The following is a 71,887-nucleotide window of genomic DNA, read 5'->3' as shown; positions in this document are numbered from 1 at the left end:
CCCAGTGTGGGGTCTCCAGGTGGCCCTCAGGGTGAAGCAGGGTTGACCCCAGTTGACCCGGGCTGTCAGGAGCTCAGATCTCTTCCTGACATTGCAGTAGAGACTGAACACCAGGACAATGTACCATTCCATCATGTAACAGAGCCTCCACACAGCTCAAACAGCCCCTGTATTCCTCCACTTCCTCACAGATCAGTGTCAGGAGCACAAGCACATACAGACAACTGGAAGAACCAAACATGATAACACAGACGGTCACATTAGCAACATACACACCAGAAATGCTGTTTTACTCACATTTTCCAATCTAATCATTTGTATTAAAAAGCTAGATTAAATGAATAATTGTAATCAATAGTTTTGCAGTTTTAATGACAACTTTAATGACAACTGGACATGGCCTTTTCCTGAAACAGTCATGGTAGCATGCCTCACACCCCAAAAGTATTTGTCATGGCAGACAGGGCAGGCCTGAAGGCCTTTCTCATAGGGCTGAGACACCCAGCCAGGCTGCAGATAGCAGCAGTCATGACAGCCCAGCCCAGCAGTAGCAGCAGTCATGACTGCTCTCTCTCCCTATATCTCTCCCTGTCTCTCTCTGTCCATTTTTTTCAATTCAATTCAAGGGGCTTTATTGGCATGGGAAACGTGTTAACATTGCCAAAGCAAGTGAGGTAGATAATATACAAAAGTCTCTCTTAATCTCTCTCTCTCTCTCTCTCTCTCTCTCTCTCTCTCTCTCTCTCTCTCTCTCTCTCTCTCTCTCTCTCTCTCTCTCCCCAATCTCCCTGACTCTCTCCCTCTCTCTCTCTCTCTCTCCCTTCCTGTCTCTCTCCCTCTCTCTCTCCCCATCTCTCTATCTCTCACTGTCTCTCTCTCTCTCTTCCTGTCTATCAATATCTCCCTCTCTCTCTCTCTCTCTCTCTCTCTCTCTCTCTCTCTCTCTCTCTCTCTCTCTCTCTCTCTCTCTCTCTCTCTCTCTCTCTCTCTCTCTCTCTCTCTCTCTCTCTCTCTCTCTCTCTCTCTCTCTCTCTCTCTCTCTCTCTCTCTCTCTCTCTCTCTCTCTCTCTCTCTCTCTCTCTCTCTCTCTCTCTCTCTCTCTCTCCTCTCTCTCTCTTCCTGTCTATCAATATCTCCCTCTCTCTCTCTCTCTCTCTCTCTCTCTCTCTCTCTCCCCATCTCTCTCTCTCCTCTCCCTCTCTCTCTCTCTGTCTCTCCCCGTCTCTCTATCTCTCCCTGACTCTCTCTCTCTCTCTCTCTCCCAGTCTCTCTATCTCTCCCTGTCTCTCTCTCTCCCTGTCTCTCTATCTCTCCCTGACTCTCTCTCTCCCCGACTCTCTCTCCCTGACTCTCTCTCTCTATCTCTCTCTCCCAGTCTCTCTATCTCTCCCTGTCTCTCTCTCTCCCTGTCTCTCTATCTCTCCCTGACTCTCTCTCTCTCCCCGTCTCTCTATCTCTCCCTGACTCTCTCTCTCCCCGTTTCTCTATCTCTCCCTGTCTCTCTCTCTCTCCCCGTCTCTCTCTCTCTCCCTGACTCTCTCTCTCTCTCCCAGTCTCTCTATCTCTCCCAGTCTCTCTATCTCTCCCTGTCTCTCTCTCTCCCTGTCTCTCTATCTCTCCCTGACTCTCTCTCTCTCCCCGTCTCTCTATCTCTCCCTGTCTCTCTCTCTCTCCCCGTCTCTCTATCTCTCCCCGTCTCTCTATCTCTCCCTGTCTCTCTCTCTCTCCCCGTCTCTCTATCTCTCCCTGACTCTCTCCCCCTCGCTCTCTGTCTCTGTGTGTCCCTCTCTGCACGGAGGAGGATATAGCTCTGACAGCGATAGAGATGCTAACATGGAATGACCCATGACCACCAGCCAACATTTTCACACAGAGACCAGGAATGTCATTCACTGCTGTTGAACAACTATTATGCTGATTACTTATTAAGTACTGCAGTAAAGCAGTAAATCATGTGGACCATAAATACATGTTGGTGAAATACATCTCTGAAGTTTTGTTCGTCAGACTTCAGACTCAGATCCTACGGTCTACTGGAGAGAACTGGAACATATGAACATGTGTTCCAGTATGAATGGATGGATCCGGAAGAGAAGACATTATCCTGACAGACTGTAGCAGGATGAGCTTTCTGCAGCTGTGTGTCTCAAACACTGTGTGATGTGTCAAAAAGCAACCAGGTCAGAGAGTTTGTCAACATCACAAATACAGACTGTGTAGAATAGACTGAACTCAAAGCTTTTAATCAAATAGTGCATTTCTGTCTTTAGATTGTGTCTCCAACAAACAGAGCATTGAGATCACACACACACATGCACATGCACGCACACACACACACACACACACACGCACGCACGCACGCACGCACGCACACACACACACACACACCAAACACACACCAATTCATGCAGTATGTTGTGGAATATGTGTAATTGAGTGCATTGGCCATATCAAGATGTTTACATGGGACTGTTTTGTTTACATCCTTAATCATGTAGCCTAAATATTTGATTAAAAAAAGCCTGCGTGTGTGTGGATGTGTATACAGGTGTGTGTGTGTGTGTGTGCATGCACGCTTATTCTGATATGCCATGAGTGCAAGGCAGTGACCTGTTAGAGTGTGTGTGGGCGTGTGTGTGGGTTCCCACGTGGCTGTGTGTGTGTGGCATGTCACCACATGGGTAAAGTAAACTGGCCTGGGGTGGCCAATGCCATGCAGAGCAGCAGAAACCAAAACCATCTCCTCCATGATAGCAGCCTGCAGCCCATCAGAACTACTCTCTCTCTCTCTCTGTCTCTCTGTCTGTATCCGTCTCTCTCTCTCTCTCTCTCTCTCTCTCTCTCTCTCTCTCTCTCTCTCTCTCTCTCTCTCTCTCTCTCTCTCTCTCTCTCTCTCTCTCTCTCTCTCTCTCTCTCTCTCTCTCTCTCTCTCTCTCTCTCTCTCTCTCTCTCTCTCTCTCTCTCTCTCTCTCTCTCTCTCTCTCTCTCTCTCTCTCTCTCTCTCTCTCTCTCTCTCTCTCTCTCTCTCTCTCTCTCTCTCTCTCCTCTGCTACATGAGTGGAATGTTTACAGGGAGTCTAGTGTTAACGTGTAGTTCATCGTGACACAGAATAAAATACTATAAAATGTGCTCTGATGATATCTCACAGAGGTATGCAAATTGTTTATGAAGTAGTCTATATCATTAATGTGTCATGACATGCAATGTTCGCCAAATAAGGTCCCACTATCGATTGATTCATGTCATGGATGACGACGAATCTGTTTTCATAGGAAATGAAATCTGTTGATTCGTAGGAAATGAAATCTGTTGATTCAAAGGAAATTAAATCTGTTGATTAATAGGAAATGAAATCTGTTGATTCATAGGATATGTACTCTTCTGATTCATAGGAAATGTACTCTTATGATTCATAGGAAATGGACTCTTCTGATTCATAGGAAATGTACTCTTAAGATTCATAGGAAATGTACTCTTCTGATTCATAGGAAATGTACTCTTAAGATTCATAGGAAATGTACTCTTCTGATTCATAGGAAATGTACTCTTAAGATTCATAGGAAATGAATGGGAGAACAAGTCTAAGAGGGTAACATTTGCTGATGTCATTCTGAGGAACAACCTCTGAGGTCCAGACACACTGACATACTCTAACATATCTACAGCTCTAAACACAAAGATTAAAGGCTTTTATCTTAGAAACAAGAGGTTTAAGCAGAACCATTTTCAATGCTTTGTTTGTCCTTAGCAGCGATTCCCAAGTGACCACAGAGAAACCAACCACAGTATAATACAATAGATGTGATTTGAATGGCTCAAAACAAAGTCTGACACGTTTACTAAAAGATGGGATGTTCTTTATTCAGTGAAAACCACTAGAACGATGTAAACACGCCCCGCTTTCATCACCAAGATACTCTGGAACCTCATTGGTTCACACATGATCACTTCTGAGGACTTCAACAGCTGAAGTTTTCACCCCTCTTGAAAGCTCAGACTAAGGAAAAGATGATGAGGACAATTCAGACCAGAACTACATGACCTGTTGAGCACCATTGTTGTAGAAAGGGACACAATTAAAAAAAAATCAGTTTCATACCTTTACACGACATCCAGATTCATCTGAATGATTTGCCCTTATTGACATTCCATTTACTGCCAGATAAATGTGTTACGACAGCTGTCAAAAGGTCAATGGGAAGAAAGGTTGTTTCGGTCTACGTGGTTAGGCTTAGGCTGCTTTGTGTTATAATGTAACACGTTTCATGTACTTGAGACCAACACAGAATGTAGTGTTTTGGAGGCTGACGAAGCGAGCCAAAAGCCTCTCCACATGCACTTAAACATTTCTCCCACCACTCAATAGCTGGCTCCCTGGGTCCTCCAGTAGCCCTGAGCTCAAATAGAGCCATCCTACCACAATGCCTGAGAGGATTAAATGGTCTCTTGGCCAACGTTCACAGAGGGAACTGGGGGCCTCTCATCTTTATCTGGATCCCCTTTCCTCTCTTTTGAAACGGAACAAAGGTGGCCAAATCTTCTCCCGCTCCAACAACACAGAGTAAACCCCTTCAGAACCACGGGTGAGCTGAGAGGAACGAGGAGAGCTTCTCAACAGGCTTGATCTCATTATTCCATCTGGGTACTTCAATCCACAACATTGATCGGAATGGAGGTGAAAGAATGTATTTTGGAATCCGGCCTCCCTGGCTTTCATAGACGAACGTTCCCAGAGCCAAGTGAGCACAATACTAGATAACTTAGTTGTCTTGGTAACCTCTAGGGTTTACATTGGGACTGGTGTATAGTACAAGTGGTTCCTTTACCACAAGTGTATATGGTATATTATAAACTGGGAGGTTAAAACCCTGATTGACTGACAGCCGTGGTATATCAGACCGTATTCCACAGGTATGACAAAACATGTATTTTTACTGCTCTAATTACATTGGTAACCAGTTAATAATAGCAATAGGGCACCTCGGGGGTTTGTGGTATATCCAGGCTCGCCTTGTTGCGTCGTGCATAAGAACAGCCCTTAGCCGTGGTATATAAGCCATATACCACAACCCCTCCTGCCTTATTGCTTAATATATTATCTTCCTGTGTGATTCTTTGTAGTATTCTGATATCTGTCACAAATTGTCTTTGTTTCTCTGGTGATATGGTCCAATATTGTCTTAGTGTCTCTGGTGATATGGTCCAATATTGTCTTAGTGTCTCTGGTGATATGGTCCAATATTATCTTAGTGTCTCTGGTGATATGGTCCAATATTGTCTTAGTGTCTCTGGTGATATGGTCCAATATTGTCTTAGTGTCTCTGGTGATATGGTCCAATATTGTCTTTGTTTCTCTGGTGATATGGTCCAACATTGTCTTAGTGTCATGTTTTGTCATTGATTGTCATGTCTTGTTCCTGTGCTTCCCCTTCTATTCGTTTCCCCCTGCTGGTCTTATTAGGTTCTTTCCCTCTTTCTATCCCTCTCTCTCCCCCTCCCTCTCTCCCTCTCTCTCTCTCTCTCTCTCTCTATCGTTCCGTTCCTGCTCCCAGCTGTTCCTCATTCTCCTAACTACCTCATTTACTCTTTCACACCTGTTCCCTATTTTGCCCTCTGATTAAGTCCCTATTTCTCTCTCTGTTTTCGCTTCTGTCCTTGTCGGATCCTTGTTTGCTGTTCTGTGTCCTCGTTCCGTCCTGTCGTGTTTTTGCCTTCTTCAGATGCTGCGTGTGAGCAGGTGTCTAGATCAGCTACGGCCTGCGCCTTCCCGAAGCGACCTGCAGTCTGTGGTCGCATCTCCAGTTGTTCCCCTCTACTGACTAGAGGGTTTCAGTTTTCCTGTTTTGACTTGGAATAAACTCTGTTTCTGTAAAGTCGCTTTTGGGTCCTCATTCACCTGCATAACACTTAGTGTCTCTGGTTATATTGTCCAATATTGTCTTTGTTTCTCTGGTGATATGGTCCAATATTGTCTTAGTGTCTCTGGTTATATTGTCCAATATTGTCTTTGTGTCTCTGGTGATACTGTCCAATATTGTCTTAGTGTCTCTGGTGATACTGTCCAATATTGTCTTTGTGTCTCTGGTGATTGTCACGCCTTGGTCATTGTATTTAGTGTTTTGTTATATGTTTGGGTAGGCCAGGGTGTGACATGGGTTTATATGTTGTTTCGTATTGGGGTTTGTATTATTTGGGATCACGGCTGATTAGGGGTGTTGTATAGGCTTGGCTGCCTGAGGCGATTCTCAATTAGAATCAGGTGCTTATCATTGTCTCTAATTGGGAACCGTATTTAGGCAGCCTGAGTTCGCTTTGTATTTCGTGGGTGTTTGTACCTGTCTCTGTGTTGTAGTCACCAGATAGGCTGTAATTAGTTTCACGTTCTGTTCTGTTGTTTTTGTATTTAGTTTCAGTTATTTCATGTACCGCGATTATTTCATTAAAGTCATGAGTAACCTACACACTGCATTTCGGTCCGACTCTCTTTCTTCAACAGACGAACGCCGTTACAGTGATACTGTCCAATATTGTCTTAGTGTCTCTGGTGATACTGTCCAATATTGTCTTAGTGTCTCTGGTGATATTGTCCAATATTGTCTTTGTGTCACGGTTTTCATGTGGTGAAGGAGAGTCGGACCAAACTGCAGCGTGTATATTGCGATCCATGTTTAATCACACAACGTAACACGAATCCAAAACACAAACTCTACAAAACAATAAACGTAATGAAAACCGAAACAGCCTAAACTGGTGCAAACTAACACAGAATAAGGACGTCAAGACACTCAGGACAATCACCCACGACAAACTCAAAGAATATGGCTGCCTAAATATGGTTCCCAATCAGAGACAACGATAAGCACCTGCCTCTGATTGAGAACCACTCCAGACAGCCATAGACTTTGCTAGATAACCCCACTAGCTACAATCCCAAATACATACACACCAAAACCCAAAGACAAAACACACCACAATACAAAAACTCCATGCCACACCCTGGCCTGACCCAATACATGAAGAAAAACACAAAATACTTAGACCAGGGCGTGACACTTTGTGTCTCTGGTTATATTGTCCAATATTGTCTTAGTGTCTCTGGTTATATTGTCCAATATTGTCTTTGTGTCTCTGGTAATATTGTCCAATATTGTCTTAGTGTCTCTGGTGATACTGTCCAATATTGTCTTAGAGTCTCTGGTGATATTGTCCAATATTGTCTTAGTGTCTCTGGTGATATTGTCCAATATTGTCTTAGTGTCTCTGGTGATATTGTCCAATATTGTCTTAGTGTCTCTGGTGATATTGTCCAATATTGTCTTAGTGTCTCTGGTGATACTGTCCAATATTGTCTGTCTTAGTGTCTCTGGTGATATTGTCCAATATTGTCTTAGTGTCTCTGGTGATACTGTCCAATATTGTCTTAGTGTCTCTGGTGATATTGTCCAATATTGTCTTAGTGTCTCTGGTGATACTGTCCAATATTGTCTTAGTGTCTCTGGTGATACTGTCCAATATTGTCTTAGTGTCTCTGGTGATACTGTCCAATATTGTCTTAGTGTCTCTGGTGATACTGTCCAATATTGTCTTAGTGTCTCTGGTGATATTGTCCAATATTGTCTTAGTGTCTCTGGTGATACTGTCCAATATTGTCTTAGTGTCTCTGGTGATATTGTCCAATATTGTCTTTGTGTCTCTGGTTATATTGTCCAATATTGTCTTTGTGTTCATGGTAGAGAGGATATTATGTTTTATTAAAGGGGCAATCTGCAGTTGCTACATACATTTTAGGATTTATGAATGAATTATATTTACCCAATAATTGTTGAAGAATATAATTTATAAATGTATAAATGCCTCATGTCATATCTCATCATAACTCAAAATATAAGATTGTTTTACCTCAATGTTTGAAACCAAACTGCATGTAAACAAACACTGTATAGCCTCAAACATGGTTACAACTATAATGTTGGTGGTTACAACTATAATGTTGATATAATGTTGATATCCTTGCATCCACAGCTCAGTCTATGAATTTGATAGTGAGGTTACATTTCTCCAGCCACATCCCTCAGCTTTTTACAGAAACAGGGGCGGGGAGACCACAGGGTTACTGTTTCAACTGCTGATTGCTGCTTTAAGGTCCTACAGTAGGAATATCACAAATCCCATGCCTGGGATGGGCCTTACATCAGACTCCCAGATTAGCAGATCTCTTATTGGCCTTCAACACATCCATGAGCCTGATAAAGAGAAGCAGTCACCTGATGGGACTGACTGGCTACTGTTGACCCTGTATCACTGTAGCCCAGCACAGACTCCAGCACCACTGTGTGTGACTGTGTGTGTGTGTGTGTGTGTGTGTGTGTGTGTGTGTGTGTGTGTGTGTGTGTGTGTGTGTGTGCGTGCGTGTGTGTGTGTGTGTGTGTGTGTGTGTGTGTGTGTGTGTGTGTGTGTGTGTGTGTGTGTGTGTGTGTGTGTGTGTGTGTGTGTGTGTGTGTGTGTGTGTGTGTGTGTGTGTGTGTGTGTGTGTGTGTGTGTGTGTGTGTGTGTGTGTGTGTGTGTGTGTGTGTGTGTGTGTGTGTGTGTGTGTGTGTGTGTGTGTGTGTGTGTGTGTGTGTGTGTGTGTGTGTGTGTGTGTGTGTGTGTGGTAAAAAGGACCGTTCAGGTCCAAAAATCATGAACTTGATTATAACAGTTAGACTAGCAACAACCCCCATCACTACACACAGTGTTACCTGCCAAACCTGCCTCATGCACGGGAAGCTGTGGCTGATGAACCCAAGGACTCGGACAGTCAGGGTGCAGAGCAGGAGGTTTAATGGTAGGATTTACAGGCCAGGTTTCTTGCCTTCTCTCGCAGGTGTTCCAGAAACAATGTCAAGTGAGGACTGGAGATGAGATAGTCTGTGTCCCAAATGGAACCCTATTCCCTATATAGTGCACTATGGGCCCTGGTTAAAAGTAGTGGACTATATAGGGAATAGGGTGCCATTGGACACACACACAGAGAACAGAGAATATTGTTACTCTGCTCACACCACTGAGCTGGGAGTTGACTGCAGCAGATAACTGAGTAACATAATGTCTGGGTTCTCTGGTGACATCACCATGGCATTGTTTTCTCATTGGCTCCCACATATAGAGTAAACAGGATATTAGAATGTCTAGAAAAGTCTAAATGAAATCTCCAACACATTGGACTAAACAAATCCTCTAACCACTGACATATAACAGTACACTGACATATATAGTACACTGACATATACAGTACACTGACATATACAGTACACTGACATATAACAGTACACTGACATATACAGTACACTGACATATACAGTATACAGTACACTGACATATACAGTACACTGACATATACAGTATACAGTACACTGACATATACAGTACACTGACATATAACAGTACACTGACATATAACAGTACACTGACATATACAGTACACTGACATATACAGTACACTGACATATAACAGTACACTGACATATACAGTACACTGACATATAACAGTACACTGACATATACAGTACACTGACATATACAGTACACTGACATATACAGTATACAGTACACTGACATATACAGTACACTGACATATACACTGTAGCTTCTAACTGGAGCCTAGACTGAAGCATTTCTTGCAGGGTGAAAGTTCATTGTAACATACAACTCACGGTATACTTTCACATGGAGAGGTAGTAGAATTATGAAGAAACTGCAGTGAGATATGTATGGCTGTATTCTCCAGACAGACAAACACAGACGGACAGACAGTCACAAGCAGACAGACAGATGGACAGTCAGAAAGACAGACAGAATGAGGCATGTTCTATTGGTGAGACTCGGACATCAAAGCAGTCCGAAGAAAGGAAGTCAGCATGGGATGAGAGGGATGAGTGGAGAAGGAATTCATAGCCACACTGGGACCTTTCACAGAGCCAGCAGGGCACCCTGTTAGAGGACAGGATGTTTTACTGGTTTATCGTGGCACTACAGTCCAGTCTGGCCTTAAACCTAACTCTAACTCTAAACCTTTACTGGTTTATAGTGGCACTACAGTCCAGTCTGGCCTTAAACCTAACTCTAACCCTAACTCTAAACCTTTACTGGTTTATAGTGGCACTACAGTCCAGTCTGGCCTTAAACCTAACTCTAAACCTATCTCTAAACATTTACTGGTTTATAGTGGCTCTATAGTCCAGTCTGGCCTTAAACCCTATTCTAACCCTAACTCTAACTCTAACCCTAACTCTAAACCTAACTTTAACCCTAACTCTAACCATAACTCTAACCCTAACTCTAAACCTAACTTTAACCCTAACTCCAACTAACCCTAACTCTAACCCTAACTAAATCCAACTCTAACCCTAAATCTAACCCTAACTCTAAACCTAACTCTACTACATTGAAACACAACTCAGAGTCCAGAAAGTGCACCACAGATCCCTTATAGATCTCAAGAGGTATTCCTCCATTATGTATATCATCAGTAGATCTAGTATGTGGTTAAGATGGAGGTTCAGTTTCTCTCCCACATAAACATCAAACCACTCAAACACAACTCTGTGCTTCTTCTAACAGTCTGTGAATCACTATGAGAATATAGTGACATTTTGAAATGAAGTCGAGTAGGAAATTCAGGTGTGTCATTTGTGCTGGAAATGGACTTTATAATCCAATTCTACATTAAATTAACAGTATTACATTTAAACTCCTCTCTGTGAAACATCAGCTACATCAAGGCACTTAAAAACCTTTCCATTAGCAATACGTCTCTCTTAGTTAGCCAATATAAATACTGCAGCCCATTCTAGTTCCCTGCATTAGCTGTGTTTTTCCTTCTGCCTGGCCTCCCCTGTCCCTCTTAAGCTGATGGTCACGCTGCGTTCCCTATGACCGAGGACATGTCCCAAATGGCATCCTATTCCCATAGACCCTGGTCAAAAGTAGTGCACTATATAGGGAACAGGGTGCCAGAGTCCATAGGGTTCTGGTCAAAAGTAGTGCACTATATAGGGAATAGGGTGCCATTTGGGACAAAGCCGGAGAGGAAGAGAGAGGGCAAACACCGACTGTGACGAGGAACTCCAACCCCAGCACCAAGACAGCACAGACCCATGTGAGAACATTCAATAAAGAAAACGGAGCAGACATGAAATAAACAGAGCGGTCAGAGAAACAACAACCTGACTGACCCTTCAGATTCCTTTCTCAGGTTGGTTTCCTGTCTGCTTCAGGCTCAGCTGTTTAAATGCTGTTGAAGCTCCACACCTGTCCTCTTTGACAGGGGCTATTCCAGTCACACAGCAAGAGGGATTGGACCTTTAAAGCCACATTCTGTAAGATGTGCATTCCATCAAACAGTGGGCCCACCGACAACCATGTATACAATGGAGCAATATTCCTACGTCTCGACCCATGTTGTACTGACTCATTCAGCTGTTAGTACTAGTACTACATGTATACTGGTCTGGCTGAGGATGGAAGGACAGGAAATATCACCACAGGACATAGAGGATTTAGTTTATGTAGTCTCTCAGCTGTAGTCTATGTAGTCTCTCAGCTGTAGTCTATGTAGTCTCTCAGCTGTAGTCTATGTAGTCCCCTCAGCTGTAGCCTATGTAGTCTCTCAGCTGTAGTCTATGTCATCTCTCAGCTGTAGTCTATGTAGTGTCTCAGCTGCAGTCTATGTCATCTCTCAGCTGTAGTCTATGTCATCTCTCAGCTGTAGTCTATGTAGTGTCTCAGCTGTAGTCTATGTAGTCTCTCAGCTGTAGTCTATGTCGTCTCAGCTGTAGTCTATGTCATCTCTCAGCTGTAGTCTATGTAGTCTCTCAGCTGTAGTCTATGTAGTCTCTCAGCTGTAGTCTATGTCATCTCAGCTGTAGTCTATGTCGTCTCTCAGCTGTAGTCTATGTCATCTCTCAGCTGTAGTCTATGTAGTCTCTCAGCTGTAGTCTATGTAGTCTTTCAGATGTAGGGCAGTGAGGTCTGGCCTTTCAGCATGTTGTTGAGGATGCTGCTGAGAAGGGCCATTCTGAACAGTGAAACAGACAAACTCAGATTGTGGCTAACAGTCCTCCCTCCCTCTCTTCTATTATGTGCAGACATACAGTTAAACTCCCTTTCTGGATGAACATGTAGACAGCTCTCCTCTTTAAACAGGGATGAGGAGGGCTGAGGGCCTCACAATAGGAAACACATGGCTTTGGAATAAATAGTGTTCATTTCATTAGTTAATATGAATGATTACATTATACACCATTTAGCTACAACAAAGTTACAACCCTACTGATTCCAAATGCAACTGAAATGTAAAACAGGAGAAAAGCTGTTATTATCTCCCAGTGCTGAGGTTTTAGCAGTGACCTGTGCTCTCATAATCTCTCTACATGTCTGAGATCGTCAGAACACGGAAACACCACTCACACCTCACTGACAGAAAGAAAGAATGAAAGAAAGAGAGAGAGAGAGAGAGAAAAAGGGAGAAAGTAAGAACAGAGAAGGTACGGGAAGAGAGAGCGATAGCATCAATGCACCCACTGATCTGATACACACCATTACACTAGAGCCTGATTTGGACTGATGAGTCCCTCCCTCCCTCCCTCCCTCCCTCCCTCCCTCCCTCCCTCCCTCCCTCCCTCCCTCCCTCCCTCCCTCCCTCCCTCCCTCCCTCCCTCCCTCCCTCCCTCCCTCCCTCCCTCCCCTCCCTCCCTCCTGGTGTGTGTTTTCCTCCAGTTTCTCCTCCTTGACAGGCTGTTGTTTAGCTTGGTCTCCCGGTGTGACTCTAACTCCATGATCCCATGTTGGAGGCTGTTTGAGCGGAGCCGAGGAGATGAGTGACAGGTTTATATGACCCCCTCAGCCTGGTCCTGTGGTGCCTCATTACATGTATGTTTTTAATTATCCTTCCCTCAATCCACTCTCCCCTGGCTCTCTCTCTTTCTCTCTCTCTCTGGACAGGGGGACCAGGGTTAGATACTGGATCTCTCTCTGGACAGGGGGACCAGGGTTAGAAACTGGATCTCTCTCTGGGCAGGGGGACCAGGGTTAGAAACTGGATCTCTCTCTGGACAGGGGGACCAGGGTTAGATACTGGATCTCTCTCTGGACAGGGGGACCAGGGTTAGATGCTGGATCTCTCTCTGGACAGGGGGACCAGGGTTAGATACTGGATCTCTCTCTGGACAGGGGGACCAGGGTTAGATACTGGATCTCTCTCTGGATAGGGGGACCAGGGTTAGAAACTGGATCTCTCTCTGGACAGGGGGACCAGGGTTAGATACTGGATCTCTCTCTGGACAGGGGGACCAGGGTTAGAAACTGGATCTCTCTCTGGACAGGGGGGCCAGGGTTAGATACTGGATCTCTCTCTGGACAGGGGGACCAGGGTTAGATACTGGATCTCTCTTTGGACAGGGGGACCAGGGTTAGATAATGGATCTCTCTCTGGACAGGGGGACCAGGGTTAGATAATGGATCTCTCTCTGGACAGGGGGACCAGGGTTAGAAACTGGATCTCTCTCTGGACAGGGGGATAAGGGTTAGAAACTGGATCTCTCTCTGGACAGGGGGGCCAGGGTTAGATACTGGATCTCTCTCTGGACAGGGGGACCAGGGTTAGATACTGGATCTCTCTCTGGACAGGGGGATAAGGGTTAGAAACTGGATCTCTCTCTGGACAGGGGGGCCAGGGTTAGATACTGGATCTCTCTCTGGACAGGGGGACCAGGGTTAGATACTGGATCTCTCTTTGGACAGGGGGACCAGGGTTAGATAATGGATCTCTCTCTGGACAGGGGGACCAGGGTTAGATAATGGATCTCTCTCTGGACAGGGGGACCAGGGTTAGATACTGGATCTCTCTCTGGATCTCTGGCTGGCTGACTGGATGGATGGCTGGCTGGCTGGCTGGCTGACTGGATGTCTGGATGGCTGGATAGCTGACTGGATGGCTGGCTGGTTGACTGGATGTCTGGATGGATGGCTGGCTGACTGGATGGCTGGCTGGCTGGCTGACTGGATGGCTGGCTGACTGGATGGCTGGCTGGCTGGCTGGCTGGCTGGCTGGATGGATGGATGGATGGATGGCTGACTGGATGGATGGATGGCTGACTGGCTGGCTTTCTGGCTGACTGGATGGATGGCTGGCTGACTGGATGGCTGGCTGGCTGGCTGACTGGATGAGGTTATGGAAAAGACAGACTCCCCTGCAGAGAAGGAAGAATGAGGAGGAGGCTGCAGGTGATATGACCATTGTGAGTCATTGTGCTGACATCTATAAACCTTGTTAACAACTCAGTTAAACAGGGAATTATTATTGAGAATTTACAGCTCGAAGAGTCCCGTTTTTAAGAACACAGTGCTTCCAGTAGTCGACATAAAAGGCCAAACACTACACATTTTTCAGGGCATGGAATCATGCCTCGAGCCGTCTCCATAACAGCTCATTAAACAAAGACAATCCTGGGAGAGCCTGTCACCTATGATTAAAGCTGTCATTCTTCCACTGTGGATGAATGTGTTGACAGACACACCATCTCTCACACAAGCTGCCCTGCCTTAGCTGTAGTAGCTGTAGAACTGGGGAGAACCCCCACCAAATCACCACCTATGTCTGTCTGTCTGTCTGTCTGTCTGTCTGTCTGTCTGTCTGTCTGTCTGTCTGTCTGTCTGTCTGTCTGTCTGTCTGTCTGTCTGTCTGTCTGTCTGTCTGTCTGTCTGTCTGTCTGTCTGTCTGTCTGTCCTGTCTGTCCCCAGTCTGTCTGTCTGTCTTTCTCTCCCCCTCTGTCTATCTGTCTGTCTCTGTCTTGCTCTCTCTCTCTGTGTCTCTCTGTGTCTCAACTTCGTCAATTGGGGAAAATAATTTCACAAAGTGCAATCAGAGACTAATTGGTTTGTGGACAGGGTGAACACCAACACAACAGTTGCTTTAATCACACAAGTCAGCCAGCCCAGACCAACTCCCAGATGTCGGTTTCTCTTGTTATAAGAGATGACAAATAGCTACAGAAAACAATAATAGTCCAACAAAATGAGTTTGAGAGGCTTGTGTCCAACGCTAACACACAGAGAGGAAGAACGGGTCAGATCTGAGTCTAGGGGTTTATCTGGAGAACGGGTCAGATCTGAGTCTAGGGATTTATCTGGAGAACGGGTCAGATCTGAGTCTAGGGGGTTTATCTGGAGAATGGGTCAGATCTGAGTCTAGGGGTCTATCTGGAGAACGGGTCAGATCTGAGTCTAGGGGTCTATCTGGAGAACGGGTCAGATCTGAGTCTAGGGGTCTATCTGGAGAACGGGTCAGATCTGAGTCTAGGGGTCTATCTGGAGAACGGGTCAGATCTGAGTCTAGGGGTTTATCTGGAGAACGGGTCAGATCTGAGTCTAGGGGTTTATCTGGAGAACGGGTCAGATCTGAGTCTAGGGGTTTATCTGGAGAACGGGTCAGATCTGAGTCTAGGGGTTTATCTGGAGAACGGGTCAGATCTGAGTCTAGGGGTTTATCTGGAGAACGGGTCAGATCTGAGTCTAGGGGGTTTATCTGGAGAACGGTTCAGATCTGAGTCTAGGGGTCTATCTGGAGAACGGGTCAGATCTGAGTCTAGGGGTCTATCTGGAGAACGGGTCAGATCTGAGTCTAGGGGTCTATCTGGAGAACGGGTCAGATCTGAGTCTAGGGGTCTATCTGGAGAACGGGTCAGATCTGAGGGGTCTGGAGACCGGGTTCTGAGTATCTGGAGAACGGGTCAGATCTGAGTCTAGGGGTTTATCTGGAGAACGGGTCAGATCTGAGTCTAGGGGTTTATCTGGAGAACGGGTCAGATCTGAGTCTAGGGGTTTATCTGGAGAACGGGTCAGATCTGAGTCTAGGGGTTTATCTGGAGAACGGGTCAGATCTGAGTCTAGGGGTTTATCTGGAGAACGGGTCAGATCTGAGTCTAGGGGTTTATCTGGAGAACGGGTCAGATCTGAGTCTAGGGGTTTATCTGGAGAACGGGTCAGATCTGAGTCTAGGGGTTTATCTGGAGAACGGGTCAGATCTGAGTCTAGGGGTTTATCTGGAGAACGGGTCAGATCTGAGTCTAGGGGTTTATCTGGAGAACGGGTCAGATCTGAATTGGGGAAAATAATTTCTAGGGGTTTATCTGGAGAACGGGTCAGATCTGAGTCTAGGGGTTTATCTGGAGAACGGGTCAGATCTGAGTCTAGGGGTTTATCTGGAGAACGGGTCAGATCTGAGTCTAGGGGTTTATCTGGAGAACGGGTCAGATCTGAGTCTAGGGGGTTTATCTGGAGAATGGGTCAGATCTGAGTCTAGGGGTCTATCTGGAGAACGGGTCAGATCTGAGTCTAGGGGTCTATCTGGAGAACGGGTCAGATCTGAGTCTAGGGGTCTATCTGGAGAACGGGTCAGATCTGAGTCTAGGGGTCTATCTGGAGAACGGGTCAGATCTGAGTCTAGGGGTTTATCTGGAGAACGGGTCAGATCTGAGTCTAGGGGTTTATCTGGAGAACGGGTCAGATCTGAGTCTAGGGGTTTATCTGGAGAACGGGTCAGATCTGAGACTAGGGGTTTATCTGGAGAACGGGTCAGATCTGAGTCTAGGGGGTTTATTTGGAGAACGGGTCAGATCTGAGTCTAGGAGGTTTATTTGGAGAACGGGTCAGATCTGAGTCTAGGGGGTTTATTTGGAGAACGGGTCAGATCTGAGTCTAGGGGGTTTATTTGGAGAGCGCGTCAGATCTGAGTCTAGGTTTATTTGGAGAACGGGTCAGATCTGAGTCTAGGAGTTTTATTTGGAGAACGGGTCAGATCTGAGTCTAGGGGGTTTATTTGGAGAACGGGTCAGATCTGAGTCTAGGGGTTTATCTGGAGAACGGGTCAGATCTGAGTCTAGGGGGTTTATCTGGAGAATGGGTCAGATCTGAGTCTAGGGGTCTATCTGGAGAACGGGTCAGATCTGAGTCTAGGGGTCTATCTGGAGAACGGGTCAGATCTGAGTCTAGGGGTCTATCTGGAGAACGGGTCAGATCTGAGTCTAGGGGTCTATCTGGAGAACGGGTCAGATCTGAGTCTACCGGGTTTATCTGGAGAACGGGTCAGATCTGAGTCTAGGGGTTTATCTGGAGAACGGGTCAGATCTGAGTCTAGGGGTTTATCTGGAGAACGGGTCAGATCTGAGACTAGGGGTTTATCTGGAGAACGGGTCAGATCTGAGTCTAGGGGGTTTATTTGGAGAACGGGTCAGATCTGAGTCTAGGAGGTTTATTTGGAGAACGGGTCAGATCTGAGTCTAGGGGGTTTATTTGGAGAACGGGTCAGATCTGAGTCTAGGGGGTTTATTTGGAGAGCGCGTCAGATCTGAGTCTAGGTTTATTTGGAGAACGGGTCAGATCTGAGTCTAGGGGGTTTATTTGGAGAACGGGTCAGATCTGAGTCTAGGAGGTTTATTTGGAGAACGGGTCAGATCTGAGTCTAGGAGTTTTATTTGGAGAACGGGTCAGATCTGAGTCTAGGGGGTTTATTTGGAGAATGGGTCAGATCTGAGTCTAGGGGGTTTATTTGGAAAATGGCAGGCCATGTTGTTGGTCAAATAAACAGACAAAGACCAAACTAACACCATTAACTGACATTGACACTGAAGTAGAGAATCTACCTCTTCCTGTATCATTTTTGATAGAGAGATGTTCTCATTCTAGTTCATAACATGCACTGGGACAGGCATAGAAGAAAGTTGTACAAAAACAAGAAACATTGGTACCACCAAGGTCTATTACAACAGTGATCCTCTAAGATGGTTTTAGTCTCTCTACAGCCTCCAGTTTGTTTTGAATGAACTACTGGGGTAAGCACAGTCACATAGACAAATAAAGGATCTCCAATACTACAGAGATCCTCTAAGATGGTTTTTAGTCTCTCTACAGCCTCCAGTTTGTTTTGAATGAACTACTGGGGTAAGCACAGTCACATAGACAAATAAAGGATCTTCAATACTACAGAGATCCTCTAAGAGTCTGTTTGTTTTCAATAGGAGAATCCAAGACGTTACGAGACAGACACTGGCCAAGTTCACATCTACCACTACCTCATCTTTATCAATACGTCATCCACTTCATTAGGAGATCATTTGTGAGTGAGGTTAACATTAATAACAGACTGTCTGTATGTGAGGTTAACAGTAATAAACAGACTGTCTGTATGTGAGGTTAACAGTAATAAACAGACTGTCTGTATGTGAGGTTAACAGTAATAAACAGACTGTCTGTATGTGAGGTTAACAGTAATAACAGACTGTCTGTATGTGCGGTTAACAGTAATAACAGACTGTCTGTATGTGAGGTTAACAGTAATAACAGACTGTCTGTATGTGCGGTTAACAGTAATAACAGACTGTCTGTATGTGCGGTTAACAGTAATAACAGACTGTCTGTATGTGAGGTTAACAGGGACCCACTCTGAGCTCTCCCAGGCCCAGAAGAATCACCATGTGGTGCTTGTTTGGACGTTTTAGGGCCCAAAAGCCCCAGACTGCTTGACTCCCTGATTACAACAAATCACGGTGTCAGAATTGGATGGGTAAAGAGTAGTTTAATAAACCATTAGCTCATTGGCTGAACACTTCACTTCTCCCTCTGGCCGCAGGCTTTGTTGCACAGGTCTTCCCTGGCGTGGCGAGCCGTATGTTTGTGCGTGCTAATGACTATGATTAGGGAACCTGGATTAGGTCCTGTCAAAAACTCAGTGGTTTACGACACACAATCACAAGCACAGAGAGAGAGAGAGAGAGAGAGAGAGAGAGAGAGAGAGAGAGAGAGAGAGAGCCTCCCAGTCACAGCTCCGTAAATTAGCCATCTGATGTTTTTCTCTAGCTGTACAGAAACTGTAAGCAAAGTTGTGTACATTACTACTCTCCTTAATGTTCCTGAAATGTGACACTAAAGAGCTGTCAATGACAGACATTAGATCCAGTGCTAGACCAAGCCTTGAGGCCATCAGTCTTGTTTATGAGGTATAAACAGGGATGAACTAACTATAGAAACAGCTCAGGTGTGTTCTACACTTGGACTGATTTAGAACCCATTCCACAATCTGGGATTTACAATGGATGCACCAATTCTTTAAAGAGGGAGGCTAAACTCCGTCAGCCCCATCACAGTGAGCCCTTCCTCACAGAGAAGTAGTGCCTATCTAGGATCAGATCCCCCGAGTGAACAGAGGCCTGCTTCTCCCATGGTGCAGTAATCTAGAGGGAACAAAGGCCTGCTTCTCCCATGGTGCAGTAATCTCAAATCAAAATCAAATCAAATTGTATTTGTCACATACACATGGTTAGCAGATGTTAATGCGAGTGTAGCGAAATGCTTGTGCTTCTAGTTCCGACAATGCAGTAATAACCAACAAGTAATCTAACTAACAATTCCAAAACTACTGTCTTATACACAGTGTAAGGGGATAAAGAATATGTACATAAAGATATATGAATGAGTGATGGTACAGAGCAGCATAGGCAAGATACAGTAGATGGTATCGAGTACAGTATATACATATGAGATGAGTATGTAAACAAAGTGGCATAGTCTAGAGCAGGGGTGTCAAAGTCAAATGGACGGAGGGCCAAATAAAAAAATTAGCTACAAGCCGAGGGCCGGACTGTTCGAATGTTCATTGAAAAATTTTTAAATGACGCATATAGTCTAGTGAACCTAATTGAACCTACTGAAAAACCTAACAAATATATTCCAATATGATCAGATAAATAAAGCAATATTTTCTTATGGCTCTGTCAGTAATCTTTAATTTTCAACAGACACAAAAGACAAATTTCCTTTATATAAAAATCCCCATAACATGAACATTAAATGAAAGAAACCGGTATTCAAGGCACCATCAGTAGCCTATATTTTCTATTTTAGCAAAAGTGGGCTAAATTTACTTCAAAGAAAAAAACAATAATAGCAATTTTCTATCATCCACTCAACTGAAATATTTTAAAAATATAATTGGATTGAAATACAATAAAATAAAGTGCAAAAATCTATTAATCAAAAACAACACTTTGTTTAAGGAGAAGTAACATGCAGTGAAAACAAATATTAAACTTTAACTTTTAAACTTGAACTGAGTAAAAACTCTAAATATGTGATTGCACAGTAATGTTCACTTGTTTGAGGTTGAGGGTGATACTTGGTGGTGTCCCATCTTTTCCACAAGTTCATCAATGTTCGGGGTAAGGCTCTGAGCTGAGGAAATCCTCAGAATTGAGTGGAGGTGTTCAGCAGTAAGTCGACTTCTGTGTGATGTTTTGTTCAAGTTCATCAAAGAAAACAGTTGTTCACACAGGTATGTGCTGCCAAACATAGACAACGTTTGAGCAGCCTGGATGCGCAGCTGGGGCATTGTGTCGGGGAGGAAACGGGCGAACTCCGCAGCACCCACTGCCGCACAGTTTGGTTTTAAATGCCTTCACTGTACTGTACATATCAGAGATGACACGATCCCGACCCTGCAGCTGCAAGTTCATTGCATTCAGATGACTCGTAATGTCACACAGAAAAGCCATTTCACACAGAAACATTTCGTCTCGGAGTTGTGTTGTGTCTTTCCCTTTGCTGTCCAAGAACAGACAAATCTCCTCACGAAGCTCGAAACATCTTTGAAGCACCTTTCCCTGGCTTAGCCATCGCACCTCTGTGTGATAAGGCAAATCACCATGCTCCGTTTCTAACTCCGTCAGAAATGCCTTGAACTGGCGGTGATTCAAACCTTTGGCTCTGATAAATTTAACTGTGCGCGTGATGATGCTATTACATGCTCCATTTTCAAGGCTTTACCGCACAACGCTTCCTGGTGTATGATACAATGATAAGCTGTCAGCTCACCTGTCGCGTTTTCCTCTTGCATCTTTTCCCGTATCTTTGCCACCAGTCCGCTCCTGTGTCCACACATCGCAGGTGCTCCGTCGGAAAATCCCCCTCCGTAAATGGCCGGGCTGATTTAGCGATCTCTTCTGCCAAAATAAAACTGGCCTTGACAGCAGCCTGGCCTTGTGATTTGGCTTTTTTGAACAGAGCCTGTCGAGATTTGAGGCCTCGTTTTAATTCCTCTGCCTTTTGTAGCCTTTGTTCCATGTCCATATTCTTGTTTTTGTCCGCGTGTTTCGTTTCATAATGTCGTCTCAGATTATACTCTTTCAGTACCGCCACACTTTCTCCACACAGAAGACACACAGGTTTTCCAGCTACCTCCGTGAACAAATACTCCGACTCCCACCTTGTTTGAAACCCCGGTTCTCAGTGTCCACCTTCCGTTTTGCCATTTTTGATGGGTATCTGAAAGTTAATTTTACTGTGATGCTGACAACTGCTGTGCCAATAAATATTGAAATGAAGCAGCCTACTGCTCGGTGCGTCACCGTTGCATTGTGGGAAATGTAGTATTGGTGCGTGTAAAAGATCTGCGGGCTGCCGGCTTGCTGCGGTCTGCGGGCCGGTTCTAATAACAAATCAAGATCATCCCAGGGGCCGTAAAAAACCTTCTCGCGGGCCGGATGTGGCCCGCGGGCCTTGACTCTGACATATGTGGTCTAGAGGGAACAGAGGCCTGCTTCTCCCATGGTGCAGTAATCTAGAGGGAACGGAGGCCTGCTTCTCCCATGGTGCAGACATTTAGAGGGAACAGAGGCCTGCTTCTCCCATGGTGCAGAAATCTAGAGGGAACAGAGGCCTGCTTCTCCCATGGTGCAGTAATTTAGAGGGAACAGAGGCCTGCTTCTCCCATGGTGCAGAAATCTAGAGGGAACAGAGGCCTGCTTCTCCCATGGTGCAGTAATTTGGAGAGGACAGAGGCCTGCTTCTCCCATGGTGCAGTAATTTAGAGGGAACAGAGGCCTGCTTTTCCCATGGTGCAGTAATTTAGAGGGAACCGAGGCCTGCTTCTCCCATGGTGCAGTAACTCAGAGGGAACAGAGGCCTGCTTCTCCCATGGTGCAGTAATCTAGAGGAAACAGAGGCCTGCTTCTCCCATGGTGCAGTAATTTAGAGGGAACAGAGGCCTGCTTCGCCCATGATGCAGTAACCCAGAGGGAACAGAGGCCTGCTTCTCTCATGGTGCAGTAATTTAGAGGGAACAGAAGCCTGCTTCTCCCATGGTGCAGCAATTTAGAGGGAACAGAGGCCTGCTTCTCCCATGGTGCAGTAACTCAGAGTGAACAGAGGCCTGCTTCTCCCATGGTGCAGTAATTTAGAGGGAACAGAGGCCTGCTTCTCCCATGGTGCAGTAATTTAGAGGGAACAGAGGCCTGCTTCTCCCATGGTGCAGTAATTTAGAGGGAACAGAGAAGAGACAAAGCAGTGTTAGGATGCATCCATCCCATACAGACAATTAAAGCTGAGAATAGAGGACAGAGAAGAGACAAAGCAGTGTTAGGATGCATCCATCCCATACAGACAATTAGAGCTGAGAATAGAGGACAGAGAAGAGACAAAGCAGTGTTAGGATGCATCCATCCCATACAGACAATTAGAGCTGAGAATAGAGGACAGAGAAGAGACAAAGCAGTGTTAGGATGCATCCATCCCATACAGACAATTAGAGCTGAGAATAGAGGACAGAGAAGAGACAAAGCAGTGTTAGGATGCATCCATCTCATACAGACAATTAGAGCTGAGAATAGAGGACAGAGAAGTGACAAAGCAGTGTTAGGATGCATCTGTTCCATACAGACAATTAGAGCTGAGAATATTTTTTTATTTTATTTTACCTTTATTTAACTAGGCAAGTCAGTTAAGAACAAACTCTTATTTTCAATGACGGCCTAGGAACAGTGGGTTAACTGCCTGTTCAGGGGCAGAATGACAGATTTGTACCTTGTCAGCTTGGGGGTTTGAACTTGCAACCTTCCGGCTACTAGTCCAACGCTCTAACCACTAGGCTAGAGACAAAGAAGTGAGACAAAGAAGTGTTAGGATGCATCCATCCCATACAGACCATTAGAGCTGAGAATAGAGGACAGAGAAGAGACTGGAGTGAACTAATCATCCTTGGGCCAAGTCATGTTTTTCCCTCAAACCTAATAAGATTGGCATTAGCCCACATCTTTCCATGAAATCCCTGTTCTCCTTCTCCTTGCTCTTCCTCTGCTCTGTGGCTGTGTCCCAAATGGCACCCTATTCCCTATAGGGTGCCCGGGCTCTGGTCAAAAGTAGTGCACTATGCAGGGTGTCAATTGGAATGCAACCTGTGTGTACAGTGCAGAGGGTTTATCTGATCCTGGGGAGGGGGGACCGTCAGTCAGTCACAGCAGACAGATTAACAGTTCCAGCCTTCTCTAAGTGGATGATGACTCTCCTAGTACTCACTAAGTTGACAGCCACCTGTTGCCCCTCACAGCAGAGCAGAGTCCCTCACAGCAGAACAGAGTCCCTCACAGCAGAGCAGAGTCCCTCACAGCAGAACAGAGTCCCTCACAGCAGAGCAGAGTCCCTCACAGCAGAACAGAGTCCCTCACAGCAGAGCAGAGTCCCTCACAGCAGAACAGAGTCCCTCACAGCAGAGCAGAGTCCCTCACAGCAGAACAGAGTCCATCACAGCAGAGCAGAGTCCCTCACAGCAGAACAGAGTCCATCACAGCAGAGCAGAGTCCCTCACAGCAGAACAGAGTCCATCACAGCAGAGCAGAGTCCATCACAGCAGAGCAGAGTCCCTCACAGCAGAACAGAGTCCCTCACAGCAGAGCAGATTCCCTCACAGCAGAACAGAGTCCCTCACAGCAGAGCAGACTCCATCACAGCAGAACAGAGTCCCTCACAGCAGAACAGAGTCCCTCACAGCAGAGCAGAGTCCCTCACAACAGAGCAGAGTCCCTCACAACAGAGCAGAGTCCCTCACAGCAGAGCAGAGTCCCTCACAGCAGAGCAGAGTCCCTCACAGCAGAGCAGAGTCCCTCACAACAGAGCAGAGTCCCTCACAGCAGAACAGAGTCCCTCACAGCAGAGCAGAGTCCCTCACAGCAGAACAGAGTCCCTCACAGCAGAGCAGACTCCATCACAGCAGAACAGAGTCCCTCACAGCAGAACAGAGTAGCTTGATGTATGTTTTGTAGACAAGGTGGTCACTGATCAACAGCTAGTCGAGTCACTAAGACCACTTTGTAAGTTTTAGATTTAATTTCGTACAGTTCTACACATTTTGCCATGGGGTGTTGAAAAATGTTGCAGTATTAAAGCAAGTTAATAGTTAAGGAGCGCTTCACATTAAATAAATCCACATTGTACTCAGCATGCACAAACAGGGCCTTGGTTAGGTCACCTGGCAGGCTGGGCTAGACTAGAGCGGTCTGTACTCAGCATGCACAAACAGGGCCGAGGCAGGTTAAGTCACCTGGCAGGCTGGGCTAGACTAGAGCGGTCTGTACTCAGCATGCACAAACAGGAACTAGGCAGGTTAGGTCACCTGGCAGGCTGGGCTAGACTAGAGCGATCTTGCCTCATGTCTCAAGTCTTGCCAATAGTTAAAAGACAGTATTTTCAGGGCTCTGAAAAAAACTCCCAGTAAAAATAAATAAAATCAAGTGGAGTTTCCTAATGTTTCCATGATACATATCATGCAACAGCAGGTATAATGGATTAGCAGAGAAAACGACTGCCATAGTTTCTGAAAATCATAGCCTGGATTTCACACAGCATTTCAAAGTTATAACGCCTCCGTCCTTGTCTTGGTACACGTAAATAACACTTTTGAAAAAGGCCAAATTAAAATCCAACAGCTCGTGGCTTAATGGCTTTTCCAGGTTAACCCTGCTGAGTTATTTTAGCCCTGGCAGCCTGGAGAGGAGAGGAGGAGGAGGAGGCCCTGTGTGTCTGCAGGAGAGAGCCACGTGCACTCCTCTCCATGGTCTCTGTCACTGTCTGCATCTCAAATGGCACTCTATTCACTACACAGTTCACTACATCTGGGCCCTGGTCAAAAGTAATGCACTATATAGAGAAGAAGGTGGCAGTTGGGATGCAACCAGAGTCAACGTGCAGCAGCCTGCAGCACTGCCTTGCTGCCAACCTGCACAGAACAGAGCACCTTGGTATATGGACACGCAAGGATCCCCAGAGCACAGACAAGCTCTGACTCATCATTAAGTGAAGCAGGCTGGACGTGTTTGTATTGTAATACTTATTAAAAACAATTATGCACTTAAATGTATTACACACAACCTACAGTGCTACTGCTGTTGAATGTGATGTGGAGGGCAGGTTTGAGTCAGGTTTAGACTGGGACATAACTGGGCTAGTCTCTCACTAAGTATAATTTAAACCAGTATTTTAGAGCAGTTAACTCTCTCTCTCTCTCACACACACACACACACACAAACACACACACGCACACACACGCGCACACACGCAGACACACCTCTCCAAGGCCGAAAGGTCAGGTAATAGAGGTTCCTAATAGAGGCTGGTGTGTCTGAGAGACAGGACAGGACATCAATATATATCAGGAGGTGTTCCCAACTAAACACAGTATTAACATCCACATGGAAACAGTGAGCTCAACACAGAAATATACAAAGAAGTGGAAAGACTGTGACCCAAACAATAGCTTTGACTGATTTACTGTGTGTGTGTGTGTGTGTGTGTGTGTGTGTGTGTGTGTGTGTGTGTGTGTGTGTGTGTGTGTGTGTGTGTGTGTGTGTGTGTGTGTGTGTGTGTGTGTGTGTGTGTGTGTGTGTGTGTGTGTGTGTGTGTGTGTGTGTGTGTGTGTGTGTGTGTGTGTGTGTAGGCCTATAATCACTCTACTCATTTCCTCTCATTATGAGGCCTGTTTTATTGACGTAGGAATCAAGCGTTGAGCACGTTAAAACAAGGCCATAAAACATGATGGAGGGAGAGGGAAACGTCTCTAAAACAACCAACATAACAACCTCTACACTTTCCTCACTCTCCCAGAGGATTTCATCTTTTCAGATTCATCAGCCGATGCAGTGAAACACAGTGGAGAAGTGGCAGACGATATAATGATGATATAGAGTAGTTGCCTGCACAGTGACTTTGGCTCTTTAGAAATAACATGTACACTACATTTGCAAAAGTATGTAGACACCCCTTCAAATTAGTGGATTTGGTTATTTCAGCAACACCCGTTGCTGACAGGTGTATAAAATGGAGCACACAGCCATGCGATCTGTAAATTCCCATTTTGGCAATGTATTATTATTATGTTTTATAATTATGTATTATTATTATAATAAATTATTATTAATATTATGTATTATTATTATATACATTATTATTGATATTATATATTATTGTTATATAATATTATTATTATGTATTATTAATATGTATTAGTATGTAGTATACCACATTATTATTAATATTATGTGTTATTATTATTATATATATTATTATTATGATATATTATTGTTGATATTATATATTATTATTGTATATTATTATTATTATTATGTATTATTATTAGTATGTATTATAATATATTATTATTAATATTATATATATATTATTATTATTGATATTATATATTATTATGATCTATTACTATTATTGTTATTATTTATTATTACTTTTATTATTATGTGTTACTATTACTATGTATTATTACTTATATTATTATTATGTATTATTATCATATACTAGTATTATTATTAGGTATTAATATTATATATTAGTAGTATTTATTATTATTTGTAATATCATTAGTATGTATTATTATTATCTATTACTATTATTATGCATTATAATTTTTTCCATTATTACTATGTATTATTACTTGTACTATTATTATGTGTTACTATTACTATGTATTATTACTTGTACTATTATTATGTGTTACTATTACTATGTATTATTACTTGTACTATTATTATGTGTTACTATTACTATGTATTATTACTTGTACTATTATTATGTGTTACTATTACTATGTATTATTACTTGTATTATTATTATGTGTTACTATTACTATGTATTATTACTTGTATTATTATTATGTGTTACTATTACTATGTATTTTTTGTATTATTATTATTATTTATTATTTGTATTATTATTATGTATTATAATTTGAAATTACTATTATAATTATGTATTATTATGATAATTATTATGCATTATAGTTATGTATTATTGTTATGTATTACTATTATTACGAATTATAATTAGTATTATTATTATTGTTATTATGTATTATAATTTGTATTATTATTATTATTGTTATTATGTATTATAATTTGTATTATTATTATTATTATTATTATTATGTATTATAATTTGTATTATTATTATTATTATTATTATGTATTATTATTATTGTTATTATTATGTATTATTATTATGTATTATTATTATGTATTATTATTATGTATTATTATTATGTATTATTATTATGTATTATAATTTGTATTATTATTATGTATTATAATTTGTATTATTATTATGTATTATAATTTGTATTATTATTATTATTATGTATTATTATTATTATTATTATTATTATTATTATGTATTATAATTTGTATTATTATTATTATTATGTATTATAATTTGTATTATTATTATTATTATGTATTATAATTTGTATTATTATTATTATTATGTATTATTATTATTATTATGTATTATTATTATTATTATTATGTATTATTATTATTATTATGTATTATTATTATGTATTATAATTTGTATTATTATGTATTATTATTTGTATTATTATGTATTATAATTTGTATTATTATGTATCATTATTTGTATTATTATGTATTATAATTTGTATTATTATGTATCATTATTTGTATTATTATGTATTATTATTTGTATTATTATGTTATGTGTTATTCTTATGTTATGTATTATGATTTTTTTAATTCGCATTATGTAGTATTATTAATATGTTTTATTATTATGTATTATCATAATTATGTATTATTATTATTATTATGAATAATCATTATTATTGTTATTATGCATTATTATTTTTATTATTATGATTATTATGTCATGTATTATTTACTGTACCTAGCAGCTGGGAGTGATAGTGCGATAGTTTTCAATCATCCAATAAGAAGTCAAACAGAGACTAAATATTCTAATGAGATGTGCAGGTGATGCAGCAGAGGTTGACATTAGCAACATTGTCTGACTCCAGATACCTCCGCATTTTACAGTCGCAACTTAAATACCCACAGTGCTTCAAAATGAAAAGTGTTTCACTCACCGATACAAGCGTGAACTCTGACAGATAACTGTGTCCGGAGGATGATGCTGTGCTTCTTGCCTCTTCTGATGAGAAAGACAGACAGACAGAGAGAAAGAGAGAGAAAATTAATTTTAATAGCATTGTTCCACAACACAGTGACCCTATGTAAATGAGTTACATTTGATGTTAAAAATACGTTTGTCTGAATTGACATTTTAAAAAGCATACAGAATAAAAGCTCATTTTGGTTGGAAAACTGTTTCCTGCAATTTAACCTTAAGGACCTCATATTCTTGGACCCCAGGTTTCTAAACTGAAGACATATAATACTGTAATGGGGGGTTATGAACGAAGTCTCCAGTTGTGACAGCCAGGCGTGTACATAGCCTACACTGTATCAATAAACTCTCCACATGGTCTGATGCAGAGAGGTATGGACATAGACATAAACATCAACACTCTGGGTAAACTACTTTCAGAGGGCTAGATCTAATCACTGTGGAGGAGACAAGCTTTCACAGGTCTAGATCTAATCACTGTGGAGGAGACACGCTTTCACAGGGCTAGATCTAATCACTGTGGAGGAGGTAAGCTTTCACAGGGCTAGATCTAATCACTGTGGAGGAGGCAAGCTTTCACAGGGCTAGATCTAATCATTATGGAGGAGACAAGCTTTCACAGGGCTAGATCTAATCACTGTGGAGGAGGCAAGCTTTCACAGGGCTAGATCTAATCACTGTGGAGGAGGAAAGCTTTCACAGGGCTAGATCTAATCACTGTGGAGGAGGAAAGCTTTCACAGGGCTAGATCTAATCACTGTGGAGGAGGCAAGCTTTCACAGGGCTAGATCTAATCATTGTGGAGGAGACAAGCTTTCACAGGGCTAGATCTAATCACTGTGGAGGAGGCAAGCTTTCAGTGGTAAAATGCTACTCAATACTATGCTACCCTGAATACACTTGAGTTACCATGAACAGAACTTATGTATAAATATTTAGCAGCAAGGGATACTAACTAAATCATCTAGTTTCACACTAGTCTTTATCCAAATCCTCTCCTCCCCCAAAGCAATACCATGACAACAATGTCTGTTGAGGGACAACAGAGGAGGCAATAGAGGAGAGAACTAAAGGGGGTGTCACCAATGTCTCCCAGGTCTCCAGAGGTCACCAAGAGGGTGTTCAAATACACAGAGATCGACTCCGCCTCCCATCTCCATAGAGACAAGGTCATACCCCCTGTCAACAACAACACAGCGTCCCCAGTGACAATCTTAAACAAGGACAACAAAAACATCTGTGACAGAATTGTGACAAACAGTGCTATGGGGGTTTGTAGATGAGAGCCATCCTGAGGATGACAGCCCTCACATTCTGGAAGAAAACAAATGTTGAAATCAACCAGCAGGAGAAGCGTGCAGACAACCCCCACACAGACATAACACCAGACACCACCGTAGCAGGCCCAACAGATAAGTCCAAGCAGTACACACAAACACACACAGACACGCAAACACATACACACACAAGCACTGCAGGTAGGCTTGCACAAACGCCCTGTCCGATTCAGCTCTGTAACAAACACCCTTTTGTGTGGCCCTCACAATGGAAGTATGATGCTCCATTCAGTCTGCAGTGGCCCAGTGCCAACAGTAGAGGGTCACCATTAGAGACATTAGAGACAATCCACCAGCACTGGATCACACTGAGAGCAGACTGAAGTAGGCCCTGGGGCCCGGGTGCACGCTCAACCCTGTGGACCCTGCAGTGCACAATAAACTGCACTAACATTAGAGAGAGAGAGAGAGAGAGAGAGAGAGAGAGAGAGAGAGAGAGACAGAGACAGAGACAGAGACAGAGACAGAGACAGAGACAGAGACAGAGACAGAGACAGAGACAGAGACAGAGACAGAGACAGAGACAGAGACAGAGACAGAGACAGAGACAGAGACAGAGACAGAGACAGAGACAGACAGAGAGAGAGAGAGAGAGAGACTGTCACCAACCAAGGAGGGGCTATAGCAGCACCTAGATCTTCTACACAGGTTCTACCAGACCTGGGCCCTGACAGTAAATCTGCAAATCTCTATAGTAAATCTCTATGCCCTTTATAGTTGTGAGGTCACAAACCAAGAATTCACAAAATGGTACAAACACCAAATTGAGACTCTGCATGCAGAATTCTGTAAAAATATCCCCCATGTACAACGTAAAACACCAAATAATGCACGCAGAGCAGAATTAGGCCGATACCCGCTAATTATCAAAATCCAGAAAAGAGACATTAATTCTATAACCACCTAAAAGGAAGCGATTCCCAAACCTTTCATAACAAAGCTATCACCTACTGAGAGATGAACCTGGAGAAGAGTCCCCTAAGCATGCTGGTCCTGGGGCTCTGTTCACAAACTCAAACAGACCCCACAGGACAGCAGCACAATTAGACCCAAATCAAATCCTGAGAAAGCAAAAAGATAATTACTTGACACATTGGGAAGAATTAACAAAAAAAACTAAGCAAACTAGAATGCTATTTGGCCCTCAACAGAGAGCACACAGTGGCAGAATACCTGACCACTGTGACTGACCCAAACTTAAGAAAAGCTTTGACTATGTACAGACTCAGTGAGCATAGCCTTGCTATTGAGAAAGGGCGCCGAATGCAGACCTGGCTCTCAAGAGAAGACAGGCTATGTGCTCACTGCCCAGAATATGAGGTGGAAACTGAACTGCACTTCTTAACCTCCTGCCCAATGTATGACCATATTAGAGACACATATTTCCCTCAGATGACACAGACCCACAAAGAATTCGAAAACAAACCCGATTGTGATAATCTCCTGGGTGAAATATCACAGTGTGCCATCATCCCATATCTACTGGGTGAAATACCAGTGTGCCATCACAGCAGCAAGATTTATGACCTGTTGCTACAAGGAAAGGGCAACCACTGAAGATCAAACACAATTGTAAATACAACCGAATATTTATGTTTATATATTTCCCTTTTGTACTTTAACCATTTGCACATCGTTACAACACTGTATATACATAATATACCATAATTTTACTTTTTGTATTTTTTAATCACCTTTACTTAACCAGGTAGGCCAGTAGAGAACAAGTTCTCATTTACAACTGCGACCTGGCCAAGATAAAGCAAAGCAGTGCGACAAAAACAACAACACAGAGTTACACATAAACAAACGTACAGTCAATATAAATATAACACAATATAAAAAAGAAAAGAAAAAGAAGAAGAATCATTTTTGTACAGTGTGTGCAAATGTAGAAGAGTAGGGAGGTAAAGGAAATAAATAGGCCATAGAGGCAAAATAATTACAATTGAGCATTAACACTGGAGTGATAGATGTGCAGATGATGATATGCAAGTAGAGATACCGGGGTGAAAAAGAGCAAGAAGATAAATAATAATATGGGGATGAGGTAGTTGGGTGTGCTATTTACAGATTGGCTGTGTACAGGTACAGTGATTGGTAAGCTGCTCTGACAGTGGATGCTTAAAGTTAGAAAGGGAGATAAGTTTCCAGCTTCAGTGATTTTTGCAATTCGTTCCATGCATTGGCAGCAGAGAACTGTAAGGAAAGGCGGCCAAAGTAAGTACTGGCTTTGGGGATGACCAGAGAAATATACCTGCTGGAGTGCGTGCTACGGGTGGGTGTTGCTATGGTGACCAGTGAGATAAGATAAGGTGGGGCTTTACCTAGCAGAGACTTGTAGATGACCTGGAGCCAGTGGGTTTGGCAACGAAAATGTAGCGAGGGCCAGCTAACGAGAGCATACAGGTCGCAGTGGTGGGTAGTATATGGGGCTTTGGTGATAAAACGGATGGCACTGTGCATCCAGTTTGCTGAGTAGAGTGTTGGAGGCTATTTTGTAAATGACATTGCTGAAGTCAAGGGTCAGTAGGATAGTCAGTTTTACGAGGGTATGTTTGGCAGCATGAGTGAAGGAGGCTTTGTTGCGAAATAGGAAGCAGATTCTAGATTTAATTTTGGATTGGAGATTCATAATGTGAGTCTGGAAGGAGAGTTCACAGTCTAACCAGACACCTAGGTATTTATAGTTGTCCACATATTCTAAGTCAGAACCGTCCAGAGTAGTGATGCTAGTCGGGCAGGAGGGTGCGGGCAGCAATCGGTTGAAGAGCATGCATCAAGTTTTACTAGCATTTAAAAGCAGTTGGAGGCCACAGAAGGAGGGTTGTATGGAATTGAAGCTTGTTTGGAGGTCTGTTAACACAGTGTCCAAAGAAGGGCCAGATGTATACAGAATGGTGTCGCCTGCGTAGAAGTGGATCAGAGAATCACCAGCAGCAAGAGCGACATCATTGATATATACAGAGAAAAGAGTTGGCCCGAAAATTGAACCCTGTGGCACCCCCATAGAGACTGCCAGAGGTACAGACAACAGGCCCCCCGATTTGACACACTGAATTCTATCTGAAAAGCAGTTGGTGAACCAGGCGAGGAAATCATTTGAGAAACCATGGCTAAGAATGCAGTGATTGACAGAGTCGAAAGCCTTGGCCAGGTCGATGAAGACAGCTGCACAGTACTGTCTTTTATAGATGGCGGTTATGATATAATTTAGGAACTTGAGTGTGGCTGAGGTGCACGGTCATGGCCAGCTCAGAAACCAGATTGCATAGTGGAGAAGGCACGGTGGGATTCGAAATGGTAGGTGATATGTTTGTTAACTTGGGTTTCAAAGATTTTAGAAAGGAAGGGCAGGATGGACATAGGTCTATAACAGTTTGGATCTAGAGTGTCTCCCCCTTTGAAGAGGGGGATGACCGTGGCAGCTTTCCAATCTTTGGGGATCTCAGACAATACAGAAGAGAGGTTGAACAGGCTAGTAAAAGGGCTTTCAACAATTACGGTGGATCATTTTAGAAAGTGAGGGTCCAGATTGTCTAGCCCAGCTGAATTGTAGGGATCCAGATTTTGCAGCTCTTTCAGAACATCAGCTGACTGGATTTGGGTGAAGGAGAAGCAGGGGGTGCTTGGGCAAGTTGCTTCAGTGGGTGCAGAGCTGTTGGCCGGGGCGTTTTGGAATTAGTGCTACAGGATGCAAATTTCTGTTTGAAAAAGAAAGTCTTAGCTTTCCTAACTGACTGTGTATATTGGTCCCTAACTTCCCTGAAAAGTTGAATATCGCGGGGGCTATTCAATGCTAATGCAGTACGCCACAGGATGATTTTGTGCTGGTCAAGGACAGTAGAGTTTGGAGAGAACCAAGGGCTATACCTGTTCTTAGTTCTACATTTTTTGAGATGGTGAGTAAAGTTCTTTCAAAGAGCAACCAGGCATCCTCTACTGACGGGATGAGGTCAATATCCTTCCAGGATGCCTGAGCCAGGTCGATTAGAAAGACCTGCTTGCTGAAGTGTTTTAGGGAGCATCTGACAGTGATGAGGGGTGGCCATTTGACCACAGACCCATTACAGAGGCAGGAAATGAGGCAGTGATCACCGAGATCCTGATTGAAGACAGCAGAGGTGTATTTAGAGGGCAAGTTGGTTAGGATGATATCTAAGAGGGTGCCCATGGTTACGGATTTAGGGTTGTACCTGGTAGGTTCATTGATCATTTGTGTTAGATTGAGGGCATATAGCTTAGATTGTAGAGCGGCCGGGGTGTTAATTATATCCCAGTTTAGGTCACCTAACAGTATGAACTCTGAAGACAGATGGGGGGCAATCAATTCACATATGGTGTCCAGGACACAGCTGGGGGCTGAAGGGGGTCTATAACAAGCGGCAACGGTGAGAGACTTGTTTCTGGATTTTTAAAAGTAGAAGCTTGAATTGTTTGGGCACAGACCTGGATAGTATGACAGAACTCTTCAGTAGATTGCAACTCCGCCCCCTTTGGCAATTCTATCTTGTCGAGGTCACTTGTCGAGGTCACCGCATATGTGGGGGGTTGAACAAAAGGGCTATCTAAGGCATATTGGGCAGGGCTGGGGGCTCGACAGTGAAATAAGACAATTATCATTAACCAAAACAGCAATAGACAAGGCATATTGACATTAGGGAGAGGCATATGTAGTAGAGGTCGATCGATTATGATTTTTCAACGCCGACACCGATACCGATAATTGGAGGACCAAAAAAGCAGATACCGATTAATCGGGCCGATTTAAAAAATATATATAATAATGTATTTGTAATAATGACAATTACAACAATACTGAATTAACACTTATTTTAACTTAATATAATACATCAATAAAATCCATTTAGCCTCAAGTAGATAATGAAACATGTTCAATTTGGTTTAATTTGGTTTTATTTGCAAAAACAAAGTGTTGGAGAAGAACGTAAAAGTGCAATATGTGCTATGTAAGAAAGGTCATAGGGTCCAATGAGTAGCAATTGGTGAATCAGAGAGCCAATTCAGTAGTCGCTACTCTAGGCGAGCTGAAGACACGGCGATTCAGAAGGCTAGAGGGCACTGGGCTGGCAGATGGGCCTCCGGCAACGGCACAACGGAAAGAGCCTGTTGAAACCACCTGGATCAGCGGTGCTCCATGTCGGCAGTAAAGGGTCCAGGCCAATTGACAAAAGAGGTATTGTAGCCCAAGAATTGGCTGGTGGACTTCTTTGGCTAGCTAGGAGATGAGCCTAGCTCAAGGATAGCTCAAGGCTAACTGGTGCTTGCTTTGGGACAGAGACGTTAGCCAGGAGTAGCCACTCGGATTGCAGCTAGCTAGCTGTGATGATCCGGTGTAAGGGTTCAGAGACTGCTACGCCATCTTGGAACTTCTGTGAGTGTAATGTTTACTGTTCCTTTTTATTGTTTATTTCACATTTGTATATTATCTACTTCACTTGCTTTGGCAATGTTAACATATGTTTCCCATGCCAATAAAGCCACTTGAATTGAATTGAGAGACAAAGAGAGAGAGAGAGAGAGAGAGAGAGAGAGAGAGAGAGAGAGAGAGAGAGAGAGAGAGAGAGAGAGAGAGAGAGAGAGAGAGAGAGAGAGAGAGACATACAAGCCACCAACATCCTCCAATCCTCCCCCCATGGCTGTTTTCAGTACAATACTTTGACAAGCAGACAACAGCAGATCACACTCACACACATATGGCAGAGGCTGTGTGAGCTCAATGTTTATTAGATATAATACCCACCAACAGACAGAGGCTGTGTGAGCTCACTGTTTATCAGATATAATACCCACTAACAGACAGAGGCTGTGTGAGCTCACTGTTTATCAGATATAATCCCCACCAACAGACAGAGGCTGTGTGAGCTCACTGTTTATCAGGTATAATACCCACCAACAGACAGAGGCTGTGTGAGCTCACTGTTTATCAGGTATAATCCCCACCAACAGACAGAGGCTGTGTGAGCTCACTGTTTATCAGGTATAATCCCCACCAACAGACAGAGGCTGTGTGAGCTCACTGTTTATCAGGTATAATACTCACCAACAGACAGAGGCTGTGTGAGCTCACTGTTTATCAGGTATAATACCCACCAACAGACAGAGGCTGTGTGAGCTCACTGTTTATCAGATATAATCCCCACCAACAGACAGAGGCTGTGTGAGCTCACTGTTTATCAGATATAATCCCCACCAACAGACAGAGGCTGTGTGAGCTCACTGTTTATCAGATATAATCCCCACCAACAGACAGAGGCTGTGTGAGCTCACTGTTTATCAGATATAATCCCCACCAACAGACAGAGGCTGTGTGAGCTCACTGTTTATCAGATATAATCCCCACCAACAGACAGAGGCTGTGTGAGCTCACTGTTTATCAGATATAATCCCCACCAACAGACAGAGGCTGTGTGAGCTCACTGTTTATCAGATATAATCCCCACCAACAGACAGAGGCTGTGTGAGCTCACTGTTTATCAGATATAATACCCACCAACAGACAGAGGCTGTGTGAGCTCACTGTTTATCAGATATAATACCCACCAACAGACAGAGGCTGTGTTCCACCAACAGACAGAGGAGCTCACTGTTTATCAGATATAATCCCCACCAACAGACAGAGGCTGTGTGAGCTCACTGTTTATCAGATATAATACTCACCAACAGACAGAGGCTGTGTGAGCTCACTGTTTATCAGATATAATCCCCACCAACAGACAGAGGCTGTGTGAGCTCACTGTTTATCAGATATAATCCCCACCAACAGACAGAGGCTGTGTGAGCTCACTGTTTATCAGATATAATACCCACCAACAGGCAGAGGCGACACAGAAGCAACCCAGAAGCAACATCTGTCACCGTTGGATTGGGCCGTGCTGCCTGTGGAATGAGACGGGAGCAGAGAGGAATTGAATCCTATGATGTTGGAGGCTGAATTCAGGGCCAGGCAGTAGAAACCAGAGACCTTTTGTAATGAACTTCAGCTTTCTCTCTCGTCCTGCACACTGCAACTCTATCCTCATTATTACTAACCGAGACCTGCATCATCCCCCGCTGCCACAGCCGACACAGGCCAACGTGCTCATTATCAGATTAAACAGAGGTGCACGCAATATGTGAGAGATATTTAGGCACTCGTTAGCGGTTACCAGTCATAATATGAAACGGGATAATAACATGTAAGTGCAACATGGTTGATATGATGATGCATGTGACCTACTACAGGAGAAATCATTCTTAGTTCTGAGAGTTAGAATGTCAACACTGAGATGGACTGAACCAGCAAATTCATATGGTTAATATGATTTGTTCAGATCAAAGCAAATGTATTTTTATAAAGCAGATGTCACAAAGTTCCTTACAGATAACAAGCAAAGAAGAAGAAACAGCACAGTCGCCATGAAAAACTCCTTAGAATGAAGAAACCTATGAAGAAACCTAGGGACGATCATGATTCATATTCAAGATACGCTTTGCCTATAAAATAATAACCGTTTGATGAGCAACCATCTCACCATCCTACACTTCTCTAGAGAACTTTCTCAAGAACCTGTATTTTGTCCAAGAACATCATTAAACAGCAAAAAACAGATCCTAACAACACCATTAAAACAGCAAAAACCAGATCCTAACAACACCATTAAACAGCAAAAAACAGATCCTAACAACACCATTAAACAGCAAAAAACAGATCCTAACAACACCATTAAACAGCAAAAAACAGATCCTAACAACACCATTAAACAGCAAAAAACAGATCCTAACAACACCATTAAACAGCAAAAACAGATCCTAACAACACCATTAAACAGCAAAAAACAGATCCTAACAACACCATTAAACAGCAAAAAACAGATCCTAACACCACCATTAAACAGATCCTAACAACACCATTAAACAGCAAAAAACAGATCCTAACAACACCATTAAAACAGCAAACAACACCATTAAACAGCAAAAAACAGATCCTAACAACACCATTAAACAGCAAAAAACAGATCCTAACAACACCATTAAAACAGCAAAAAACAGATCCTAACAACACCATTAAACAGCAAAAAACAGATCCTAACAACACCATTAAACAGCAAAAAAACAGATCCTAACAACACCATTAAACAGCAAAAAACAGATCCTAACAACACCATTAAAACAGCAAAAAACAGATCCTAACAACACCATTAAACAGCAAAAAACAGATCCTAACAACACCATTAAACAGCAAAAAACAGATCCTAACAACACCATTAAACAGCACATTAAACAGCAAAAAACAGATCCTAACAACACCATTAAACAGCAAAAAACAGATCCTAACAACACCATTAAACAGCAAAAAACAGATCCTAACAACACCATTAAACAGCAAAAAACAGATCCTAACAACACCATTAAACAGCAAAAAACAGATCCTAACAACACCATTAAACAGCAAAAAACAGATCCTAACAACACCATTAAACAGCAAAAAACAGATCCTAACAACACCATTAAACAGAAAAAAAACAGATCCTAACAACACCATTAAACAGCAAAAAACAGATCCTAACAACACCATTAAACAGCAAAAAACAGATCCTAACAACACCATTAAACAGCAAAAAACAGATCCTAACAACACCATTAAACAGCAAAAAACAGATCCTAACAACACCATTAAACAGCAAAAAACAGATCCTAACAACACCATTAAACAGCAAAAAACAGATCCTAACAACACCATTAAACAGCAAAAAACAGATCCTAACAACACCATTAAACAGAAAAAAAAACAGATCCTAACAACACCATTAAACAGCAAAAAACAGATCCTAACAACACCATTAAAACAAAAACACAGAAAAAACAGATCCTAACAACACCATTAAACAGCAAAAAACAGATCCTAACAACACCAGATTAAACAGCAAAAAAAAAAAACAGATCCTAACAACACCATTAAACAGCAAAAAACAGATCCTAACAACACCATTAAACAGCAAAAAACAGATCCTAACAACACCATTAAACAGCAAAAAACAGATCCTAACAACACCATTAAACAGCAAAAAACAGATCCTAACAACACCATTAAACAGCAAAAAACAGATCCTAACAACACCATTAAACAGCAAAAAACAGATCCTACAACACCATTAAACAGCAAAAAACAGATCCTAACAACACCATTAAACAGATCCTAACAACACCATTAAACAGCAAAAAACAGATCCTAACAACACCATTAAACAGCAAAAAACAGATCCTAACAACACCATTAAACAGCAAAAAACAGATCCTAACAACACCATTAAACAGCAAAAAACAGATCCTAACAACACCCTATTAAACAGCAAAAAACAGATCCTAACAACACCATTAAACAGCAAAAAACAGATCCTAACAACACCATTAAACAGCAAAAAATCCTAACAGATCCTAACACCACACCATTAAACAGCAAAAAACAGATCCTAACAACACCATTAAACAGCAAAAAACAGATCCTAACAACACCATTAAACAGCAAAAAACAGATCCTAAACAGCACACCATTAAACAGCAAAAAACAGATCCTAACAACACCATTAAACAGCAAAAAACAGATCCTAACAACACCATTAAAACAGCAAAAAACAGATCCTACAACACCATTAAACAGCAAAAAACAGATCCTAACACCACCATTAAACAGCAAAAAACAGATCCTAACAACACCCTTAAACAGCAAAAAACAGATCCTACCACCACCATTAAACAGAAAGAAAATTATCCTAACAAAACCAAAACAGCAGCTACTCCTCTCTCCTTTCTACCACTACGACCAGCAGCTACTCCTCTCTCCTTCCTACCACTATGACCAGCAGCTACTCCTCTCTCCTTTCTACCACTACGACCAGCAGCTACTACTCTCTCCTTTCTATCACTACGACCAGCAGCTACTCCTCTCTCCTTTCTACCACTACGACCAGCAGCTAACCCTCTCTAATTTCACCACTACGACCAGCAGCTACTCCTCTCTCCTTTCTACCACTACAACTAGCAGCTACTCCTCTCTCCTTCCTACCACTACGACCAGCAACTACTCCTCTCTAATTTCACCACTACGACCAGCAGCTACTCCTCTCTAATTTCACCACTACGACCAGCAGCTACTCCTCTCTCCTTTCTACCACTACCACCAGAAGCTACTCCTCTCTCCTTTCTACCACTACGACCAGAAGCTACTGCTCTCCCCTTTCTAACACTACGACCAGCAGCTACTCCTCTCTCCTTTCTAACACTACGACCAGAAGCTACTGCTCTCCCCTTTCTAACACTACGACCAGCAGCTAACCCTCTCTAATTTCACCACTACGACCAGCAGCTACTCCTCTCTCCTTTCTACCACTACAACTAGCAGCTACTCCTCTCTCCTTCCTACCACTACGACCAGCAGCTACTCCTCTCTAATTTCACCACTACGACCAGCAGCTACTCCTCTCTCCTTTCTACCACTACGACCAGAAGCTACTCCTCTCTCCTTTCTACCACTACGACCAGAAGCTACTGCTCTCCCCTTTCTAACACTATGATCAGCAGCTACTCCTCTCTCCTTTCTACCACTACGACCAGAAGCTACTGCTCTCCCCTTTCTAACACTATGATCAGCAGCTACTCCTCTCTCCTTTCTAACACTACGACCAGAAGCTACTCCTATCTCCTTCCTGCCACTACGACCAGCAGCTACTCCTCTCTAATTTCACCACTACGACCAGCAGCTACTCCTCTCTCCTTTCTACCACTACGACCAGAAGCTACTCCTCTCTCCTTTCTACCACTACGACCAGAAGCTACTGCTCTCCCCTTTCTAACACTATGATCAGCAGCTACTCCTCTCTCCTTTCTAACACTACGACCAGAAGCTACTGCTCTCCCCTTTCTAACACTACGACCAGCAGCTACTCCTCTCTAATTTCACTAATACGACCAGGCAGCTACTCCTCTCTACGACCAGGCAGCTACTCCTCTCTACGACCAGGCAGCTACTCCTCTCTACGACCAGGCAGCTACTCCTCTCTACGACCAGGCAGCTACTCCTCTCTACGACCAGGCAGCTACTCCTCTCTAAGACCTTGCTCTCTCTAGCAGCTCCCTCCTGGACCAATGGGAGTTCTGGTCTGCCAGGCTGAGACATAAGGCTCCATTCTCTCTCTCAGGCTTTATTTGCCGGAGCATTATAGAGCATGTTTATAAAGACATCACACAGTGTGTGTGTGTGTGTGTGTGTGTGTGTGTGTGTGTGTGTGTGTGTGTGTGTGTGTGTGTGTGTGTGTGTGTGTGTGTGTGTGTGTGTGTGTGTGTGTGTGTGTGTGTGTGTGTGTGTGTGTGTGTGTGTGTGTGTGTGCGTGTGTGTGTGTGTGTGTGTGCGTGCGTGTGTGTGCACGTGCTTGCGGTAGGTGCCCACAGAGAGGATAAGGAGGGTGGTAGAGAGATGGGAGCATTTAGCAGTTTACCTCACCGAGGCACGCAGACTTAGAGTTGGAGAACAGTCAAACCAAGAACTGCACTTCCCCCCTCATACCTCACACTGTAGTGTAGGCCAATTAGAGACAGACTAGAAGGCCCCTTGGAGGCCCACTGGCTCAGCAGATCTGGAGGTAACTGCTGCTGGAGGGTCATATTCTAATCTGGTCTGTCTCTCTGCTACAACCCCAGAGGTCATATTCTAGTCTGGTCTGTCTCTCTACCACAACCCCAGAGGTCATATTCTAGTCTGGTCTGTCTCTCTGCTACAACCCCAGAGGTCATATTCTAGTCTGGTCTGTCTCTCTACCACAACCCCAGAGGTCATATTCTAGTCTGGTCTGTCTCTCTGCTACAACCCCAGAGGTCATATTCTAGTCTGGTCTGTCTCTCTACCACAACCCTAGAGGTCATATTCTAGTCTGGTCATATTCTAGTCTGGTCTGTCTCTCTACCACAACCCCAGAGGTCATATTCTAGTCTGGTCTGTCTCTCTGCTACAACCCCAGAGGTCATATTCTAGTCTGGTCTGTCTCTCTACCACAACCCCAGAGGTCATATTTTAGTCTGGTCTGTCTCTCTACCACAACCCCAGAGGTCATATTCTAGTCTGGTCTGTCTCTCTACTACAACCCCAGAGGTCATATTCTAGTCTGGTCTGTCTCTCTACTACAACCCCAGAGGTCATATTCTAGTCTGGTCTGTCTCTCTACTACAACCCCAGAGGTCATATTCTAGTCTGGTCTGTCTCTCTACTACAACCCCAGAGGTCATATTCTAGTCTGGTCTGTCTCTCTACTACAACCCCAGAGGTCATATTCTAGTCTGGTCTGTCTGTTCTGTCTCTCTACTACAACCCCAGAGGTCATATTCTAGTCTGGTCTGTCTCTCTGCTACAACCCCAGAGGTCATATTCTAGTCTGGTCTGTCTCTCATCAACAACCCCAGAGGTCATATTCTAGTCTGGTCTGTCTCTCATCAACAACCCCAGAGGTCATATTCTAGTCTGGTCTGTCTCTCTACTACAACCCCAGAGGTCATATTCTAGTCTGGTCTGTCACTCTACTATAACCCCAGAGGTCATATTCTAGTCTGGTCTGTCTCTCTACTACAACCCCAGAGGTCATATTCTATCCTGGACTGCGAACATGTTTGCCAAGTCAGCTCTCTGCTAACCATTGGCTAGGCCTCATCATTGCGTTACACACGAACATGCACACACGCCCAGGCGCACACACACACACACACACACCAAACCACTGCTAAGATCACTATTCTGCTCTGCAAACACCTCAGGGATTTTAATGAGGTTATTTTCCTTATAGTAAGTTAAAGATCTACTTGACTTTTTTCCCCTAGTTTCAAAATTCCTCTGGTTCTTTCTGAACGTTTTTGATCTGGAGAGCTGGGTGTCTATGGAAGTACGGCCAAGTAGGTCAGAAAAAAATGAAACGAATGAAAATGATCCGTCCTCTGAGGGATGACTGGATCTGATGGGAAACAGTGTATCTGAGGCCTTCAACGGGGCTGGGACTCCTGGAGGTTTAACACAGCTGACTTCAAACTGGCTGTCAAAAAGTTAACAAACACACCAACAACGTAGAAAAAAAGGTTTCTGGCTTCTAAACATTTGCCTTGAAGCCAGGATCGGAATGTTAAAAGGTGTGAACTTCATGTGTGCTTATAGCAGCTAGCTAGACTACATAACATAAGAGAAAAACACATATTTTATAATGCATTTCACATGTTGAATCTATTACGTGGTCAATAACAGCACCTTGTGTGATCTTTCTGTGTCAAACCAGTAAAATAAGTTATTGAGGATTTACACATTTACTAATCAGGTGTCAATCACTGTCACACACCCACGTAAAAACAACACCAGGGCCAACGCCTAAATGTTCCCAGAATTCCACCCAGAATTCCATATGGCCCTATTCTCAAAACATCAGACAGACACTCCCCAGGAAGGTAATGAAATCTGTACCTCAGAGCAGTGGGAGCCTGACTATCCATGTAACCTGTACCTCAGTCAGGCTCCCACTGCCCTATCCATGTAATCATTACCTCAGTCAGACTCCCACTGCTCTAACCATGTAACCATTACCTCAGTCAGGCTCCCACTGCTCTATCCATGTAACCATTACCTCAGTCAGGCTCCCACTGCTCTATCCATGTAACCATTACCTCAGTCAGGCTCTCACTGCTCTATCCATGTAACCATTACCTCAGTCAGGCTCCCACTGCTCTATCCATGTAACCATTACCTCAGTCAGGCTCTCACTGCTCTATCCATGTAACCATTACCTCAGTCAGACTCTCACTGCTCTATCCATGTAACCATTACCTCAGTCAGGCTCCCACTGCTCTATCCATGTAACCATTACCTCAGTCAGGCTCTCACTGCTCTATCCATGTAATCTGTACCTCAGTCAGACTCCCACTGCCCTATCCATGTAATCATTACCTTAGTCAGGCTCCCACTGCTCTATCCATGTAACCATTACCTCAGTCAGGCTCTCACTGCTCTATCCATGTAATCTGTACCTCAATCAGACTCCCACTTCTCCATCCATGTAATCATTACCTCAGTCAGGCTCCCACTGCCCTATCCATGTAACCATTACCTCAGTCAGGCTCCCACTTCTCCATCCATGTAATCTGCACAAATATTCCCGGGACCTCAGCATCTCTCACACCACATTATGGCCAGGTTCCACGGTCAATTACAATCACTAACTGAGATTACAGCAGAGAGAGCAGGGTTAGAGATGGTGCCGAGGATTGGGAGTCATAATCCCACTGGGTAGCTCCATGGTTCCATCCAGCCGGCCTCCAGCCCTCCACAACTCAGGGTGTGGAAGTGATTATAGCCCCTAAGCTCCTGTGACATGGATATCTCCAGGCTTTTTAAACACTGTCTGTCAGAGGGTCATACTTTCGTCAGGTTGGAAAGACACTAGGCATGACACAAGTGCCTCTGGAATATTGCTTGTAACCTGTAACCTCCAGTGGTGGAAAAAGTATCCAATTGTCAAACTTGAGTAAAAGTAAAAATACCTTAATAGAAAATGAAATGAAAGACACACTAGTAAAATACTACTTGAGTAAAAGTCTAAAAGTATTTGGTTTTAAATATACTTAAGTATCAAAAGTAAAAGTAATTGTTAAAATATACTTAAGTATCAAAAGTAGAGGTAACAACTCTACAATTCCTCATATAAAGCAAACCAGACAGTATAGTTTTCTTGTTTTTTTAAGTTTACACACAAAGTATGTGTTTAGTGAGTCCGCCAGATCAGAGGGAGTAGGGATGACTGGGGATGAATTAGACTATTTTCCTGTCCTGCTAGGGATGCAAAACGTAACGAGTACTTATGGTTGTCAGGGAAAATGTATGGAGTAAAAAGTACATCATTTTCTTTAGGAATGTAGTGAAGTAAAAGTAAAAGTTGTCAAAAAGATCAATATTAGAGTATTTTATTTTTATTTCACCTTTATTTAACCAGGTAGGCTAGTTGAGAACACATTTATTTAACCAGGTAGGCTAGTTGAGAACACCTTTATTTAACCAGGTAGGCTAGCTGAGAACACCTTTATTTAACCAGGTAGGCTAGTTGAGAACACCTTTATTTAACCAGGTAGGCTAGTTGAGAACACCTTTATTTAACCAGGTAGGCTAGTGGAGAACAAGTTCTCATTTGCAACTGCGACCTGGCTAAGATAAAGCATAGCAGTGTGAACAGACAACACAGAGTTACACATGGAGTAAACAATTAACAAGTCAATAACACAGTAGAAAAAAAGGGGAGTCTATATACAATGTGTGCAAAAGGCATGAGGAGGTAGGCGAATAATTACAATATTGCAGATTAACACTGGAGTGATAAATGATCAGATGATCATGTACAGGTAGAGATATTGGTCTGCAAAAGAGCAGAAAAGTAAACAAATAAAAATTGTGGGGATGAAGTAGGTGAAAATGGGTGGGCTATTTACCAATAGATTATGTACAGCTGCAGCGATCGGTTAGCTACTCAGATAGCTGATGTTTGAAGTTGGTGAGGGAGATAAAAGTCTCCAACTTCAGCAATTTTTGCAATTAGTTCCAGTCACAGGCAGCAGAGTACTGGAACGAAAGGCGGCCGAATGAGGTGTTGGCTTTAGGGATGATCAGTGAGATACACCTGCTGGAGCGCGTGCTACGGATGGGTGTTGCCATCGTGACCAGTGAACTGAGATAAGGCGGAGCTTTACCTAGCATGGCCTTGTAGATGACCTGGAGCCAGTGGGTCTGGCGACGAATATGTAGCGAGGGCCAGCCGACTAGAGCTGTACAGATACCCAAAAAAAACGAATTAAAACTATTTTTACTTAAGTCCTTCACACCACTGGTAACCTCTATTGGTAGAACCTCTATGGTAGACAGAGGGACTTTCTCCTTCAGAATGGGATAGAGAACCTGGAGAAGTGTTGAACCTGGAGAAGTGTTGCTGTTCTAACCTCCAGTATAGCACAGTGGCCAGTCTCAGGTCTGTTGCTGTTCTAACCTCCAGGATAGCACAGTGGCCAGACATTTAGAACAGGCAGTAAGCTCAACTACAGCAGTACTTTGACTGGGGTTTTGAAAGCATGTCTGCATCCCAAATGGCACTATATTCCTTGTTTAGTGCACAATTAAACTAAACAATTCATTTAGTTCCTTGTTTAGTGCACAATTCAGTCCAGAGCCCTATAGGCCCTGGTCAAAGTGTTGCACTATTTACGTAATAGGGAACCATTTTGGACATATTACTATAACAGCAGCTGGAATGTGTCAACAGCAACAAACTCTGGGTAAAATACAGATGTCTTTCTACGTAGTGAATTAATAATATATTACAAAGTTGAAGTAGAGTTGCTGAAATATCCCATACTGCAAAAACACTGAGAAAGAAAATAAACCAAAATGGAACAAGTAAAGGTGAAATACCTCATCAGGCCTTTTTACAAGCCTAATAATCATAAAGAATCAACAACAGTGCACAGCGGGGGTTCTGAACTTGGTCACATCCACTCCATAAAAAGCCAGCAGGCAGAATTACCCTGCTATTACAAATAATACCAGGCCGCCTTCCCCTAAACCCCCTCAATCCCTCTCTACACCCCCCGGCCTTCTCAGACACACTGTGTAGGTTTAATGACACACATCCATACCAGACAGAGACAGTTGGCACGGCGATGCCCCTGGCAGCCTCCCTCTTTGACGAGAGAAGAAGCAGACCACTTTAACCTCACAAGGCTCTCTCTTGACTTCAATAAGCCTCCCAATGACTTTTGATGAAACTGGGAAATGAGAGTAGTGTCTCGGGTCCAATGGAAACACAGAGCCCAGTGAACAGCCTAAGAACACAAATAAATCCATAGATGCTTGTGGTCTGGCCGACCAGGAAGTCTCATGCCAACTGTGGGTTGGTCTCACATCGACTGAGAGCTGTGCGGAACATGGATGTCATATCAACGCAGTGCAGGGTAGAGCTGAGCAGGTAAAACCATATGGACTGAATAAAAGAACATGAAGGTGGACACTGTACTCAAATAAATACTGTGCTTTCATATTATAAAGACAGATTCAAGCCACACATTTATGTGTATGTAGGATAGGAATCATTATTCGGCTGAACTTGAGCAAGATGATCTCACATGCATAGTCCTGTTCATTCAGCCCTTGTGCTGTCAAAATACACTACATGGTTTTCAAGATAAATAACTTTGAGATAGAATACTGGGCTATTTACAAATACAGATTGGATTTGATACTGTACATTGGATAGTATATTGTAAATGTGTAATAATAGAGTAATGATGTAATAATGTATTGTGTGATGTAATAATAGAGTAATGATGTAATACTGTATTGTGTGATGTATTGTGTTAGTGATGATGTAGGCTGTAGTTGTGTTTTGTTGTGATGTAATAATAGAGTAATGATGTAATAATGTATTGTGTGATGTATTGTGTTAGTGATGATGTTAGTGATGTAGGCTGTAGTTGTGTTTTGTTGTGATGTAATAATAGAGTAATGATGTAATAATGTATTGTGTGATGTATTGTGTTAGTGATGAAGTAGGCTGTAGTTGTGTTTTGTTGTGATGTAATAATAGAGTAATGATGTAATAATGTATTGTGTGATGTATTGTGTTAGTGATGAAGTAGGCTGTAGTTGTGTTTTGTTGTGATGTAATAATAGAGTAATGATGTAATAATGTATTGTGTGATGATGTAGGCTGTATGTAATTGTGTTTTGATGATGTAGGCTGATGTAATAATAGTAATGATGTAATAATGTATTGTGTTAGTGATGATGTAGGCTGTAGTTGTGTTTTGTTGTGATGTAATAATAGAGTAATGATGTAATAATGTATTGTGTGATGTATTGTGTTAGTGATGATGTAGGCTGTAGTTGTGTTTTGTTGTGATGTAATAATAGTAATGATGTAATAATGTATGTGATGTATTGTGTTAGTGATGATGTAGGCTGTAGTTGTGTTTTGTTGTGATGTAATAATGTATTGTGGGATGTATTGTGTTAGTGATGATGTAGGCTGTAGTTGTGTTTTGTTGTGATGTAATAATAGAGTAATGATGTAATAATGTATTGTGTTAGTGATGATGTAGGCTGTAGTTGTGTTTTGTTGTTTTGTTGTTTTGTTGTGATGTAATAATAGAGTAATGATGTAATAATGTATTGTGTTAGTGATGATGTAGGCTGTAGTTGTGTTTTGTTGTGATGTAATAATAGAGTAATGATGTAATAATGTATTGTGTTAGTGATGATGTAGTCTGTAGTTGTGTTTTGTTGTGATGTAATAATAGAGTAATGATGTAATAATGTATTGTGTGATGTATTGTGTTAGTGATGATGTAGGCTGTAGTTGTGTTTTGTTGTGATGTAATAATAGAGTAATGATGTAATAATGTATTGTGTGATGTATTGTGTTAGTGATGAAGTAGGCTGTAGTTGTGTTTTGTTGTGATGTAATAATGTATTGTGTGATGTATTGTGTTAGTGATGATGTAGGCTGTAGTTGTGTTTTGTTGTGATGTAATAATAGAGTAATGATGTAATAATGTATTGTGTGTGATGTATTGTGTTAGTGATGAAGTAGGCTGTAGTTGTGTTTTGTTGTGATGTAATAATAGAGTAATGATGTAATAATGTATTGTGTTAGTGATGATGTAGGCTGTAGTTGTGTTTTGTTGTGATGTAATAATAGAGTAATGATGTAATAATGTATTGTGTTAGTGATGATGTAGGCTGTAGTTGTGTTTTGTTGTGATGTAATAATAGAGTAATGATGTAATAATGTATTGTGTGATGTATTGTGTTAGTGATGAAGTAGGCTGTAGTTGTGTTTTGTTGTGATGTAATAATGTATTGTGGGATGTATTGTGTTAGTGATGATGTAGGCTGTTGTGTTTTGTTGTGATGTTGTGTTTTGTTGTGATGTAATAATAGAGTAATGATGTAATAATGTATTGTGTTAGTGATGATGTAGGCTGTAGTTGTGTTTTGTTGTGATGTAATAATAGAGTAATGATGTAATAATGTATTGTGTTAGTGATGATGATGTAGGCTGTAGTTGTTTGTGATGTAATAATAGAGTAATGATGTAATAATGTAATAATGTATGTTGTTTGATGTTGAAGTTGTGTTTTGTTGTGATGTAATAATAGAGTAATGATGTAATAATGTATTGTGTTAGTGATGATGTAGGCTGAAGTTGTGTTTTGTTGTGATGTAATGGGATGTATTGTGTTAGTGATGATGTAGGCTGTATTTGTGTTTTGTTGTGATGTAATAATAGAGTAATGATGTAATAATGTATTGTGTTAGTGATGATGTAGGCTGTAGTTGTGTTTTGTTGTGATGTAATAATAGAGTAATGATGTAATAATGTATTGTAGTGATGTATTGTGTTAGTGATGATTGTAGGATGATGTAGTTGTGTTTTGTTAATAGATGTAATGATGTAATGTAATGATGTATTGTGTAATAATAGAGTAATGATGTATAATGTATTGTGTTAGTGATGATGTAGGCTGTAGTTGTGTTTTGTTGTGATGTAATAATAGAGTAATGATGTAATAATAGAGTAATAATGTATTGTGTGATGTATTGTGTTAGTGATGATGTAGGCTGAAGTTGTGTTTTGTTGTGATGTAATAATAGAGTAATGATGTAATAATGTATTGTGTGATGTATTGTGTTAGTGATGATGTAGGCTGAAGTTGTGTTTTGTTGTGATGTAATAATAGAGTAATGATGTAATAATGTATTGTGTGATGTATTGTGTTAGTGATGATGTAGGCTGAAGTTGTGTTTTGTTGTGATGTAATAATAGAGTAATGATGTAATAATGTATTGTGTTAGTGATGATGTAGGCTGTAGTTGTGTTTTGTTGTGATGTAATAATAGAGTAATGATGTAATAATGTATTGTGTGATGTATTGTGTTAGTGATGATATAGGCTGTAGTTGTGTTTTGTTGTGATGTAATAATAGAGTAATAATGTATTGTGTGATGTATTGTGTTAGTGATGATGTAGGCTGTAGTTGTGACGTAACCGTTTGAACCCTGTTTGAACCCCAGGAAGAGTAGCTGCTGCCTTGGCAGTAATTGTGATCCTAAGAAATACTAAATACAAAAACAATTAGGGCTGAGGGCTTCGTTATCAAGAACGCTGGAAGTACAACTAATCCTGAGGTGAGGAGGTGATTACCCATGATCCTTCATGCCCAGTGTCCACTGTTCTTAAATCCGGATGTACACTACACAACTTTTCAAATTGAATAGAACAGAATAAAACTTTACCTCCAACTTTTTCTGTTATCACCTTCCATTAAAATAATCACATACGTTCTCACATCATACACATACATTCTCACATCATACACATACATTCTCACATCATACACATACATTCTCACATCATACACATACATTCTCACATCATACACATACATTCTCACATCATACACATACATTCTCACATCATACACATACATTCTCACATCATACACATACATTCTCACATCATACACATACATTCTCACATCATACACATACATTCTCACATCATACACATACATTCTCACATCATACACATACATTCTCACATCATACACATACGTTCTCACATCATACACATACATTCTCACATCATACACATACATTCTCACATCATACACATACATTCTCACATCATACACATACATTCTCACATCATACACATACGTTCTCACATCATACACATACATTCTCACATCATACACATACGTTCTCACATCATACACATTTAAACCAGTCAGTCCATCATGTTGCATACTAACAACATAGAGGATATTAATACATTCACTCACAGCCGACCGTTGTCCCAACTTCACTAGATAGATAAGTACATATACTGATACAATTTACTTCTCATTTATTAGTCCAACAGCACAAAGGACGAAGGAATGTTTGAACATGTTCTTCCTTGCCACGGGCAAATCCTAACATCACTGAGCCTCTCACATTAAACGATGGTCTTCCCTGTAGTTTTTTGTCTTGCCAGCGTAGTGGTGCGCACACTAAACGTTGTGGTACACCTGGAAGTGAGGATTCTCCATCCGACGCTGTCTCGCCAAAACAATGATGTGACGATGTGATTACATTTAACTTAGCTACAATGAGCTGTGGCTCAAAGCAGCCTCAGAAACCTTTTCAGTCAGACATTCACTCTTGCCATACAGAGTGTAAATATCTAGCCAACATTTTGGATTTAATAACATAACTTGTGAACTTCAGACCTGTAATGATTCGACACTTTTGCTTTGGTTAAAGGCAAGTACAAACACATACTAGTAGTAGTCATGGCTCCTGCTGGAGAGTCGGCACATTCTGGATGATGTGAAACAACGTCATCATCTCACTGAATTCTTCTCTGGCGAGCTCTCATTGGCTATTGTTGATCAGCGTTCTCAAAACGTGTTGCACCGCTCACACTACAAGAACATCAACGGGACGTCTGGGACTGCTCAAAGACAAGATTGGTAGCCCTCAGATTGCGTCTCTGAACCGCTCACATGAAACAAGCATCATGACGGCCGTGCCTCCTGAGTAGGGGATTTTGTCTCTGATCTCCAAAAGTTGACGGGGACGGCCAAATCTGGGCCAAAATTGTGTAGTGTACAGCCGGCTTAAGTTGTTCAGGTGTCATCATTGCTCTCTCCATCTGCCAAACAGAGAGACCAGGGATGCATCCCAAATGGCACCCTATTCACAACAAGACAGGTCAAATGTAGTGTACTACACAAGGAATAGGGTGCCATTTGGGATGTCAGCCAGGTATTTTAAGTGACATGGGTGGAGGAATGCCTTGTAAATTCTATGGCATTTGTAGGGTTGAAAAACAACCAACCAATAACATCCCTACTTTGCCACTTTGTGTTGGCACACACATCCAGGGCCTTCAAGATGTCCACCCAGACATCACTGAGAACCCTCTGAAGGAATGACAAGATGTCCACTCAGACATCACTGAGAACCCTCTGAAGGAATGACAAGATGTCCACCCAGACATCACTGAGAACCCTCTGAAGGAATGACAAGATGTCCACTCAGACATCACTGAGAACCCTCTGAAGGAATGACAAGATACCCACCCAGACATCACTGAGAACCCTCTGAAGGAATGACAAGATGTCCACCCAGACATCACTGAGAACCTTCTGAAGGAATGACAAGATGTCCACCCAGACATCACTGAGAACCCTCTGAAGGAATGACAAGATGTCCACCCAGACATCACTGAGAACCTTCTGAAGGAATGACAAGATGTCCACCCAGACATCACTGAGAACCCTCTGAAGGAATGACAAGATGTCCACCCAGACATCACTGAGAACCCTCTGAAGGAATGACAAGATGTCCACCCAGACATCACTGAGAACCCTCTGAAGGAAAGACAAGATGTCCACCCAGACATCACTGAGAACCCTCTGAAGGAATGACAAGATGTCCACCCAGACATCACTGAGAACCCTCTGAAGGAATGACAAGATGTCCACCCAGACATCACTGAGAACCCTCTGAAGGAATGACAAGATGTTCACCCAGACATCACTGAGAACCCTCTGAAGGAATGACAAGATACACACCCAGACATCACTGAGAACCCTCTGAAGGAATGACAAGATGTCCACCCAGACATCACTGAGAACCCTCTGAAGGAATGACAAGATGTTCACCTAGACATCACTGAGAACCCTCTGAAGGAATGACAAGATGTCCACCCAGACATCACTGAGAACCCTCTGAAGGAATGACAAGATGTCCACCCAGACATCACTGAGAACCCTCTGAAGGAATGACAAGATGTTCACCCAGACATCACTGAGAACCCTCTGAAGGAATGACAAGATACACACCCAGACATCACTGAGAACCCTCTGAAGGAATGACAAGATGTCCACCCAGACATCACTGAGAACCCTCTGAAGGAATGACAAGATACACACCCAGACATCACTGAGAACCCTCTGAAGGAATGACAAGATGTCCACCCAGACATCACTGAGAACCCTCTGAAGGAATGACAAGATGTCCACCCAGACATCACTGAGAACCCTTTGAAGGATTGACAAGATGTCCACCCAGACATCACTGAGAACCCTCTGAAGGAATGACAAGATGTCCACCCAGACATCACTGAGAACCCTCTGAAGGAATGACAAGATGTCCACCCAGACATCACTGAGAACCTTCTGAAGGAATGACAAATGGAATGTTCTGCACCAATGGCTGTTGACACTCGGCTGATACTGTATCAAACCACCTTAGATGTCAGAAAATGTGAGACAAAATTCAGGAAGTGTTTCGTCAGGGTCTAACAGTTGGTCGACAACAGGCTCCATTGACTGACAAATGAATCATAAGGCTTTTGGTATTACTGTTGAAATCCTTTGTAGTTGAATCACAGGATTGGCCTTATTCCCTAGACTAGAGAGCGCTGGGCTCCAGGTGAGGTAAAGCCTGTCATCTTAGCCCCCCACCCCCGCTCCCCACACTCCACCCACCCCGCCTACAGAGAGCAGCTTAAGGGCGGGACAGCTCAATTGGCTAAAATGGGAGGATGCCAGGAAAAGGGATTATTTCAGTCATTCAACCTGAACGAGAATGGGTGTCATTGTGATCCTCATCACTGTAATAAAATCAAATTAGACTGGAGGAATATAGGGAGCAGGAAGGTATTTCAGGAAGGTCTCCCCCAAGCAAGGGATTGAAATACCTTTTTTTCTCTCTCTTCTCTTCCTCAAAACAATGATGACATTGTATTGACCTGCTAGTTAGAGATGGAGGAATACCTCTGAACAGAACAGTTTCTCTCCCTCCCCCTCCCCCTCTCCCCCCCCTCCCCCTCTGTGGGGGATTTTCAGAATCTTCTTTGTATTAACTACAGTACAGCACTGCTGTACAACAGACTTCAAGCCAGTCTTGAGTAATACATATTTATGGTTCATAACAGCTCATTGAAACCACAGAAAGGAACATGAAAAGGTATTCTTCCTTAGACCACTGTAGCTTGGCTTGTTATGAATGCACCTGCAAGGTAGTGCTAGTTGTGCCTTCAATCAGCACCACTCTGGACTCAACCCAGCCTGAACTTCAATCAGCACCACTTTGGACTCAATCCGAGCCTGATCTTCAAACAGCACCACTCTGGACTCAATTACAGCCTGAACTTCAAACAGCACCACTCTGGACTCAATTCCAGCCTGAACTTCAAACAGCGCCACGCTGGACTCAATCCGAGCCTGATCTTCAAACAGCACCACTCTGGACTCAATCCGAGCCTGATCTTCAAACAGCACCACTCTGGACTCAATCCGAGCCTGATCTTCAAACAGCACCACTCTGAACTCAATCCGAGCCTGATCTTCAAACAGCACCACTCTGAACTCAATCCGAGCCTGATCTTCAAACAGCACCACTCTGGACTCAATCCGAGCCTGATCTTCAAACAGCACCACTCTGAACTCAATCCGAGCCTGATCTTCAAACAGCACCACTCTGAACTCAATCCGAGCCTGATCTTCAAACAGCACCACTCTGGACTCAATCCAAGACGGATCTTTTGAAGTGTAGAGAATACGACCTACCTTATTTTAACCTGTACAATACAAATATAAATGTGCTGGCGGTACAAGTTTTACAATCCTGTACATATTCCTCAGTAAACATCATTTATAAGATTATACGTTTGTTTTCTTATTTTGGAAAGAGCTCATGAAATGGAGATATAAGGGCACGATCAGCTATTGTAATAAGTTGTTGAGACAGAGTGTTATGAAAGGCCTTACCCTCCCTCCTGAAAGCCCTCGAGTTCATCTCTCTGTTCTGCCAGGGTAGACTCCAAGTCCAGGTAGCTCCCATTTTGGGAGAGCTGGAGGGCACAGTCATCAAGCTAGATAGGAGATAAAGACAAAGATTGCATCATTAATAATTCCCGCTTCATACAACTAAAGTTATTATACAGCATAGCTATTATAGATTACCTAGCTACAACATATACAACTAAATAATGCAAGGCTAGTATCAAACTGTTGCATGTACGTCCACTATGAGGCAACATGGGAAAACATCAAATGACAAACCCCTTGATTTGGCCAATGTTAACGCCAGCCAATAGCACACAATTAACTATGCATGGACAAACCATGGTGCTGGGTTTCCCTCCAACTGCCCAGAGGAAAATTAAACTCAGTCAAAACATGGTCTGTACGTAGGCTGGATGGATGTAGCCGTCCATAGCTAACATGTCTGAGTCTGAGCTGCTCTAGACTGTCTAGGGAGTCTGAGTCTGAGCTGCTCTAGACTGTCTAGGCTGTCTAAGTCTGAGCTGGTCTAGACTGTCTAGGCTGTCTGAGTATGCTACAGAGGGTAAATAAACCGTTTGAGAAGGAATCCATTTTCCTCCTGTTGTTGACCCTGTAGCATTTGGTTTTCAGGTGTAGTAGGCCTATACAGGGACAGACAACACAAGGCAGAGAGAAAACTATCATTGTTCTAGTTTGTCAAATATGCGCCGCAAACTAGCTGCATCGAGAGCGGTACCCACTACCCGCTGAAGAAAAACAACCAATGTGAAAATCACAATACTAACTGTTTTGGAAATTACAATTGTGTCCCGGCTCTGATGTGGTTCCATTTCCTCCACTTGAATTACTGTAACTTAATTAAACATGGAGAAAGGGCAAAGGGAGGTTGCTAACTGGAAAAGACATTATGGAGGGGAGCAGCTTTGATCAGTTGTTTGTTTTTAGCTGTGCTGCAGCGCCCAAGGACTGTGTCAAGATGGAGAAGTGGAACAAAACATGTGGTCAGCTAAGATAACACACTGACTGACTGAAACTGTCTTGTCTCTTTCCTTTAAAGCAATATAAAGCAACAACAAAACATGGTATTATTGGAAACATTCTTCTCAAAGTTCTACCTGAAACACAAGGCTGATCTGTTCAGGAGTGGACAGACACAGTGAAGAGCTACCTTTGGGAAAACAGACTACTTCAAGGCCTGGGATAAGTTTTCTTTAAGATGCTCTTACTGTAAGTCTGAGAGAGAGAGAGAGTTTCAGCAGATTACAGGACAGATTCATCACTGACAGGATATACAGTGTTTGGTACAGGCCAAAGTTAGGCCTACTATATTTAGGTCCATGAGGAGAAGGCATGCCTTGAAGACCTATAGGATGGAATGGAATGGGTGTGACATGAAACTAAGCAGTACATGGAAAGTACAAAAAATTCTAATATCATCTATCCAGGGGTCTATCATCTATAAAGATACTCTAGACATATCATCTTGGACTGACAGGATGACATAACAGAACAACATACAGTACAGGGGGATTGTTTCAGTCCAGTGTAGCACGTTGTGAGTTCACCTCTGTTCATACAACTGATACAGAAATATAGAACTACAGAAAAGACATCGAGTTCCTCTCCTCTTAAGACACTAACACAGTAAACTCAGTATCAGGAGCTGAAATGGACAAAAACATGGGGCAGAAGTCAAAGCAGAACCAGCAATTAGTGTGAATCCAAAAAATGCATTTCTCTACATAGAGGTTATGACACAAAACCTCAGCAAGTCAGGCCAGAGCAGACAGGCCATTCTAGTGAAACACACACACACACACACACACACACACACACACACACACACACACACACACACACACACACACACACACACACACACACACACACACACACACACACACACACACACACACACACACACACACACACACACACACACACACACACACACACACACACACACACACACACACACTCTTTTGGCTATAATAGACCCGATGGATTACAGATCACAGCCATAGTATCCAGGCCAGAAATGCCTCAGTGATCCACAGAAACGGCCCTTAATCCATGAACAGTGCTCATAGATTAACGGCAGGGACAGGAGATGTCCCCTGTCCAGCCCAGGATTTGAACCCGAGCAACAAGGCCCTGTGGTCCCAGAGTCCAGAGAAGTAACCACCAATCCTGCTCACAGTCTCACACTGAGCCCTGTCCTCTCCCTACCACCACACTGAGGCCTGGCCTCTCCCTACCACCACACTGAGCCCTGTCCTCTCCCTACCACCACACTGAGCCCTGTCCTCTCCCTACCACCACACTGAGCCCTGTCCTCTCCCTACCACCACACTGAGCCCTGTCCTCTCCCTACCACCACACTGAGCCCTGTCCTCTCCCTACCACCACACTGAGCCCTGTCCTCTCCCTACCACCACACTGAGCCCTGTCCTCTCCCTACCACCACACTGAGGCCTGTCCTCTCCCTACCACCACACTGAGGCCTCTCCTCTCCCTACCACCACACTGAGGCCTCTCCCTACCACCACACTGAGGCCTGGCCTCTCCCTACCACCACACTGAGGCCTGTCCTCTCCCTACCACCACACTGAGGCCTCTCCCTACCACCACACTGAGGCCTGGCCTCTCCCTACCACCACACTGAGGCCTGACCTCTCCCTACCACCACACGGAGGCCTGTCCTCTCCCTACCACCACACTGAGGCCTGTCCTCCCCCTACCACCACACTGACGCCTGGCCTCTCCCTACCACCACACTGACGCCTGGCCTCTCCCTACCACCACACTGAGGCCTGTCCTCTCCCTACCACCACACTGAGGCCTGTCCTCTCCCTACCACCACACTGAGGCCTGGCCTCTCCCTACCACCACACTGAGGCCTGGCCTCTCCCTACCACCACACTGAGGCCTGGCCTCTCCCTACCACCACACTGTGGTCCATCGGCCAGAGAGGCAGGCAATTAGGCAGTGACAGTTAAAAATAAAGAACATACAATTCTCCAATTCAAAATGCATCTCACCCTCAATGTCTTCCTGCAGCTGCGTTGTTGTGGGCGTAGAGGCTGACAAGGGGAAAAAATACCCCATGTTTTGGGATTGATAAATAACTCACTTATCAGCGCTGCATGTGAAAAATGTTTAACACTATTTATCTGTGGGGGGAAATGAACAATTGGAAACCTTTGTGTGCCCTTTACTTGAGGGTTTCAGTTGGAACCAGTGAATGTTTTGATGGCACTGCCTCTACATCAAGTCTGGGCAGAGGTCCAACCTTATTTCTGTCTACGGTGGATATGTTGTCTGTGGTCTCTTTCCCAAGACAGTGGAATTAGCACGCTCTTTAAAATACACTATACACATGAGAGAGACCACAACAGTGATCTTCTGTCGAGCTTGCAAGGGATGAGCCTGAACAAGGAGCTACAGTAGCTCTGTGTGAATGCACAACTCTATGCTCCGAAACACAGAGAAACTTGGAGACTGACAGGCCAAACCTCAACTGTACATAACAATGAGTAATACAGTCCACGCACAGAACAAACCTAGATTTTACAGCATTTAGCAGAACTTGTTATTAGGAGCCCCTGGAATCTCTCTGGGATAATTAGCAGGAAGACAATCTTCACAAAAAAAAGTGAATTTGTTAAAGAGTGTGTACATCTTTCAAAGACTGACGGTCCTGCGTTCCTCTCTGCCCTCGCATAACGTTGAAGTGTGTCAGAGCGGATGCTTTCTGGCATTCCAAATAAATTGACCCTGACCCCTCAGAGTATTTTAGAGAGGCAGGAAAACATGGGAAGAAGTGACAAAGAAAAAAGCGACTTGACTATGTTCCTTTGAACTATTGCGTTTGCACAGTATGTTCACTGCTGTGGACATTTTCATTGGGCAGAGTACATCTGTGATGAACTGTGGCATCGTGTGCATCCCAAATAACACCCTATTCCCTTTATAGTGCACTTCCTTTGAAGAGAGCTCTGGCACAAAGTAGTGCACTTTAGGGAACATGGTGCCATATCAAATCAAATCACATTTGATTGGTCACATACACATATTTAGCAGATGCTATTGCAGGTGTAGTGAAATGTTTGTGTTCCTAGCTCAAACAGTGCAGTAATATCTAACGATACACAACAATACACACAAATCCCCAAAATTAAGAAATACAGAAATATTAGAAAGAGCAATGTCAGAATATAAATAAATATGTATATGATAGTGTGTATAGACAGTATGGACAGTATATGAATAGAAAAGGTGTGTACAGTAATAGTTATATAGGATGAGCCTGGACTAGAATACAGTATATACATATGAAGTGGGTAAAACAGTATGTAAACATTATTCAAGTGACCAGTGTTCAATGACTCTGTACATAGGGCAATAGTGTCTAATGTGCAGGGTAGAGTATCGGGTGGTAGCCAGCTAGTAACAGTGACTAAGTTCAGGGCAAGGTACTGGGCAGAGGCCTGCTGGTGGTGACTATTTAACAGTCTGATGGCCTGGAGAAAGAAGTTGTTTTTCAGTCTCTCGGTCCCAGCTTTGATGCACCTGTACTGTCTCCGGCCTTCTAGATGGTAGCGGGGTGAACAGGCCGTAGCTTAGGTGGCGGAAGTCCTTCATGATCCTCTAGATGGTAGCGGGGTGAACAGGCCGTAGCTTGGGTGGCTGAGGTCCTTCATGATCCTCTAGATGGTAGCGGGGTGAACAGGCCGTAGCTTGGGTGGCTGAAGTCCTTCATGATCCTCTAGATGGTAGCGGGGTGAACAGGCCGTAGCTTAGGTGGCTGAGGTCCTTCATGATCCTCTAGATGGTAGCGGGGTGAACAGGCCGTAGCATGGGTGGCTGAAGTCCTTCATGATCCTCTAGATGGTAGCGGGGTGAACAGGCCGTAGCTTGGGTGGCTGAGGTCCTTCATGATCCTCTAGATGGTAGCAGGGTGAACAAGCCGTAGCTTGGGTGGCTGAGGTCCTTCATGATCCTCTAGATGGTAGCGGGGTGAACAGGCCGTAGCTTGGGTGGCTGAAGTCCTTCATGATCCTCTAGATGGTAGCAGGGTGAACAAGCCGTAGCTTGGGTGGCTGAGGTCATTCATGATCCTCTAGATGGTAGCGGGGTGAACAGGCCGTAGCTTGGGTGGCTGAAGTCCTTCATGATCCTCTAGATGGTAGCGGGGTTAACAGGCCGTAGCTTGGGTGGCTGAGGTCCTTCATGATCCTCTAGATGGTAGCGGGATGAACAGGCTGTAGCTTGGGTGGCTGAGGTCCTTCATGATCCTCTAGATGGTAGCGGGGTGAACAGGCCGTAGCTTGGGTGGCTGAGGTCCTTCATGATCCTCTAGATGGTAGCGCGGTGAACAGGCCGTAGCTTGGGTGTCTGAGGTCCTTCATGATCCTCTAGATGGTAGCGCGGTGAACAGGCCGTAGCTTGGGTGGCTGAGGTCCTTCATGATCCTCTAGATGGTAGCGGGGTGAACAAGCCGTAGCTTGGGTGGCTGAGGTCCTTCATGATCCTCTAGATGGTAGCGGGGTGAACAGGCCGTAGCTTGGGTGGCTGAAGTCCTTCATGATCCTCTAGATGGTAGCGGGGTGAACAGGCCGTAGTGTGGGTGGCTGAGGTCCTTCATGATCCTCTAGATGGTAGCGGGGTGAACAGGCCGTAGCTTGGGTGGCTGAGGTCCTTCATGATCCTCTAGATGGTAGCGGGGTGAACAGGCCGTAGTGTGGGTGGCTGAGGTCCTTCATGATCCTCTAGATGGTAGCGGGTGAACAGGCCGTAGCTTGGGTGGCTGAGGTCCTTCATGATCCTCTAGATGGTAGCGGGGTGAACAAGCCGTAGCTTGGGTGGCTGAGGTCCTTCATGATCCTCTAGATGGTAGCGGGGTGAACAGGCCGTAGCTTGGGTGGCTGAAGTCCTTCATGATCCTCTAGATGGTAGCGGGGTGAACAGGCCGTAGTGTGGGTGGCTGAGGTCCTTCATGATCCTCTAGATGGTAGCGGGGTGAACAGGCCGTAGCTTGGGTGGCTGAGGTCCTTCATGATCCTCTAGATGGTAGCGGGGTGAACAGGCCGTAGTGTGGGTGGCTGAGGTCCTTCATGATCCTCTAGATGGTAGCGGGTGAACAGGCCGTAGCTTGGGTGGCTGAGGTCCTTCATGATCCTCTAGATGGTAGCGGGGTGAAGAGGCCGTAGCTTGGGTGGCTAAAGTCCTTCATGATCCTCTTGGCCTGACTGTGACACCAGGTGCTGTAGGTGTCCTGGAGGGCAGGCAGTGAGCCCCCGGTGATGTGTTGGGCTGATTGTGGGACACAGCCCTAGCGTACTGAATGCACTCTGTCTATTCACAGTCTGCCTAGTCGTCCAAAAGCAAAATACATTATGCGATGAAATCCTGAGTCAGGCCATGCCTCGTACATTCTGTTCTATCTAACTCTGATCAAGTATGTTCAGTGGTATCTACACAAAGAGGATGGCTGAGTGCTATTTGAAGGTTAGACTTTGTGTATAAGTAAAATAACGCAATCAATGCTCGTGCACAAAGAGATTGTAAATCCAACACAAACTGAATATGATACTGATTGTGTGTGAATGCTCACAGGGCATTGCCTATTTGAGCTGATTGTCAATGTCAGCAATGAGAAAGACCAGGCAGGCAGGTCCCCATGGCATCATCATCTCTAGGCAGACGTCTGCACTGCTCCTCCCCAGAGAGACACCAGTCAGCCAGGTTGGAACTGACAGGAGCAGGAGAGGGAGGGAGCAAGTCTGGGACAACAGCAGCATCTGCTAGTGTGCTGTTCTGTCTGGCTCCCCTGGTACCATGTGTTAGCACTGGGCTATTAATACCAGTCTGTACACCCACTCTCAGTCATCCCCAGATGTAGCGGGTGGGGAGGCAACCCTGTGAGACACAGGCGGTCAATGGTATGACTGTGCAATTGGGAATTTGCATTTCTGTCTTAATGTGTTTGTACGTGTGTTTACTGGTGTCTATGGAAGTAAATACCAACCAATAGCTCACTGAAGACAGGTGGATGTGAAAATGTTAAACACAAAGCCGAGAAAACGTTCAAGTTTCAACATAGACATATAGGATATGTTCTCCCCCTTTAGACAGTCCTCTGGTATCTGCCTGGGCTCTAATTGACAACTACAGCTGCTGCTGTCTGGTTAGCCAGTTGAAGCTAACCGCTAGTGCATCAGTTAGTTCACCGGCAGGGCATCACAGAGCCTTTTCGTTGGCACCCTGCGGTCCCCTAGACCTTCTGCTAAACTGCCTTCAGCTTAAACTAAGGCTGGTGCAGCAGGAGATGGAGACCAATCGAGTGTGGAAACCAAACAAGTAGAGCCAACCTTGTTGTCAGTCTCCCTCTCTGCCCTTTTCCTCAGAGGAGAGAGTTCCCTTCCCATCCTGTTGGTCAGAGCAGAGTGGAGTGGAATGGGTTCTAGAATGAAAACCAGGCTCTTGTGGTGTTCCACAGCATCCTGTGGGTTCCGTGACGTATTATCTACAGAGCTCTTTTCAAACCCAGTGAAAAAGACAATTGATCTGACAGAATGAAGAAAGATCCCAAATGAACTTTGTATTAGGGACCTGCGTGACTTTTCAACTGTGGCTGAGATGAACGTTCAACATAAGAGTCAGCTCCTCTGTCTCCAAACCCAATGGGCCTCTCCTCCTCTTCACTCTGTTTAAATGTCATGGTTAGAGGAAGAGGCCCTCTGACAATGTGTTTAGATGCAGATAAATCCACCAGGACTGGGAAGTAGGTTTATAGTTCAACTGGAGAGGGAGGGATCCTCTGAATGATCATCAGAGACAAAGAATAGCTAAGCATCTGGTTGACATCATTTGTCACTGTTAGGGATTTTCTAAAAGAACGCTGAACCACAAGGTACTGAGAATGGTAGGGGTTTAGGCCAACTATTGGCCGAAGCAGACATAACAGTGAATATCTAGGAACATATCACCTCCTGAAATATGTGTGGATAAAGGAAGACAGGCATGAGGCATGATTGGCCAAAAAACAATGGTGAATCCAGTGAAGATGAGAAATGACATTGAAATGGAAAAGTAGGTTCGCTTTGAGGGCTATGTTGAGAACGATAGGTCAAAACGTCTACTAATCAAAAGAGCCAGCCAATGATTCAGCATAGTTGACACGGAGATGATTAAACAAGGCAAGGATGCTATACCTATGATGTCAGAGTCACACGAGAGAATTGGTACCGGAAAGCATTCTGAGTATAGACTTTCAAAGACGGGTTAATCAAAAGGACAAGCAGTGTCTGAATACCATTCTGCATGAACAATAGATCCCTGGATGTGGTCTGAAAGGACCAAATAGAAGCGCGGAAATCAGAGTTGGGGAGTCAAAGTTGTGCAAAGAACCACAAGATGACAAGATGTCATACATAGTTTAGCGTTTAACTGTTACATTTCTTTCTTTCTTTGTTTGTCTTTTCACTAAAACCGCACAATAATATTGTCTTTCTCGGCAACCCCGTTAGACACCAAAGGGCACATTAGCCATTGTGTGGTTGTTGCATCAGTCCTCCACGACAGTGGTTACTGTACCACCAACTGAATTTAGTTCTGCCCGGAGTACCACTGAAGTAGCCGCTCATGTGTATTTTACCAGTAGGCCTATGGTCCTTGTACCCCTGGTTGGGAATCACTGTTCTACGGTAATAGGGTCATTGTTAGGTTGCAAAGGGAGTGTATATTGCTGTAAATGTACTAGGTTTACCAGTAAACTACAATAATTTTGCTATCTTTCAAAGATTTGATGTAATCTGTCACAAGACATCTAGTGGCCCTTGTGGGTACTTCAGGTTATCTCAGGTGTCTAATAATCTCTGGTCCTCTCTCCGGCCTTATCACAAGTCAAATATATGAAATCATGAAATAAGATGATTTTAAAAAAGAAAATAGAATGACAAAGCTGTAAAACATTCTCCTAAAAATAAACCATCAATTTAGTGAATATCATTGTTGTTTAACATGAGGGTTTCAGCATGAAATATCCTCTCTGGTTTTTACACACGTGTATTTATTTGACTATGTCGTCAAGATGTATTTGTTGTAAATGTTTTGGCGTTAAACTGGTGGCAGGTGTGAAGAAAGTCAATGGTTGGAAGAGTTGCAGAGTTCATTGAAAATAATGCCATTCTTGATTAGATGCTTTTTAAAAATGAATTAGACCATTTTTATTTAAACCATATGGTCTATAAACATGAATACTATATATATATATATTCATATATATTTTGTAAAGTTATTCTAGTATAAATGACAAAGGTTACATTAGATTGCCATAGATGTTCTGTTAATTACCACATTCACAGAAGGTTCCGATAACGTTGGTGAATTACTGGTAGCTTGTTGTGGTGAAGAGATCAGGTCAGCTAAACAGAGGTTTACTGTTGTGGTCCCCATTTAACTAGTCTCAGACATGCCAGACTAGGGCAGCAGGAACATGGTTCATGTGGGCTAGGCAAGGCAACCCATCTGCCTATGGAGAAAACCATTTAACGGTCACAGCTGCTTGTCCCCCTGACCAAGGCCATGGCATGGCAGTCTAGTTCACACCCGTCCAATCTATAGTCTGTGTCCCAAATGGAAGCCAATCCCCTAGGTATGTAGTACACTTCTTTTGACCTAGTTCCTCTGAGTTATGGAATGCCGAATACCCTATGGGCCGTTGTCAAAAGAAGTGCTCTATATAGGGAAAAGGATGCTCTTTGTGACAAGGCCTAGGTCTGTCCATGCATTCCAGCATGGTCCTCAGCTGTCTATGCATGCAGCGTTCCACTAGACTCCAGTGAATACCACACGAACACCGCCCCTAAAACTAGTCCTCTGGCACAGTATTCATAGGTTGTTTACATTTTGGAAATGGTTTGAATTGACTGTCAAACCAATGATGTCTCATTCTCCCAGGCCGGTAGCATCAATCAAGAGGATGTTTACTTTACACCCATAATGGTTTCTCCATACTGATTAGAGGAAAGTATTAATGCCACCGAGCTGTGGATTACATGCAGTCATTGCTATCGTGGGGAGTCATAGCAATGGATATCCTGTGTAGGCTGACCCAAATGTCTGATGTACAGTACAGTACCCATCCTGAAACCTGTTAACAGTTGACTGGACTCTTGATTGGTTATGATTGGTTACATTTGGTCCTGAAATAGATCAATATGTCCTCCATTTCAGAAAAAAATATTATAGTCATTAACTTTTGTCATACTGGCGACTCAGTGGTGTCGCAGTCTAAAACGTGAAAGTGAACACAGTAAAATAACTATGTTGACTAACAATTTAGAGTTAAGGGATATGAGTTTGCAACAGTTACAATTCCATTATTATGTCAATATCATTGACATCACTGTTCTAGGACGTCAATATTGATATGACAAAACAACCCAAATTGGCTACATTCTCCAATTGCTATGGATAGAAAAATTGCAAAGCATACAACACAATTCAGTTGCCAGAACTAATAAAGACATACAACACTTGACATACCTTGTGTGGGGCTTTGAGAAGCCTGTGGACTCCAGCAATCTGATTGATAAGGGGGATATCTTCCCTGAAAGTGTACTGAGGCGGTCTGGTCGGCTCAGGAAAATTGGTGCTGTTGAATGGATCAGTATCATCTAAGAACTGTACCCTGCATACAAACGTAGCCATGATGTTGTATCCATGCAAGATGTTTTTTTAGAACTCAGGTCTCAAAAAGTAGAAGCGCTCCGTCTGGACAAATCCTTTGATATGACGCGCGAACCCGCGCCCGACTGCTGGTCCCAACAACAAATCCAAATCCACGGAGCCGTCTGGTTTTCTGCAGCAGGCAGCAAGTCCTGCTCTGCTCTCTCAATTATCGATGCACCCTCCTCTCCATTCGCCCCATACAGGATCACATAAATAAAGACACTGAACGCCGTCACACGGTAATATAAATCCAGTATCCTTCGCCCTGTCCTGAAGACTTTTCCAGCTATTATTCTCTCGTTCAGAATAATGTAAATTGTGTAGCGATGAGAGGGACGGCAGTATCCAAGGGCATTGCAGGCAGCCAGGCAGGCAAGGTGCTGAAGCAGACTGCGCTGAAGACGGTACTGCTAGACTTGGCGTCTGACGGTAACGTTAGTGGGACAGGGACTCCCTCCTCCAGCCCAAACTCTGCCAGTAGCAGCAGACTGCGCTGTCAGGGCGATGCAGGACGGGACCTTCACATTATATGCGTGTTGGTGACCTCCTGTGGCCGTGTGAAGAGAGGCTTGAAATACAATGCATTGTTGCCTGTACCCTGTGGGGACAGTACAGTAGCTTACTGACGACAGATACTGAAACTTTGGAATATTGTTGATGTATGAATTGATTGGATAAAGGAAATGATAATATGTTACCTATAGCTGTAATGATGATGATTTGTTCTGGTTTTGTGTTGCCATGTTCAAATCAAAATCAAATCAAATTATATTTGTCACATGCCCGAATACAACAGTTTGTGTTCTGTTGTATTCTGTTTATAACAGTTCATTGTATTAATTACAAATGATTCCACTCAGTGGTTATAACTTTGGTAAGTAGTCAGGTGAGTGTACAGTAGGAGCATTGGACCAGTAACCGAAAGATCGCTGGATCGAATCTCCGAGCTGACAAGGTAAAACAAAAAAGTCCTTCTGCCCCTGACCAAGGCAGTTAACCCACTGTTCCCCAGGTGCTGTGGATGTGGATTAATGCCCCTGACCAAGGCAGTTAACCCACTGTTCCCCAGGTGCTGATGATGTGGATGTGGATTAATGCCCCTGACCAAGGCAGTTAACCCACTGTTCCCCAGGTGCTGATGATGTGGATGTGGATTAATGCCCCTGACCAAGGCAGTTAACCCACTGTTCCCCAGGTGCTGTGGATGTGGATTAATGCCCCTGACCAAGGCAGTTAACCCACTGTTCCCCAGGTGCTGATGATGTGGATGTGGATTAATGCCCCTGAGCAAGGCAGTTAACCCACTGTTCCCCAGGTGCTGTGGATGTGGATTAATGCCCCTGACCAAGGCAGTTAACCCACTGTTCCCCAGGTGCTGATGATGTGGATGTGGATTAATGCCCCTGACCAAGGCAGTTAACCCACTGTTCCCCAGGTGCTGATGATGTGGATGTGGATTAATGCCCCTGACCAAGGCAGTTAACCCACTGTTCCCTGGGTGCTGATGATGTGGATTAATGCCCCTGACCAAGGCAGTTAACCCACTGTTCCCCAGGTGCTGATGATGTGGATGTGGATTAATGCCCCTGACCAAGGCAGTTAACCCACTGTTCCCCAGGTGCTGTGGATGTGGATTAATGCCCCTGACCAAGGCAGTTAACCCACTGTTCCCCAGGTGCTGATGATGTGGATGTGGATTAATGCCCTGACCAAGGCAGTTAACCCACTGTTCCCCAGGTGCTGATATGTGGATGTGGATTAATGCCCCTGACCAAGGCAGTTAACCCACTGTTCCCCGGTGCTGTGGATGTGGATTAATGCCCCTGACCAAGGCAGTTAACCCACTGTTCCCCAGGTGCTGATGATGTGGATGTGGATTAATGCCCCTGAGCAAGGCAGTTAACCCACTGTTCCCAGGTGCTGTGGATGTGGATTAATGCCCCTGACCAAGGCAGTTAACCCACTGTTCCCCAGGTGCTGATGATGTGGATGTGGATTAATGCCCCTGACCAAGGCAGTTAACCCACTGTTCCCCGGGTGCTGATGATGTGGATGTGGATTAATGCCCCTGACCAAGGCAGTTAACCCACTGTTCCCCAGGTGCTGATGATGTGGATGTGGATTAATGCCCCTGACCAAGGCAGTTAACCCACTGTTCCCCAGGTGCTGATGATGTGGATGTGGATTAATGCCCCTGAGCAAGGCAGTTAACCCACTGTTCCCCAGGTGCTGTGGATGTGGATGTGGAAATGCCCCTGACCAAGGCAGTTAACCCACTGTTCCCCTGATGATGTGGATGTGGATTAATGCCCCTGATTAACCCACTGTTCCCAGGTGCTGTGGATGTGGATTAATGCCCCTGACCAAGGCAGTTAACCCACTGTTCCCCAGGTGCTGATGATGTGGATGTGGATTAATGCCCCTGACCAAGGCAGTTAACCCACTGTTCCCCAGGTGCTGATGATGTGGATGTGGATTAATGCCCCTGACCAAGGCAGTTAACCCACTGTTCCCCAGGTGCTGATGATGTGGATGTGGATTAATGCCCCTGAGCAAGGCAGTTAACCCACTGTTCCCCAGGTGCTGTGGATGTGGATGTGGATTAATGCCCCTGAGCAAGGCAGTTAACCCACTGTTCCCCAGGTGCTGTGATGTGGATGTGGATTAATGCCCCTGATGCAAGGCAGTTAACCCACTGTTCCCCAGGTGCTGATGTGGATGTGGATTAATGCAGGCAGTTAACCCACTGTTCCCCAGGTGCTGATGATGTGGATGTGGATTAATGCCCCTGACCAAGGCAGTTAACCCACTGTTCCCCTGAGCAAGGTGCTGCTGATGTGGATGTGGATTAATGCCCCTGACCAAGGCAAACCCACTGTTCCCCAGCTGAGTTAACCCACTGTTCCCACTGTTCCCCGGGTGCTGTGGATGTGGATTAATGCCCTGATTAATGCCCCTGACCAAGGCAGTTAACCCACTGTTCCCCAGGTGCTGATGATGTGGATGTGGATTAATGCCCCTGAGCAAGGCAGTTAACCCACTGTTCCCCAGGTGCTGTGGATGTGGATTAATGCCCACCAAGGCAGTTAACCCACTGTTCCCCAGGTGCTGATGATGTTCCCCAGGTGCTGATGATGTGGATGTGGATTAATGCCCCTGAAACCCACTGTTCCCAGGTGCATGTGGATGGCAAGGCAGTTAACCCACTGTTAACCCACTGTTCCCCAGGTGCTGATGATGTGGATGTGGATTAATGCCCCTGAGCAAGGCAGTTAACCCACTGTTCCCCAGGTGCTGATGATGTGGATGTGGATTAATGCCCCTGACCAAGGCAGTTAACCCACTGTTCCCCAGGTGTGATGTGGATGTGGATTAATGCCCACCAAGGCAGTTAACCCACTGTTCCCCAGGTGCTGATGATGTGGATGTGGATTAATGTGAGATTAATGTTCCCCAGGTGCTGTGGACCCCTGAAACCCACTGTTCCCCAGGTGCTGATGATGTGGATGTGGATTAATGCCCCTGACCAAGGCAGTTAACCCACTGTTCCCTGCTGATTGCTGCCCCTGACCAAGGCAGTTAACCCACTGTTCCCTGGGTGCTGATGATGTGGGATTAATGCCCCTGACCAAGGCAGTTAACCCACTGTTCCCCAGGTGCTGATGATGTGGATGTGGATTAATGCCCCTGACCAAGGCAGTTAACCCACTGTTCCCCAGGTGCTGATGATGTGGATGTGGATTAATGCCCCTGACCAAGGCAGTTAACCCACTGTTCCCCAGGTGCTGATGATGTGGATGACCAAGGCAGTGTTCCCCAGGTGCTGATTATTAATGCCCCTGACCAAGGCAGTTAACCCACTGTTCCCTGGGTGCTGATGATGATGTGGATTAATGCCCTGACCAAGGCAGTTAACCCACTGTTCCCCAGGTGCTGATGATGTGGATGTGGATTAATGCCCCTGACCAAGGCAGTTAACCCACTGTTCCCCAGGTGCTGATGGATGGATGTGGATTAATGCCCCTGACCATTAATGCCCCTGACCAAGGCAGTTAACCCACTGTTCCCCAGGTGCTGATGATTATTAATGCCCCTGACCTGGCCAGTTAACCCACTGTTCCCCAGGTGCTGTGGATGTGGATTAATGCCCCTGACCAAGATGATGTGGATGTGGATTAATGCCCCTGACCAAGGCAGTTAACCCACTGTTCCCCAGGTGCTGATGATGTGGATGTGGATTAATGCCCCTGACCAAGGCAGTTAACCCACTGTTCCCCAGGTGCTGATGATGTGGATGTGGATTAATGCCCCTGACCAAGGCAGTTAACCCACTGTTCCCCAGGTGCTGATGATGTGGATGTGGATTAATGCCCCTGAGCAAGGCAGTTAACCCACTGTTCCCCAGGTGCTGTGGATGTGGATGTGGATTAATGCCCCTGAGCAAGGCAGTTAACCCACTGTTCCCCAGGTGCTGTGGATGTGGATGTGGATTAATGCCCCTGACCAAGGCAGTTAACCCACTGTTCCCCAGGTGCTGATGATGTGGATGTGGATTAATGCCCCTGAGCAAGGCAGTTAACCCACTGTTCCCCAGGTGCTGTGGATGTGGATGTGGATTAATGCCCCTGAGCAAGGCAGTTAACCCACTGTTCCCCAGGTGCTGTGGATGTGGATGTGGATTAATGCCCCTGACCAAGGCAGTTAACCCACTGTTCCCCAGGTGCTGATGATGTGGATGTGGATTAATGCCCCTGACCAAGGCAGTTAACCCACTGTTCCCCAGGTGCTGATGATGTGGATGTGGATTAATGCCCCTGACCAAGGCAGTTAACCCACTGTTCCCCGGGTGCTGTGGATGTGGATTAATGCCCCTGACCAAGGCAGTTAACCCACTGTTCCCCAGGTGCTGATGATGTGGATTAATGCCCCTGACCAAGGCAGTTAACCCACTGTTCCCCAGGTGCTGATGATGTGGATGTGGATTAATGCCCCTGAGCAAGGCAGTTAACCCACTGTTCCCCAGGTGCTGTGGATGTGGATTAATGCCCCTGACCAAGGCAGTTAACCCACTGTTCCCCAGGTGCTGATGATGTGGATGTGGATTAATGCCCCTGAGCAAGGCAGTTAACCCACTGTTCCCCAGGTGCTGTGGATGTGGATGTGGATTAATGCCCCTGAGCAAGGCAGTTAACCCACTGTTCCCCAGGTGCTGATGATGTGGATGTGGATTAATGCCCCTGAGCAAGGCAGTTAACCCACTGTTCCCCAGGTGCTGATGATGTGGATGTGGATTAATGCCCCTGAGCAAGGCAGTTAACCCACTGTTCCCCAGGTGCTGTGGATGTGGATGTGGATTAATGCCCCTGAGCAAGGCAGTTAACCCACTGTTCCCCATGTGCTGTGGATGTGGATGTGGATTAATGCCCCTGACAGGCAGTTAACCCACTGTTCCCCAGGTGCTGATGATGTGGATGTGGATTAATGCCCCTGACCAAGGCAGTTAACCCACTGTTCCCCAGGTGCTGATGATGTGGATGTGGATTAATGCCCCTGACCAAGGCAGTTAACCCACTGTTCCCCAGGTGCTGATGATGTGGATGTGGATTAATGCCCCTGAGCAAGGCAGTTAACCCACTGTTCCCCAGGTGCTGTGAATGTGGATTAATGCCCCTGACCAAGGCAGTTAACCCACTGTTCCCCAGGTGCTGATGATGTGGATGTGGATTAATGCCCCTGACCAAGGCAGTTAACCCACTGTTCCCCGGGTGCTGATGATGTGGATGTGGATTAATGCCCCTGACCAAGGCAGTTAACCCACTGTTCCCCAGGTGCTGTGGATGTGGATTAATGCCCCTGACCAAGGCAGTTAACCCACTGTTCCCCAGGTGCTGTGGATGTGGATGTGGATTAATGCCCCTGACCAAGGCAGTTAACCCACTGTTCCCCAGGTGCTGATGATGTGGATGTGGATTAATGCCCCTGACCAAGGCAGTTAACCCACTGTTCCCCAGGTGCTGATGATGTGGATGTGGATTAATGCCCCTGACCAAGGCAGTTAACCCACTGTTCCCCAGGTGCTGATGATGTGGATGTGGATTAATGCCCCTGACCAAGGCAGTTAACCCACTGTTCCCCAGGTGCTGATGATGTGGATGTGGATTAATGCCCCTGACCAAGGCAGTTAACCCACTGTTCCCCAGGTGCTGATGATGTGGATGTGGATTAATGCCCCTGACCAAGGCAGTTAACCCACTGTTCCCCAGGTGCTGATGATGTGGATGTGGATTAATGCCCCTGACCAAGGCAGTTAACCCACTGTTCCCCAGGTGCTGATGATGTGGATGTGGATTAATGCCCCTGACCAAGGCAGTTAACCCACTGTTCCCCGGGTGCTGTGGATGTGGATTAATGCCCCTGACCAAGGCAGTTAACCCACTGTTCCCCAGGTGCTGATGATGTGGATGTGGATTAATGCCCCTGACCAAGGCAGTTAACCCACTGTTCCCCAGGTGCTGTGGATGTGGATTAATGCCCCTGACCAAGGCAGTTAACCCACTGTTCCCGGGTGCTGATGATGTGGATGTGGATTAATGCCCCTGACCAAGGCAGTTAACCCACTGTT

The 71,887-nt window shown here is 44.0% G+C and overlaps 1 protein-coding gene across 1 annotated transcript; it reads right to left on the bottom strand.

Moving 5' to 3' along the window:
- Positions 1-28,030: 28,030 nt before the first annotated feature.
- On the bottom strand, positions 28,031-65,743 carry LOC124023031 (FH1/FH2 domain-containing protein 3-like). The gene is made up of 3 exons (XM_046337606.1): positions 65,080-65,743; positions 54,511-54,614; positions 28,031-28,309 (listed from the first exon to the last, which is right to left on the bottom strand). Exons 1-3 carry the CDS (start codon positions 65,242-65,244, stop codon positions 28,237-28,239), a joined length of 342 nt encoding a protein of 113 aa, XP_046193562.1. The 5' UTR covers positions 65,245-65,743; the 3' UTR covers positions 28,031-28,236.
- Between the last annotated feature and the right edge of the window lie 6,144 nt (positions 65,744-71,887).

Source organism: Oncorhynchus gorbuscha, unplaced genomic scaffold (genome assembly GCF_021184085.1).
Source record: "Oncorhynchus gorbuscha isolate QuinsamMale2020 ecotype Even-year unplaced genomic scaffold, OgorEven_v1.0 Un_scaffold_1483, whole genome shotgun sequence".
Classification (NCBI taxonomy): Eukaryota; Metazoa; Chordata; class Actinopteri; order Salmoniformes; family Salmonidae; genus Oncorhynchus; species Oncorhynchus gorbuscha.
The sequence above is the reverse complement of the archived record's forward strand: the minus strand, read 5'-3'. Positions and strand labels throughout refer to the sequence as shown.

Coding starts and splice junctions, on each gene's coding strand:
- LOC124023031 (XM_046337606.1), bottom strand. CDS start 65,244: ATGGCTACGTTTGTATGCAGGGTACAGTTCTTAGATGATACTGATCCA. Junction 54,615..65,079: donor TTCTCAAAGCCCCACACAAG/GTATGTCAAGTG, acceptor TCTCCTATCTAG/CTTGATGACTGTGCCCTCCA. Junction 28,310..54,510: donor GAGGGCTTTCAGGAGGGAGG/GTAAGGCCTTTC, acceptor CTTTCTCATCAG/AAGAGGCAAGAAGCACAGCA.